Source organism: Erythrolamprus reginae, chromosome Z, assembly GCF_031021105.1.
Source record: "Erythrolamprus reginae isolate rEryReg1 chromosome Z, rEryReg1.hap1, whole genome shotgun sequence".
NCBI lineage: Eukaryota > Metazoa > Chordata > Lepidosauria > Squamata > Dipsadidae > Erythrolamprus > Erythrolamprus reginae.
In genome coordinates, this window is record NC_091963.1 from 152,388,179 (window position 1) to 152,457,262 (window position 69,084).

General features: G+C 52.3%; 3 protein-coding genes across 4 annotated transcripts; 2 read left to right on the plus strand and 1 right to left on the minus strand.

Annotated features, from left to right (window-relative positions):
• Window positions 1-572: 572 nt before the first annotated feature.
• Window positions 573-15,535, minus strand: TSC22D4 (TSC22 domain family member 4). 2 transcript variants are annotated; one of them, XM_070767212.1, is made up of 5 exons: window positions 15,417-15,535; window positions 14,142-14,902; window positions 13,209-13,372; window positions 4,429-4,480; window positions 573-1,308 (listed from the first exon to the last, which is right to left on the minus strand). In XM_070767212.1, exons 2-5 carry the CDS (start codon window positions 14,826-14,828, stop codon window positions 1,114-1,116), a joined length of 1,098 nt encoding a protein of 365 aa, XP_070623313.1. In that variant the 5' UTR covers window positions 14,829-14,902; window positions 15,417-15,535; the 3' UTR covers window positions 573-1,113. The 2 variants fall into 2 exon arrangements, with proteins under 2 accessions (XP_070623313.1, XP_070623314.1); XM_070767213.1 differs by lacking the exon at window positions 573-1,308 and adding an exon at window positions 2,549-3,039 and having other exon boundaries at window positions 14,142-15,491.
• Window positions 15,536-19,037: 3,502 nt separating this feature from the next.
• NYAP1 (neuronal tyrosine phosphorylated phosphoinositide-3-kinase adaptor 1) lies at window positions 19,038-32,984 on the plus strand. Its single transcript, XM_070729846.1, has 7 exons — window positions 19,038-19,223; window positions 19,526-19,757; window positions 25,856-26,148; window positions 28,764-30,017; window positions 30,259-30,465; window positions 31,239-31,348; window positions 32,124-32,984. The coding sequence occupies exons 2-7, from the start codon at window positions 19,558-19,560 to the stop codon at window positions 32,379-32,381; spliced, it is 2,322 nt and encodes a 773-aa protein (XP_070585947.1). The 5' UTR covers window positions 19,038-19,223; window positions 19,526-19,557; the 3' UTR covers window positions 32,382-32,984.
• Window positions 32,985-44,615: 11,631 nt separating this feature from the next.
• On the plus strand, window positions 44,616-56,929 carry AGFG2 (ArfGAP with FG repeats 2). Its single transcript, XM_070728875.1, has 12 exons — window positions 44,616-44,872; window positions 49,116-49,209; window positions 50,086-50,201; window positions 50,376-50,466; window positions 51,134-51,260; window positions 51,852-51,974; window positions 53,542-53,644; window positions 53,764-53,828; window positions 53,927-54,019; window positions 54,776-54,886; window positions 54,975-55,060; window positions 55,573-56,929. Exons 1-12 carry the CDS (start codon window positions 44,658-44,660, stop codon window positions 55,642-55,644), a joined length of 1,296 nt encoding a protein of 431 aa, XP_070584976.1. The 5' UTR covers window positions 44,616-44,657; the 3' UTR covers window positions 55,645-56,929.
• The last annotated feature ends 12,155 nt before the right edge of the window (window positions 56,930-69,084 follow it).

Genomic DNA, 69,084 nt, shown 5'->3' on the forward strand with positions numbered 1-69,084 from the left:
CCCATGGTCCATCTAGTCTGCCCTTTTACTATTATCTTACAATGGATATATGTTTATCCCAGGCATGTTTAAATTCGGTTACTGTGGATTTACCAACCACGTCTGCTGGAAGTTTGTTCCAAGGATCTACTACTCTTTTCAGTAAAAATAATACTTTCTCATGTTGCCTTTGATCTTTCCCCCAACTAACTTCAGATTGTGTCCCCTTGTACTTGTGTTCACTTTCCTGTTAAAAACACTTCCCTCCTAAACCCTATTTAACCCTTTAACATATTTAAATGTTTCGATCATGGTCCCCCCTTTTTCCTTCTGTCTTCCAGACTCTACAGATGGAGTCCATGAAGTCTTTCCTGATACGTTTTATGCTTAAGACCTTCCACCATTCTTGTAGCCCGTCTTTGGACCTGTTCAATTTAATCCATCTCTTTTTGTAGATTTCAGCCTCCAGTCCCCTAAAATCTCTTTGTGGCTCTTCTCTGAACTCTTTCCAGAGTCTCAACATCCCTTTTGCATTGTGGAGACCAGAACTGTACTGAACACCCCACAGGTCACACACCACACGACTCTGCGAGTGGCTTTGAACAGCTTAGGGACTTTTAATAATAACCTGAAATACTGCCAAAATGTGCCCTGGGTATATAAAAGTATTGCCAGCTCTGCACAGTCCTGCATTCCCAATGTTTGAACTGTGTCTGTAGTACCTTTAAAAGAAGCCCCCTCCCTCTTCAGTCTCAGGGAGGCAAGTGCAGAATTCTGCCCCCCCCAGGTTAGGGGAGCAAAAATCCCTGCGAGGGAGGAGCCCCCAATTCCGAGGCTCAATTTGGATCCCTGTGTGTGTATATATACAGTATTTCGCTCCTCTCGGAGCTGCAGCAGGGTGAAATTGCACCCCCGGAAGGCACATAGGTGTGTTAGTAGCCCAGTTCCCCACCCCAAAGGCTGGTTTCACAAACGCACACACACAGGTGTGCACGTCCCCCCCCACTCCACCCCCAAAGAGGCAAGTTCACATCAGCGGGACTCTGCATTGGCGAGCAGCGCGGAGGTCTTTAGTGGGTCGGTAGGTCGGCGGCAGAAGCGGCAGCTCTCTGGCCATCGTCCGTCCGTCCGGGGTCAGACGGAGCCTCTAGGAGGCTTGTTTCCGTGCAGCTGAACGGGGGCAGCGGTGGTCGGCGTTGGCCAAGGGAGCGGAGGAGGCTGTTCTCCTGCTCCAAGGCGGCGTTTGCGCTCTGACAGTTCTTTGATCTGCTCCCGCAGGACTTCCACTTCTTCCCGCACGGCGAACATCAAGTGGCTCTTGACCAGGTCCTGGGGAAGCAGAAGGAGGAAGAGCGGTAAGGTTCATCCTCAGAGACCCCACAGCGCCAGACCCTCCCCACACCACATTAGCAGGCCGGCTCTGTCATCCCGTCTCAACTGAGCCAGAATGACAGAGTTGGAAGGGATCTTGGAGGTCTTCTAGTCCAACCCCCTGCTTAGGCAGAAAACCCCTGCACTACTTAAGACAGATGGTTCTCCAACCTCTTCTTAAAAACTTTCCCTGTTGGAGCCTTCACAACTTCTGGAGGCCACCTTCTGTTCCACTGATCAACTGTTCTGACTGTCAGGAAAATTCCTCCTGAGTTCTAAGTTGCTTCTCTCCCTGTTTAGTTTCCACCCATTGCTTCTTGTCCTACCCTCAGAGGCTCTGGAGAATAGCTTGACTCCTTCTTCTTTGGGGAAACCCCTTGAGTTACTGGAAGGCTGCTCTCCTGTCTCCCCCAGCCCCCTTAGTTGACTATTGGAGCAGCTCCCTCGTCTTGGAGCGAATTCCTCTGTTTATGCAGCTCAAGACTGTGTTGGCTTATTTTAGCTGTCACTGCACATTGCTGGCTCATGTTTAGTTGATTGTCCACCAAGACTCCAAAATCTCTCTCACTTTCACTGCTATTGAGTGGGTTTTCACCCAGTTTGTATGTATGTTTTGGGGGGGGGGGTTCTTACCTAGGTGCAGGATTTTTGCTTTTCTCTACATTGAACTTCATTTTGTTTGTTTTTGGCCCACTGTACAAGTCTGTCCAGATCCTTCTAGATTCTGAGCCTGTCCTCTGGGGTACTGACCACTCCCACCAGCTTGGTGTCATCTGAGAATTTGATTAGTTCCCCTTCTCTACTCCCCCATCTAAGCCATGAATGAACATGTTGAGAAGTACTGGGCCTGGGACTGACACCTGTGGTACCCTGCTGCCTACCTCTCTCCATGTGGACATGGACCCATTGAGGATTACTTGTTGGGTCCGGTTGGTCAGCCAGTTGCCAATCCACCTGGTAGTGTTGCTGTCCATCCCACTTTTCTCTAGTTTGTAGATTAGTAGATTGTGGTCAACCTTGTTCAACTCTGTTGTTATTATTAATATTATTAATATTATCAATATTATATGAATATTATAAATATGAATATTATCGACATTAATATTATTAATATTATTAAATCAACAATACAACACAGCAAACGAGATCACTATGCTGGATTTCGTATTTCATCCCCAGTCGGACACTTCCCAAGCACCTAAGACTGCGTGATGTAGCGGCGAATTATGGTTGCCGATCCCAGTAAAGCAGCCTTTTGCAATTGACAGGTGGAGATTTTGTCAATTCCGATGGTTTTCAAATGTCCACTGAGATCCTTTGGCACTGCGCCCAGTGTGCCAAGGACCACTGGGACCACTTTCACGGGCTTATGCCACAGTCGTTGCAGCTCGATTTTTAGATCTTCGTATTTCACTAATTTCTCTAGCTGCTTCTCCTCAATTCCGCTGTCTCCTGGGATTGCGATGTCCATGATCCATACTTTCTTTTTCTCCACAATCAGGATGTCTGGTGTGTTATGCTTCAGAATTTGGTCACTCGGAAGTCCCACCGTAGTTTTGCTTGCTCATTTTCGACCACTTTTTCGGGCTTATGATCCCACCAATTCTTTGCCACTGGTAAACGGCAGTTCTGACACAAGTTCCAGTGGATCATCTGTGCCACAGCATCGTGTCTATGCTTGTAGTCAGTCTGTGCAATTATTATTATTATTATTATTATTATTATTATTATTATTATTATTATTATTATTATTATCCTTCCTTTCATTAAGTAGACATACCCAGTTCCTGCACCCATTCTCTGCACCCTTTCCAGAGTCCTAATCTCTCTATTTTTATATAGCACAGTGACCAAAACCAGACGCAGTGGTCACTCTTTTATCAAATGGGATCAACACTCCATGGGATCTTGATTCTACAGCCAAAAGGGGGTCACTGACTCAGTTGTTTGCGATGCTCATCAAGCTGGACCTGGCCGTTTTGATAAAGTTGGATTGTTAGCTGATGGCCCTCCGCAGCCTCCCTGACAGATAGCCCCCTGCGGGCTCTTCCCAACGGGACTCGGGAGTTTACTCTAGCCAGCTGCTACAGCTTCTCTCCTGGGCAGGAGCTACAAAGAGCGGAATTTGCCACTGGGAGCAACTTCGGCCTCTGGCAAAGCCCTGGAACACCACTACCAACTCTGGAGGGAATTGGTGACTGGGATTTGCCCGGCCAACGACCATCGCGATCCAGACCAACCTCAAAGGTGCTTTTTTCTAAGAGGCAGCTGGACTTTCTAGTTGTTTTTACTTTCTTTTTGTTGGTTTTAGGAAGTTTTTGTTATATTTTATTTACATCTGTATTGGGCTGTAAGCTGCCTATACTGCTCAGGGAGTTGGGCGGCAAATAAGTCAAAATAATAGGAAAGAAAGAAAGAAAAGGGAAGGAAGGCGAGAGAGAGAAAGAAAGAAAGAAAGAAAAAGAAAGAAAGAAAAGGGAAGGAAGGAGAGAGAGGGGGAAAGGAGGGAGGGAGGAAGGAAAGGAAGAAAGAGGGGAGGAAGGAGAGAGAGAGAAAGAAAGAAAGGTAGGAAGGAAGGAAGGGAGAGGGGAAGAGAGGAGAAGGAGAGAGAGAGAAAGAAGGAACGAAGGAAGAATGAATGAGAGAAGGGGAAGGAAGGAGAGAGAGAGAGAAAAAGAAAGAAGGAAGGAAGGGAGGGAGGGAGGGAGAGGGGGGAAGGGGGAAGGAAGGAGAAAGAGAGAGAGAGAAAAAGAAGGAAGGAAGGCAAGAAAGAGAAAGAAAGAAAAAAAGAAAGAAAGAAAGAAAGAAAGAAAGAAAGAAAGAAAGAAAGAAAGAAAGAAAGAGAAAGATCAACAAAGTCCAGCTGCCTTGTTGGGACAGCCGTTTATGACCTGGATGGCTCAGAGTCTCCAAAGACACATCCAGAAACGTTGTCTGAGAAATGGATTTGGGCCTCTGGTTGCTCCCGGGCAGAAGCCGCCTCTCGAACTTGGCTCCCGCAGCCCATCTATGCCCACCAAAGACTGTGCCACCCTCTGCCCGGGGCCACCACCCCTCCTGCCCCGTCCCTGGACTCACCATGGCTTGTTCGATCTTGTTGTCGATCGCAATCATGCTGCTATTGGTTCCACTGAGAGAGAGAAAGAGAGAGAAGGGGGGGTACCGATGAATAAGACTGACCCCCAAATGGGGAGCCTGCCCTGACTTGTGCCAGGAGCCCCCTCCCTTGCAGTCCTGCCACTGCCCCCTCCCGCTTAAGGTTTTCCCGCTGGGCCAACACAGAAGAGGGACCTTGAAGGTCTTCTATTCCAGCCCCCTGCTCAAATAGGAACAGTAACAACATTGCCAAAAAGGCTTTAAGAGTTGTCCACCTCGTCCTTCGCAGCTTCTTCTCTGCTAACCAGAGTGTACAAAACATTTGTCAGACCAATCCTGGAATACAGCTGGCCTGTCTGGAACCCACATTGCATCTCTGACATCAACACAACCGAGAGAGTCCAGAACTATTTCACCAGAAGGGTCCTTGGCTACTCTTCCCACCACAAAACCCCCGACTCTGCCAGACCTGAAATTCTTTGAATTTTATGAATGGGTTGAAAAGGAAAATGATTAAATCTATAAATATTATGAAAGCAATTTAAAGGAATTAGAAATAAGTGCGTAAAAACCTAGATGACAAAAAAGGAGAAATGGTGGCAGCATTTGATTAAACTATGTAACACAGATTTAAAGGAATTAAGAGGTAAGAAAAATGATTATTAGAAGTGGAAAAAAATGTGTATTTTGAATTTATCTTTTATTCTGATCTTTTTTCTTACGTTTCTTTATTTTGCTCTCCAGACTGATTTAGTCTTTCTTTCGTCTCTAGACACAACTCAGTGTTTGAATAATGAATTTATTATGTAAGAGGTTTTAGATCTATTTGCCATTATACGCAGAGGGCGGGATACAAATCTATTATTATTATTATTATTATTATTATTATTATTATTATTATTATTTAAATATAGATACACATGTATTCTTAGATATGATTGATTATGATGATATATGTGCTTTAATTTATGTATGTTTTAAGGCGCAGAAAAATAAAAAACGTATACTCAAAAAAAAGAGGTTATTTGATTAGACAACTTACAACTCCCTCGTCTCCGTTTTGAGTTTAGTTCATAAAATCATATACCAAAATTCCTTCCTGTTAACAACTACTTCACCTTCAACCACATCAACATACAAGCACGTAATAGATTCAAACTCAATGTAAACTGCTCCAAACTTGACTGCAGAAAATACGACTTCAGCCACAGAGTCATCAACACCTGGAATGCCCCACCTGATTCTGTGGTTTCTACTCTGACCCCAAAGCCTTTAACCTTAGATTATCTACAATTGACCCCTCCCCCTTTCTAAGAGGTCTGTAAGGGGCGTGCATAAGCGCACCACTGTGCCTACCATCCCTGTCCTACTTTTCTATTGTCCTCATATAAACTACTATCCTATACCTGATTGACAAAAATAAAAAAAATTAAAATAAAATAAATAAATAATATAATCCAACTTGTAATTTCTTATCTGGCCGGCCTATTGTCTTCTATCATTACTTTTCTAATGTTTTTATTTATACAAGTTACCATCCTATAATTGTTTGGGAAAGAAAGAAAGAAAGAAAGAAAGAAGGAAGGAGAGATAGAAAAAGAAAGAAAGAAGGAAGGAAGGAAGGAGAAAGAAAAAAGAAAGAAAGAAAGAAAGAAGGAAGTAAAGAAGGAAGGAGAGATAGAGAAAGAAAGAAAGAAAGAAGGAAGGAAGGAGAAAGAAAAAAAAGAAAGAAAACTAAAAAAAGAAAGAAAGAAAGAAGAAGAAGGAAGGAAGGAAGGAAGTAAAGAAGGAAGGAGAGATAGAGAAAGAAAGAAGGAAGGAAGGAAGGAAGGAGAAAGAAAAAAAGAAAGAAAGAAAGAAAGAAAGAAGGAAGGAAGGAAGTAAAGAAGGAAGGAGAGATAGAGAAAGAAAGAAGGAAGGAAGGAAGGAAGGAGAAAGAAAAAAAGAAAGAAAGAAAGAAAGAAAAAAAGAAAGAAAGAAGGAAGGAAGGAAGTAAAGAAGGAAGGAGAGATAGAGAAAGAAGGAAGGAAGGAAGGAGAAAGAAAAAAGAAAGAAAGAAAGAAAGAAAGAAAAAAGAAAGAAAGAAAGAAGGAAGGAAGTAAAGAAGGAAGGAGAGAGAGAAAGAAGGAAGGAAGGAAGGAGAAAGAAAAAAGAAAGAAAGAAGGAAGGAAGTAAAGAAGGAAGGAGAGATAGAGAAAGAAGGAAGGAAGGAAGGAAGGAAGGAGAAAGAAAGAAAAAAAGAAAGAAGGAAGGAAGGAAGTAAAGAAGGAAGGAGAGATAGAGAAAGAAAGAAGGAAGGAAGGAAGGAAGGAGAAAGAAAAAAAGAAAGAAAAAAAGAAAGAAGGAAGGAAGTAAAGAAGGAAGGAGAGATAGAGAAAGAAAGAAGGAAGGAAGGAGAAAGAAAGAAAGAAAGAAAAAAAGAAAGAAAGAAAGAAAGAAAGAAGGAAGTAAAGAAGGAAGGAGAGAGAGAAAGAAAGAAGGAAGGAAGGAAGGAGAAAGAAAAAAGAAAGAAAGAAGGAAGGAAGTAAAGAAGGAAGGAGAGATAGAGAAAGAAAGAAGGAAGGAAGGAAGGAAGGAAGGAGAAAAAAAGAAAGAAAGAAAGAAGGAAGGAAGTAAAGAAGGAAGGAGAGATAGAGAAAGAAAGAAGGAAGGAAGGAAGGAGAAAGAAAGAAAGAAAGAAAGAATGAAAGAGATCCCAGAGCCAAAGGGCTCCAAGTCCCAGTGCATCAGGACCCTTGATGGCACGTGTCATTTGTCGGCCCCAGCAGGTGGGACAAAAGGTCAGCCCAGCCAGACATACCACCTGTGCACGAGGGGTTCGTGTGGGTCTGGCCCCTCCCTCCGTCCCTCCCCCCCTCCACCTGAGGAATCCAGCTGGGCCTGGCTAAACTTGCAGAGCTCCAGGGAAGCTTCTCCATGGGGCGTCCTGTTGTTTTAAGGACGAACAGATGTTTTGTGACCCAACTGGGGAAGTCCATCAGTTTGGGCCTGGAGGATAAAACCCTAACCAGGTCCAGAGAGCACCAAGGATCCCACAGTCCTCCCTCTCCTCCCCAACCCTCCTCCCTCCCAGCACTGACCATGTTCCCTAGTTGGGTGACGAGATGTCTTCCTCCTCCTCCTCCTCCTCCTCCTCTCTAAAAACGCTTCCTAGCACTGATGGCGTTCACTAGTTGGGTCACGAGATGTCGGCAAGCAGACCCATCCAGCTCAGAGGGGACCAAGGAGGACCCTTTCTACCCCCAGTGACAAAGGTTCCCCTTTCTCGAGACAATCCCTGTCATTCCCACGCCCTGCTTGGCCCTTTTGTAGGTCCACACAACATCCCCCCCCCGGAGGCCAGCTAAAGAGTCGAGAAGCCCCCCAGCCCCTCCACCACAGACCCTCAGCTTCTTTTCCTTCCTCCGGCCCCTGAGCCCCCCTCCCTTCCCTACCCACAGCCCGGACCCTCCCCGCTACCTGTGGAGGACCAGCAGGAGGGAGACCAGCCTCTGGTCAGCCTCTTTCTGGCGGCAGTGGTTTGGTTTTCGGGGCACCGGCGGGGACGTGGTGGCCTTCCTCTCCCGCACCGGGGAGGCGTCCCTAGGCGAAGGTGGAGGGGTGCAGCAGCCCCTCCTCTGCCGGGGCCCAGGAGCAGGGAGCAGGCAACAGCCACAGCCGGGGGGCTCCCACCGAGACTCGTAAGCGGTCACCAGGGACCGGACGGATGCCTGTCGGCGATCGAGGGACATCTCCCTGGCCTCCTCTCCTGCCTCCAGCCCTCTGCGGTGGTGGGGCAGCCCCAAAGCCAACTTCCTTTGGTCTTCCGGTCACCCCTCCCTGGCCCTTCTGAGCCTCCTCTATACCTCGCAATCCATGGGGAGGAAAGGACGGAGGGGAGCCCCTCCAGCTTCCTCCGCCGCGGCTGGCGACGAGCACTCGCCGCCCTGGCAGGGCATAAATAGCCATCTCTGTGCCAGGCTCTCGGCCCCCTCTCGTTCACTCTCATTGGCTGGGGTGCAAGTGGGGGGGAGAGTGCACCCCATTCCCAACCTCGGGAGAGAGCGGAGCCAGCCAGCCATGGGGGGCCTCAGATGCCCACGCTGGCTGGAATGCCAGGGCGGCCCTGCTGTGCCCACGCACTCTCTTCCGTCCAGCCCCCCCCTCACCCAGGACGGAAGTGGCGGTGGGACCTCCGCTGGCCCTCCCCCTCCCTCTCGCCCTTGGCTCAGATGTGGCCCAGGAGGCTGCGGTGGGGGCACAAAGGAGCCTTTGTAAACTAGCCACCTCTGTTTATGCCGGTCCAGGCACAGGGGGGGGGGCGCCAGGGGGGGCCGTTGTCACGGGAACAGGGAAAGGAGTCCAAGCGCATTGCATAACCCATCTCACACACACACACCCTTGAAGGAGGTGTCCCCAATGCCACCCTGGGAAATGGCGCCAACGGACCAAGACATCCTTGGCAGACCTGATAAATCCATGGGGCCAAGGGAGGAGACTCTAGGAAGGAGCATTTGGACTCATGCGCCACTTTGCGGTGCTTTCCCAGCCCCCTCCAAGCGGTTTAGAGATTCACCCTCTTTGGCCCCCAACAGTCTGGGTCCTCGTCTGACCCACCTGGGAAGGACCGAAGGCTGAGTCAACCTGGAGCCGGTGGGGAGAGATAGAGATGGATGGGTGGATGGGTGGATTAGATTAGATAGATAGAGAAATAGATGGATGAATGGATAGATAGATGATATACAGATATGGGTGGATGGATGGATGGAGTCAGATTCTTGCCGCCAACAATCTGGGTCCACATTTGACCCACCTCAGAAGGATGGAAGGCTGGGTCAACCTGGAGCCTCCTGAGCCTCGATCTGCCAAACTCCTGCACTTTGACCACTGCGTCACCGAGGCTCTAAGGCTCTAACCACTGCACCACGGAGCAACCTCCCTCCCTCCCCCCCATGGGAGCTCCCATTAGGCTGGCTGAGCTAACTGGTGGGGGGGTTCGAGGGGTCTTTGCGCCCACACTACACGTAGTCCTCAACTTAGGACATTTCATTCAGTGACCATTCAAAGTTACAATGGCGCTGGGGGAAAAAGCGACTGGGGACCGTTTTTCACACTTAGCGACCGTCGGTTTCCTTCTCCAGGGTCGCCTGATCCAATTTCACGGGTTTGGCAACTGACTCACACTTATGACGGTCGTGTGGGTTGCATGATCCCCAGGCGCGACCTTCTCAGTGCGCCAAGCCGGTGAGGGGGGCAGATTCACTTAACAACCATGTTGTTTATTTAACAACTGCAGAGACTGACTCTCACCAACGTCTCACTTAGCAACTGAAATGTTTGGGCTCGATTACGGTCGCGAGTCAAGGACTGCGTGTAAACTGCAACTGGGCAACAGCCTAAATTTGCTCCAGCCAAAAAAATTTGGTTTATTTTGCGGTTCAGTTGGTTCAGCGCAAGTGTTTTTACAAGGTCCGGGAGCGGCCGCCAGATGGTGAAATTTGCGCGCAACGTCTCCGGTGGCAGCGCTACAGGCGTGGGTTTTTTCCTTCCTGCTCATGCGCGTGAGCAAAATCTCGCGAGGGGACATGCACACACGTGAGATTTCGGCCATTTTTGCTTTCACGCATGTGTGGCTGCAAAAAAAAACCCTCGGGAGGTTTCAGAACCTGCACATATGCAGAGGCAAAAACACGCTCGCACACACACACACACACTCGAAGTTGTGCCCGCAGTGTGGCAGCAGTAGCAATCTGCCCCTGGTTAAGATGCTCAGAGCCTCCTCCCTCACAGCGCCCCCTATTGGCCACTCGCTGAGCTGAGCCTCGACACACGCACCCCTTAATATTGTTGTTGTTGTTGTGGTGGTGGTTGGAAGGGACCCTGCAGGTCATCTAGTCCAACCCTGTGCTGGGGCAGGAGACATCACGCTAGTCCAATAGCAGTCCAGTCTTGCACTAGACTAGTGTGACCCTCGAACTTATTCCCTGCAGAGGAGAAGGTGGGGGTGGGACGGCCCCTCTGCCACCTCCGGCTTTTCTCCATGAACCCCATGCAAACCCCCAGCCCACGGCCGGACCTCCAAGGCCAATAATGCCCCGGAAAGGCTGGGCAGTGCTGGCATCACCCCAATCATGCCTCCTGGGCAGGGGTGATGGCACAGGGCGAGATTTGCTGGTCACACGGGGAGCCGTTTGCCCCCCTCCCCCCCACACGGGCAGAGCTGGCAGGGAAAGTGCTTCCGGCCACCTGACACCGGCCTTGCTCCGGTGCCCATCTCTTAAGCCCTAAACCGGCTGTGCCAGCCTCTTGCAAGGATTTATTCTGGGCACCCCCCCCACCCACCCTGCCAAGGCCTGAAGTTTAACCCCCTCCTCTCATTCCTTCCCTGCTCTGCCCCCCCCCACTCCACACACACACACTTAACACGGCTAAGAATAGTAGAGTCACCCCTGGGAGGAATGTAAGTGGGTGCTAGACTGAATTAGCGGTGTGTGTGCGTGTGTGAGTGAGTGCGGGCGTGTGCTGTATTTTGATAGTGGTCCCCATTAAAATGGTGTGCATGATCCAGCCATCGCTGGTACGGATGGTTTTTAAACGGTTGGGATTTTCTTTATTTTTAAATTCTTTTTAGAGGTTTTCATATTATTTGCATGTTTTAATTTCAGGCTGTGAGCCGCCTAGAGTCCCTCGGGAGCTGGGTGGCCTGCAAGTGGAATAAATAATTGAATAAATGGAATGAAAATTGAATAAATGGAATAAAAATGGAATAAATGGAATAAAAATGGAATAAAAATGGAATAAATGGAATGAAAATTGAATAAATGGAATAAAAATCGAACAAATGGAATAAAAATTGAACAAATGGAATAAAAATGGAATAAATGGAATAAAATTGATGAAACAATAAAAATTGAATAAATTGAGAAAAAGTTGAATAAATTGAATAAATTGAGTAAAAATTGAATAAATTGAATAAGTGGAAAAGTTATTTTCCATTTATTAAAAATTGAATAAATGGAAAATTACATAAAAATAGAATAAATTGAATAAAAATAGAATAAATGGAATAAAAATTGAATAAAACTGAATAAATGGAATAAACCGAATAAAAATGGAATAAATGGAATAAAAATGGAATAAACGGAATAAATGGAATAAAAACTGAATAAACCCATGAAGCTTTCTAGGGAGAGGGGGCCAGTCGAGAGAGGACTGGGCAGGAGGAGCAAGCGAGCAGGGCAGGGGTCTCGCATGGGACGGGGGGCTCAGGGGGGCTCTGCTTTGCCCTTCGGGCGCTCTCGGAAGCTCTCTGAGCAACCTGGGGGCGGGGTTAGCTAAAAGGGGAGGGGATGAATTGGCAGGGGGGAGGGGAGGGTCCTGCCAGGGCAGGGGGACAGAAGCAGGCAAAGTGCCAGTAGTGGGTGTGGGTGTTACTAGAACCCCTTGAGCCTCCATCGAAGGGCTGTTGCCCCCACTCCGCCCGAGCTAAACTGTGGGGTCTGAAATGCTCCAGTGCAGCCAGGACTGAATCCAAAGACCCCCTGGAATTATAGGGAGACACTTCCTAACTTCCAATGAGGACAATTAGCTGGTGATCCATCCCTGGAGGTTTTATGAAGAGAACAGACAGATGCTTTTCTGAAAGGATTCAGGGTCATTCATTCATTTAGTTCCTTCCTTCCTTCCTTCCTTCCTTCTCTCCCTGCCTCCATTGCCCCTTCCTCCTTTCCATTTGTCTTTCTTTCTTTCTTTCTTTCTTTCTTTCTTTCGCTCCCTCCCTCCCTCTTTCTCTGGGCGGCTTGAGCAGTGGGGTTGGACTAGAAGACCTCTCAGGCCGCTTCCTGCTCTATCCTGGTGGGCTAAAGACCCAACAGGGGCCTGGGCTTTGTGTGTGTGTTGGGGGGGGGGTCTCCCTTGGCTGCTGACACCTGAACCAGTTGCGGAAGAGCTCCGGAGGGGCTGCCGTGGGTCAGGCTCGAAATAGACTCTCCTCTGTGCCCCACTCAGCCCCCCCTTGTCCTCCCTACTGCGCCAGGATGGAAATAGCAGCAGCCGCTGGGCTGGGGGGGGAGGGAGAGCAGGCCCCAACTCCTTGGGAGGCGGCCGGAGGGGAGGGCCAGATCCTGGAATTCTACCCGCTCCTCCCTCCCCCACCCCCCGAACACCGATTGTTTGCGCCAGCGAGAAGCCACAGAGCCACAGAGGGCGTCGACAGAACAGAGGATGTGAGGAAACCACCTCTGAATTTGGTTCAGGCTCAGAAATCGCTGCCCCGACGGCTCTCGACCCACGGCTGTTGCAGCACCCTAAGCCACTTCCGAGGGGTGTATATGTGTGTGTGTGTGTGTGTGTGCTGGCTGAGCTGACCCCCCCCCTCCCCCGTGCTTGCAACACTCCCGCGCACCCACCTCCTCCTTCCTCCTTCCTCAATCGCTCCGGTTGCCCAAGGCTTGGCACAGGGGGACTGCGCTCATTCCTCCCTCTGCGAGGGCCAAGAGAAGCCACGGGGCGCGTGCAGAGGGCCACGAAGGAAAACCTCCTTGCAAAGGCTCCCTTACCAGCGCGTGGACGGCTGCCCCCTTTCCACCCGTGTGTCGCCCCCCCTCCCGCCACACGCCTCCCGCCTTGCCCACCAGGAGTCTCCAAGCGCCTGGCTGGCAGAGACATAGGAGGGGAAGCTCAGACCCAAACTCCCCCTCCTCACACTGGGCGTTACAAGCCTTCTTGCCCCCACACACAGACCCCCCCCCCACGTGCCAGACCGCCCCCCTTCCTGCCCCCACCTGTCGTCGTCGCTGTCGTGGGAGCTTCCCATGCCAAACACCGAGCGGGCCAGGTTGAAGCGGGCCACGCCGAAGGGGTCCGAGGTTCTCCGGTGGGGGCTCGCTTCGCGGAATAGCAGGGGGGCAGGCGAAGACGGGCGTGAGCGGGTCTCTCGGGGCAAAACCTGTCGTGGAGGTGGGGGAGAGAAAGAGCTGAGGATCCCCAGGCAGGGAGGGCAAGGAGTTGGGTCTGTTCTACCTTCTACTCGGGCCCTCTCTGGACACAGGGAGGGGGAAAGTCAGGTCACTGGGGGAGGGGGGAGGGCAGGGAAAGGCAAGACCCTCTCCCCCTGCCCAGGCCTTGTGCCCCCGCCCTCTGCACTCCCAAGGCATCCGAAGAGCTTTGGACCGAGCTTGACCCCAACAGGAGACCACTGTGACCCAAGGCGGACAGCGCTCTCTGGCCAAGAGCACCTTAAGAGGCTGCCCACCCTTGCCATCTCCCCTCTTCTTTGCCCTGGCACAGCTGGAGAGGGTCTCTTCCCAGGAGGAGGAGGAGGAGGTCTTAGGGAGGTCTCCTGACCCTTTCTCGTCCCTTGGCAGAGGGGATGACGGTGGGGGGTATTCGGCGACGGATTGCCAAGTTCCTTTGATGGGCACACAGGGGCAGGAGGGGCCCTTCTCCGCCCCCGAGGGATTCACCCACACCCACACCGCCCATCCCTCCCCATGAACATGGGGGGGCTCTGTCTCTGTGGGGCCAGGAGGACAGGCCACCCTCCGAGGAGAAGGAGACGGATTGTGGCAGTGACGGACAGCGTCAACCAGAGGCCATTCGTGAAGGGGACCTCCTCCCAGCCTCAGTTGGGGAAGAAGAGGAGAGGGGCTTGGGCAGGACCCCCCTCTCTACAGCTCACAATACACCCCCCCCCCCCACACCCTCATCCTCCTCACCTTGTGCCGCTCTTCCGCCTCCCGTGGCATCAGCTGGGTGACACTTCTGGGCAGCATCAGGGGCTCGTCCACCCTCACCACGGGGATGGCGCCAGGCGGCTCTTGTGCACCGTCCTCCGGAGCCACGACACGGCTGCTATGGAGAGAGGCCAGGCTGGGGGGGCTCCTACCAGGCCGGAGGACAGGCAGACCACCCCCAAGAGAACGAGCCTGGTGGGCCGGGGCGGCGGGCATCGGTAGGACCAGCAGGGAGTGCAGGCCGGGCCCTCCGCGGCGTGGCATCTGGGGGCTAAAAGCCGAGGACGATGGCTTTGTGAGCAGGCCGGCCACTTCCAGCCGTGAGTCCAAGGACTGGGGCTGCCGGCTGGAGTCCGCCAGCCGCCCCGCCAGGTGGTGGAGGTGGTGGTGGTCCACCTCTTGCTCATAGAAATCCCGGCAAGTCCAGCGCCCTCGCTTGTAGGGCTCTCCCAAGCCATGGTCCAGCTTGACCACCCGGAACCGAGAACCCACGGAGGGGTGATGTAAGGGCCCGTTTTTGGGGTGGTGCCCACCGTTTTCCACCGGGCTGGGCTCATCCGCTGGCCTGGCAGAGGGGCCCTTGGTGTCTCCACCGGTCGGTGCCGCCTTCTCGTAATCTGAGGTGACGCTGGTGATCTGGAAACCGCTCTTCTTTTTGCCCACGCTCATGGTCCTCGCTGGGTGGGGGTCTCCAGGTGCAAGGGGCTAGCAGGGTTGTTGAACTGGAGGCCCCTGGGCCATGGCTGAAACCAGAACCGCAGGTGTGGAGTCTGCAAAACCCGACAGGGCAGCCCCCTCCCCTCCCAAAGACCCCTTGCCTGGTGACCCTGGTGAACCCCCGAGGCACCGGAAAGCGCCTCCGCTCCTGCTGGTCGTCGGCAGCGGGCGGCCGGCTGATCCCCCGAGGCGCTGGCAGTGCGCCTCCGTTCCTGCTGGCGAGAGGTCGGTGCGCCCTGGCCCGGAGGCGATGCCAGCTTTAAGGGGCATCTGCCTGGCGGGCGTCCCGCATTGTTTCAGTGCCCGCCGCAACTTTCTCCCGCGGCGGCGGCGGCTGCTCGCTCCGTGCGCTCCTTTGCTCGCCACCCGCTCAGTTCCCGACGCGGGCGGTGGGCTCAGGGGGCGGCGCGGGTGGGGCACGGCGGGGCTGGGTCGTGGGGCATCCCCCCTTCCCCACCGCTCTGGGGTGCGGGCGGCTGCGACCCCCCACCAGGCAGGAGCGATCTTACACCAACACACCCACCACTCCGGCCCTCCCACCTCGCGCGTGGGCACAGCTGCGTGGACTCCGGCGTGCTTCTTTCACGCTCTCCGCTCCCCTCCTCGGCCCGCTTCGGCTGTTGACGAACCCCAGCGCCAGGAAGTCCGGCCCCCCTCCCGACCAGCTGACTGGGTGACGCCCCCTCCCCTCCCCAGCTCCGCCTGCCAGCCGCTCGCCCCCCCTCCGCTTTAACCCTTGCCCTGCCCTGCGCCCGCTCTGCCCACCTGGGCGTCGCTGGGAAAGAGACCCCCGTCCCCTGCCCGCTCTCCCCCGAACTTTCCCCACTTCCCCCGGACCCTCCCCGCCCCTCCCCCGAGAGCCTTTGCGCTTCTCCCACCCGCCCCTCACGACGTGGGTGGATGGATTGATATGTGTGTATGCCCCCCACTCCCCGAAGGACTCAGGGCGGCTTATTTATCTACTTTTATTTATTGATGTATTTATTTATCTTTGTCAAGTACCTACTGGTAGAGTCCAAAGAAATAACACTGTTGGTATACAGGCTATTGGAGCTAAGGAGGGTTAGGCACGCACGCCCCTTGCTGACCTTTCAGACTTACAACACTAAAGTAATACAATAATATAAATAGAATAGAATAGAGAATACAATGGATTATAGACTAGGATAATGGAATAGAATAGAATATAGAAGAGAGTAGGTTTGAATGGAATGGAATAGAATATAGAATATAGAATATAGAATATAGAATATAGAATATAGAATATAGAATATAGAATATAGAATATAGAATATAGAATATAGAATATAGAATATAGAATATAGAATATAGAATATAGAATATAGAATATAGAATATAGAATATAGAATATAGAATATAGAATATAGAATATAGAATATAGAATATAGAATATAGAATATAGAATAGAATAGCTCCATTGGCCAAGTGTGATTGGACCCACAAGGGATTTGTCTTTGGTGCAGATGCTCTCAGTGGACATAAAAGAAAAAGAGACATTGGTCTGGAATGGGATGGAATAGGACAGAACGAAATGATTGGACACACAAGGGATTTGCTCTCCATGTCCATAAAATAAAAGAGACATTTGTCAGGAATCATGAGATACAACACTTGATTGTCATAGGTCAAATAAGCAATCAGGAAACAATGAATAAAAATCTTAAGGATACAAGCAAGAAGTGACAGTCATATAGTCACAAGTGTAAGGAAATGGGTGATAGGAATGTTGGGAAAAACCTACTAGTAATAGTAGTGCAGACTTAGTGAATGGTTTGACAGTGTTGAGGGAATTATTTGTTTAGCAGAGTGAGGGCGTTTGGAAAAAACTCTTCTTGTGTCTAGTTGTCTTGGTGTGCAGGGCTCTGTAGCGACGTTTTGAGGGTGGGAGTTGAAACAGTTTGTGTCCAGGATGCGAGGGGTCAGTCAATATTTTCCCCGCCCTCTTTTGGACTCCTGCAGTCTACAGGTCCTCAAGGGAAGGCAGGTGGGCAGCCATTGTTTTTTTCTGCAGTTCCGATTCTCCTCTGAAGTCCGTGTCAGTTCAAACTGACAGTAAATAAGAACCGAACCAGTAAATAAGTTAATTTACAACATTAATAACATTGGCCAACACAAAGAAAAAAATCATCCACAAAGCTAACACATCTGTTTTGTGGAATTTGATGCACCGATTCCAAAAATCTGCTTCGCTTTGCTCCCTCATGTAAAGTTTCTCATAGAGTTTTACAGTTTCAATGCAGGCGGTAATTTCAACAACTGTCAACGACTACTTCAGCTTCAACCACAACAACACACGAGCACACAACAGATACAAACTCCATGTAAACCGCTCTAAACTCAACTGCAGGAAATACGACTTTAGCAACCGAGTAGTTGATGCCTGGAATTCGCTATCAGTGTAGTATTATCACCTCACCCCCAAAACTTCACCCATAATATATACACTGCTGACCTCTCCCGATTCCTCAGAGGTCAGTGCGGGGCGTGCATAAGTGCACCAGCGTGCCTTCCGTCCCCTGTCCCCATGCTTCTCTCTTACTCATATCATGGATATAAACATTGTTATATATGTGTATACCACCAAAATGTAATTGACAAAACAAATAAAATAAAATAAAATTTACGTCTGTTTCTCTGAACGTGAATGACTAGGTTTTTTTAAGATATTGGGATGTGAATATGTTTTTTTTAATTTAGATTTCTACGTGTTATGAATTACTTTGACAGTGAGGAAATCGAGTTAATAAATAAACAAGAGATAAATAATGACTGTTTTCTCAATGTTGCCAGTATGTTTCCTATACCTTATAATAATGATGACGCTCCAGAGAAACTATACAGGAAAAACTACATCCGTTTTTGAAATCAGAACAAAAAATGATTCAGGAAAGTATAAGGCCAACCACGATGATTACAAAAAATATTTGTATTTATTTATTTATTGGATTTATATGCCAATCAATAATTAATTGTGTAATAATATAATAATTAATAATATGTGTAATAATATAAAAGCCTTCAATCTTGAACCATCCTCCTGCATCCCAATCAAATCCAAGTTGTGGGAGGGGCACCGGGGGGGGGTCGCCTCGCCCTCCTCGCCAGGGAACCGGCTGTCGCCGAGAACTGGAGAGTCTTCCTCCCAAGCGCCCCCTCCGCCTGCTTTAGCCCGGCCCGGAGACCTCGGACCCCCCTCCCTAGAGTTCCCAGCGCGTGAAATCTGGGGGCGGGGGTCGCCCGTGAATGCCGCCCGTGGAAGGCTCCGGTGGGACGCTGCTGCCCCCTGTCGGCCGAGCTTCCCTCGGGAAGGCGGCTCGGACGGGGAGGGGGGGCCCGCGGGCTACCTTCGGGCCGCCGGTGGGACCCGGGACCCCCCGTCGCGGGTGGCCGGCGGTTCCGAGCGCTTCCTGGACCGGGCGGGAGTTCCGTCCATCCGTACCGGCGGAGCCTGGCAGGAGGCGTTCTCTGACAGGCTCCGGGGTGTGGGTGGGGGGCGACACAAGGACCGACCGTCCGGACTTTCCCGGTGGAAGCTGCAGTGACGTCCGAGTATCTCCATCAGTCGTAGGCGACCCCTCGAGTACCAGCGGGGCAGCGGCCCCTCAGGGTGACCCCTTGGCCCGTCGCCCTCCCCCTCCGAAAGGTGGGGAAGGGGAGGCCAACCGCGGGACCAGGCTCACCTCCGGGGGCGGGGGGCGCTGTCGGGGAAGGGCCAGGGCGCGGCACCGCGGAGCAGGGGGCGGGGGGCTGCCAAGGGCTCCGGACCACGCCGGGGTCGGGATGGGCGGGCCCGCGGGCCGGCCTCCTCCTCCTCCTCCAGGCGCCCCCGCGAACGACGGGCGGGGGTCTCCCCTCCTTCCCTCCCTCCCTCCTTTCCTCCCACCCTCCCACGCGCTGCGCCCGCGCACCCGAGCCGCTGCGTCAGCGCCGCCAGCATCCCCAGGCCAGGTGAGCGGCGGCGGCCGGGGCGGGCTCGGGGCTGCCGCCCGTGGACCCCCGCTCGCCCCGCCCGGCAACGGCGGCGAGGCAGGGAGGAAGGCGGCGCAGGGCAGGTGCCTCTCCCGGGGCTGCGCTCGGCGGCGCGGCGGCGTGCGCGCAGCTCAGCCCTGCGCTGTCTCTCCGCCGAGCCCCGGCTAGGACCGCGCCCTTCCCGCAAGCCACCGCCATGGAATCCCGGCCCCGCTGAGACCCCTGCGCGGCATCCCTCAGGCCCGGCCGGCGGCGAGGATGGCGGGCGGCTGAGTCGGGAAGCGAAGCGGGGCGGCGGCGGCGGAGGAGGAGCGCAGCGATGCGCCCCGGCTCGCGCCTCCCCACCTGACTTTCCAGGTAGGCTGCGCGGCTGTCCGGCTCTGCTTCGGCTCGGTCCGGTTCGGTCCAGCAGCGCGGGGAGGGGGTCGACCCTCCCCAGCGCCCCCCTCTTCCCATTGTTGTCTAGCAAACCGGGTAACCCTCAAGTGTGTGTGTATGTGTGTGCGTGTGTGTGTGCGTGTGTGTGTGTGTGTGTAGGGGGGCTGATTTCCCGTCCGGGCACTCTGCACGGGCTCAGAGGTGGCCTGGCGTCGGGAGCATCCTTCAGCAACACCCGCAGCCTAAGGGCGCCTCTCTCTGCCCCTCTCCTGTCGCTGCAGCCCCCCCGGCGCCTCCGGCCGCCCCGCAGAAGATGAATGCCGGCCCCCAGGAAGCTCTGGTCTCCGTCTTCCTGCAGTTCATCGAGTCCCGGGGCCGCTGGTGCTACGGGGCGCTGAGCCAGACCTGCCCCCCGGAGGAGCTGCGGCTGCAGCCGGGCGACATGAACCTGCTCTACCGGAAGAGCGGAAAGGTGGAGTGGAAGGCGGGCAAGGACGAGGAGTCCAAGCGGGGGTGAGCTCTCCTTTTGGGGGGGGGGTCTCTGCATATGCGAGGGAGGGGGAGGCTTGGGCGGGCAGGAAGCGAGCCCCTTCCCGGGAGAGAGGAGAGGGGGCCTTCCCAGGCCAGGCGGGACAGGGGATCCACGCGAAACCGACTCCTGGTGGATTGGGCCCTGCTCAGCTAGTCCAGCAGCTTGTTCTTCCTTCCTCTGTCCGAAGGCTTTTCCCTTATGGGTCAGTCCGTCTGCCCCACATATCCCGGCTCAAAGGAACCATTTTTTAAAATTAAAAAAAATTGATTTATTTATCTTAGATTTTGCCGTAGCGTTTTCAACACTGCATGGCTCATTCAACCGAAACCGAGGGTGCCGGTGTGCAAAAGGGAGGAAGGAAGGAAGGAAGGAAGGAAGGAAGGAAGGAAGGAAGGAAGGAAGGAAGGAAGGAAGGAAGGAAGGAAGGAAGGAAGGAAAAAGAGACAAATGGACAGAGGAATGGAGGAAGAACAAATGTTGAGGGGGGAAAGAAAGAGAAGGGAGGGAGGGAGGGAGGAGAGACAAATGGACAGAGGAATGGAGGAAGAACAAATGTTGAGGGGAAAAAGAGAAGGAAGGAAGGAAATACAGACAGATAGACAAATGGAAAGGAGGACAATGGAAGGGGGGAAAGGAAAGAAGGAAAAACAAGTAGACGGAGGAGGGACAAGTGTTGAGGAAGGAAGGAAAGGAAGAGAAAAGAAAAGGAAAGAATCAGGTCAGGAATTCCCTCCGTGGGGCTGAATGGCCCATGCCAAGCCCGGGGAGGTTGGGGGGCAGAGACATTTCCAAGGGCCCCTTTTTGTGCAAGTAATGGTGACAGAGAGACCACAATTGGCCTTGTGTAGAAGAGGGCCCAGCCCTTGCCAACTCTGGAATTCAGGGTGCTAAAGTTGTTGTCCACACCCTGGCATATATTGGGGAGGGGGGCCTGAACTGATGGCTTGCAAATGAGACAGAATTGAACGTCTGGCAGGTTCTCCTTCCACCCATTCGGGCATTTTTTTTTTCTGGCTTAAGGTGCCACCACTGCGATGGCCCCGTTTGGTCCTGTAACGTGAGGACGGAACGTCTCAGAACTTATTGTGTGACAACATGGAGGGTTTGGGCCCTTTGTTGGCAAAGGGGCATCCGGTTGCCAATTCTGCTTTGGATGACTGATTTCCCGCCAGGCGTTGGTGCCTCTACCAGTTCCCATCCTGAATGTAATAATAATAACGGAGTTGAAAGGGACCTTGGAGGTCCTCTAGTCCAGCCCTCTGCTTAGACAGGAGACACTACACTAACTAACTTCTTCTTAAAAACCTCCAGTGTTGGACCATTCGCAACTTCTGGTGGAAGGCAGTTCTGCTGGTTAACTGTTCTAACTGTCAGGAAGGTTCTAAGTTAGTTCTAAATAAATGTATTTATTTTATTTACTTGTTTGATTTATAAGCCGCCCAACCCTGAAATGGATTCAGGACGAATGGGTCTCTCTCGCTTCTTTGGACCTCTGGGGTCTCTCCCCATGGGTGTGGGCTCAGCCACAGGGATGGGCTGTGGACTGTGGTCTTTGGGGCAGAGAAGCTCGAGTCCCTTTTTTGTTGTGGGTCATGTTTTGGTCTTGTCGGCTGTGTTTCTTCTGGGCGTTAAAGATCAGGAGAGAAAAGCAGAAAAGTGAATGGTGGGAAAATATCTGATAGTCCGTTGAGTTTTCCTCTTTCTTTTCTTTCCTTCTTTCTTTCTTTTTCTTTCTCTCTCTCTCTTTCCATTCTTTTCTTTCTTTCTTTCTTTCTTTCTTTCTTTCTGTCTTCCTTCCTTCCTCCCTCTCTCACTCTTTCTTTCTTTCTTTCTTTCTCTTTCTTTATTTGCTCCCTCCCTCCCTCCCTCCCATCTTCTTTCTTCTTTCCTCTTTCTTTCTTTTCCTCTACACCTCTCCCCACATCTCTCTCTTTTTCTCCTTTTAGTTGATTTTACATTTATTTATGGGCATTTTTCGTCCAGGACCCCCCACCCCAGGATCTTTGGAAAGAACGGTCTTGCTCTGGAGCGTCAAAGGACGACAGAATTGCGCTGGCTGAGGCCGGTGTGAAGCCGGCGACCCTGTTTGCCGTCTGCGAACTGTGGTGTGCGGCCGGATAAGGCCGAGTTCACCGATTTGCACGGGGGCAGCTCCTCCCCTTCCGACGGCGACCGAGCCCAAAATGGATGTTGCTCAGTGGACGCTCCCCTGCGCGGTGATCTTTCTCGCCACGGAGGCCGAGGGAATTGGTGCTGTCCTCAAAGTGAGCAACGGGGTCATTGAGCGGATCTGGCGTGCCCCCCCCTTGACTCTAGCTCGTCAGGAGGTCACGGAACCATCATTTGCCAAGCGTGCCAAGATATAACTGAGAGCAAAACCCACTCCTTGCTTGGCCCTGGTGACGTTCCCTAGCTGGATGATGGAACGTCTGCAAGAAAGTAACCACGCTCAGGGCCAAAGATTCGGCTATCTTCCTCCTCCTCCTCCTCCTCCTCCTCCTCCTCCTCCTCCTCCTCCTCCTCCTCCTCCTCGAAGGAGTTGGACTAGCAGACCTCCAAATCCGCCACGGTTATACCGCAAGGGCCTCTCACCGCTTGAGCAACGGGGCAAAACTCGAACCCCTTTCTAACCTTGTTATTCTGTTGTTCTACCTAAGCTGAGTATTGTGCAAGACTTTCCAAAAACCCAACAAACCATCATGGTTTGAGACACACCGTCAAATGCATGGACCCCCCTCGCCCCCACAGGCTCCTAGAAGCACCCGGGGGGATGCTAAGCCCCAGTTTCAGGGGTCCAGTTCGACAGGAGAAGACACCCCCCCACCCCCAGGCCTAGATGATGCCCCGAAGAGATTCTCACTGGCCTGTTGTGAATGCAAAATACCCTTAGTGCGGCTCCTCGGTGGCTTTTGTGTGAGTTGCGGCTGGGGGTGTGGCGAAGGGGGCCTGGGGGTTGTCATGGGCCCTCGTGAGGTCATCCAGCAGGGTCCCAAGGAAGAGGGATCGAGTCACTGAAGGGGTGATCTCAGTGGCCCTTTGTCATCCTGTGCTAGGAACACAGGGACTGGTGACCAATTCTTGGAATCCCCTGCAGGTTAAGTCATAGAATCCTAGTCTACATGTTTGCATTTCAATGTTTTTAATGTTTCTTTTTAATACTTATACTCAATTTAAAAAAATTGTTTTAAAAAATAGAAGATCTAAAAGGGTAGCAAGTTGTAGCAGGATTAACCAATGAAAGATTAATTGATGAAAGAGGAGACAGACGGAAGGAAGGAAGGAAGGAAAGAAAGAAGGAAAAAGACAAATGGAAAGATGGGAGGGATAGTGCAGGGAGAGGGAAGGAAGGGGAGATTAATGGATGGAGGAAGGGAGGGAGGAAGGAAAAAGAAAAAAGATAAATGGAAAGGAGGGAGGGACAGTGCGGGGAGAGAAAGAAGGAAGGAAGGAGAGATGAATGGCGAAAGAAAGAAAGAAAGAAAGAAAAAAGGGATGGACAGTGGAAGGAAGGGAGGGAGGGAGGGAGGGAGGGAGGAAGGAAGGAAGGAAGGAAGGAAGGAAGGAAGGAAGGAAGGAAGGAAGGAAGGAAGGAAGGAAGGAGAGACGAATGGACCCGATTGTTGTACGTTAGCCGTCTCTTCTGGTCTTCGGGGATGCTTTCCGAGGGGGGGGGTGAGGGGGCTTGAAGTAATGGGACCCCCCCTCTCCGTCTCTCCTGCTTGGCACTTGTGTCGTGTGGCCCCCCCTCCGAAGCTGGCAGCCCACGAGGGGTTAAGCCGCCCGGCAGGCTGATGTTGCCGGCTCCTGCAGGTCACCCAGACATGGTTTCCATGGAGACGGCTGGGCCTTCCGCCAGCATCCTGCTGCATCCTCGTGCTTCTTTTGGGTACCCAGGACCCTTCACTCCTGCGAATAAAGCCTTGGGGAGGGGACGGGGGGGGCAGAGACATAGGAGGACAGATTTCCAAACCAGCCGGCTGGGAGGGGCCGGGGGAGAGGACGATGGGAGGGGCAGGACCCTCCCCTGTGGAGGCTGAGGAAACACTGCATGGCCTGGTGAGGGGGAGAAAGGCGGCCCCACACTGACCGGGGCCTCTTGTGGTGTGGGGAGGGGGCTCCGTGGGTACTTTAAGATGCACGACTTGGCATCGGGCTATGGGGGAACATTTTGCGGCCATTCCGGGCACTGTGCGCGTGTTTGGAACACGGCCCTTGGGGGTGTCGTATTAACCCACTTTCGCGGCTGGTGTGATGCCGGGGCAGGGGGTCTGCTGGCAGGTTCGGTGGGCCAGAGGAGGGGGGTCTGTCTGAAGGGAGCCTCTTCCCTCTTTCTCCAGGGCGTGGGAGCCTCTGGGGATGTCCGAGGCCGAGGTTTTTTTCCCTTTCTTCCTCGCCCGGGCTCGGCTCCTGCCCGGCTCCGAAGGGTCTGCCGGGTGCTAGGCTGGCTGCTTGGCGAGGCTTGCTGTCTCCCTTGCCCAGCCAGCGGTGTCTGCCAGGGTGCCAAGGAGAGGCGGGGCTGAGGGGCAGCAGTAGTACGAACGGGAGAGAAACGAGAGAGACGGACGGATGTTATTTCTAACGCTGGTGTGTTAACTTTCGCGTTTGATTTCATGGCCGCACGTCGCCCTCAGACCGGTCTTCTGCACCTAAGAAATGAACAAATAAGAGACGTAGCCACTCCGTGCCCCTGAGGCTTTGCCAGCTGCAGACCCAGACACCAAAAACCCCTGTGTTTCTCCGCTGCCCGTCAGGGGCTCGGAGGGGGCCCAGCAGATGGATTCTGGTGCTGTGGGTCCAGGGCCCCCCCTAGACTTGGGCGATGGGCAGTGAAGGATTGCTCGTCTTTGGACGTCCGAGGCCGTGGAGGGGTGGCGGGTGCCCGTTGGCATGAGATTTGGGCAATTTTTGCCAATGTTTTTGCTTCTGCCCATTGGCAAAATTCGGCGAATTCTCTCTCGCACGCGAGCACACTTGAAGCCAAATCTCGCGCCGACGGGGATGCGCAGTTGCGCACACAGCTGCCATTTTTCCAACTGAAGCTGCGTGCCGGTCCCGTAACCAGCAGCCCATTTCTGGCGACAGGGCAGAATCAGAGTCTTGGCGTGTGGACTTGCCCAAATTCGGCTTCCGCAACCCTCCAGTGACCCCTGGCTTGTCCGCCTGACATTGCTCAGAGATGTTTGAGATCCAGAAGTCTTGATCTGCTGGTGAAGCATAAATGGATCCCATATTTCTCCAGGTCCCATCAGCCAAATGGTGTCGGCTGGCGGGCCCCTAGGGAAGGGCCTTCTCAGTAGCAGCTCCTACCCGAGATCCGTTCTGTCCCTGCCCTACTGGCCTTCTGGAAAGCCATAAAGACTGACTTTTCCCGCGGGCTGGATGGTACGCTACCGGGATCCGGCCATTAATGACACGCATGGTTTTCAAATTGTTTTTAATTGTTGGTTTTAAGTTGTTTTTAAACTGTTTTAAAGGGTTTATATTATTACATTGTGTGTGTTACTTTTCCGGTTGTGAGCCGCTCAGAGACCCTCAGGAATTGGGCAGTGTCCAAATCCAAATCAATCATTCATTCAATCAATCAATGTGTTTACGACAGGAGCGTCCAACCTTGGTAACTTGACGTCTTCTGGACTTCAACTAGAGCAGCGATGGCAAACCTTTTTCCCTCGGGTGCCGAAAGAGCATGCAAGTGCACTATCGTGCCTGCGCAAGTGCCCACACCGATAATTCAATGCCTGGGGAGGGCACAAACAGTTTTTTCCGGCCCCCTGGAGGCCCCCTGGAGGCCCCCTGGAGGCCAGGAACAGCCTGTTTTCCAATTTCTGGTGGGCTCAGTAGGCAAGTGTTTCGCCCTCCCCAGGCCCCAAAGGCTTCCCTGGAGTTGGGGGAGGGTAAAGATGCCCTCCCCCATCCCCCCGGAGGTTCCCTGGAAGCCAAAACACACTCCCAGAGCCTCTGTGTGAGCCACAAATCAGCTGCAACGGCTCATGTGCCAACAGATATGGCTCCGCGTGCCTCCTGTAGCACCTGTGCCATAGGTTCGCCATCACTGAACCTGTCATCTTCTCTCTTTCAGTTCGGCCAAGGAGACGAGCGTGGGGAAAGTCCGCGACGTGGCCTCCTTCCGCCGCCACTTCAGGATGGGCTTCATGACCATGCCGGCCTCCCAGGAGCATGCTCCGCACCCATGCGCCAGCAGCATGGCGCCTCGCTCTCTCTCCTGCCACTCGGTGGGCAGCGTGGACAGCACCGCTGCGGACAGGGCGATGGGAACTCGCCAGCCACCCGCCAAGCCCAAGCGCCACCCTAGCACGAAGCTCAGCACGGAGGCCAGGAGCGCCCTGGAGCTGATGGGAAGCAAGAAAGGAGGTGAGGCGGGGCTTCCGACGTGTTTCCGGGGGAAACTTGAGAGAAGCCTGGCTTCAATACTCGGGGCGGGGGGGGGGGTTCACCTTGCGGCTTGATTGCTGTAACATATCCTTTGTGGGGTCACCCTTGAAGACTAGCCAGAGGCTTCAACTTGGTCCAGAATTATTACACTGGGGAACAGCAATTGTGACTTGTTTTCAACTAACCTTTGTCCTCTGGATCCAAAAACAACCACACTTTTTGTCTATCACGTCAACTTTTTAAGCTATAGGACACCCTCAAAAGTCATACAAATTGTGCCTATGAAGTAAAGGAAAGTAAAAACTTTAAAAATGTACTGTTTACAAAAAATAATTTTGTTCATACAAAGGCTTATATAATAGTTACTCCAAGTTAAATTGTGTTCATACAGATGGTTGTTTTTTTATCAAGCGGTAATATGTTTATTATTTATTAGACTTCTATGACGTCCTTCTCGAGATGACTCAGGGTGGCTTACAACGTTATAAATGCAAAAATATGTATAAAGAAATCTAAATTACTTTAAAAAGAAATTATGCAAAATTACTAAAAATGTTAAAATAAATCCCTATATACAGTCATGTTCATTCATCCAATTGAATCCAATCATACTGATCAGGGGCAATCCCATCACTCACAGCCCTCATGCCCACTGGCAGAGGGGGGGGGGGTCTTAAGAGCTTTACGAAAGACCAGGAGGGAGCAGGCAGTATGCATCTCTGGAGGGAGTTTGTTCCAGAGGGCTGGGCCCCCCACAGAGAAGGCCCTTCCCCTAGGCCCTGCCAGGTGACATTGTCTGGCTGATGGGACCCAGAGAAGGCCAACTCTGTGGGACCTGCTCGGCTGCTGGGGATGCATGAGGCAGGAGAGGGTCCCGTAGGTAGTCTGGTCCTAAGCCACACAGGGCTTTGTAGGTCATGACCAGCACTTCTAATTGTGCCTGGAGACCAATTGGCAGCTCATGGAGTGATGTTGAAATGTGGGCAGATCTTGGAAGCCCCACAATAGCTTGCACGGCTGCATTTTACACAATTTGTAGTCTCCGAACACTCTTCAGAGGTAGCTCCATGTAGAGAACATTGCAATAATCGAATCTCAAGGTGATAAGTGCATGAGTGACTGTGAGAAGTGACTCCCTGTCCAAATAGGGCCGCAACTGGCACATCAGGCACACCCATGCGAATACCCCCGTCACCACAGCCGAGAGATGGTCTTCTAAGCTCAGCTGTGGATAGAGGAGGACACCCAGGTTGCGGTCCCTGTCTGAGGGGGGGACAAAGACCCCCCAGGGTGATGGACAGACAAGTGGGAGTGTCCTTGGGAGGCAAGACCCACAGCTACTCCGTCTTGTTGGGGCGAGTCTGAGCCTATTTACACCCATCCAAACCCTGTCAGCCTCCTTTGTTGATGGCTACCTACGAAACCCTGCACAGCAGAGGGTCCGAGGCACCTGAGCAAGGCAGGGTGGGCACACTGGGGGGAGTTACTTTGGTTAAACCACCCAAGATCCAGATGAGCCCCACTGGCTACCGATCGGTCTCCAAACGCAATTCAAGGTGTTGGTTATCACCCATAAAGCCCTTCATGACATCGGACCAGATTATTTATGGGACCGTCTCCTGCCTCACACATCCCAGTGACTGGTTAGGTTGCACAGCCTCCTCCAGGCCCCGTCGGCCAAACAATGCCGACTGGCAGGTCCGCAGGGAAGGACCTCCTCCGTGGGAGCCCCAGCTCTCTGGAACCCACTCTCCCTGCATATCCACACTGCCCCCACACTCCTCACCTTCCGAATTTTCCAACTTTCTGAGGGTTCAGGATTTATGGCCTTTCGGAAGTCTTACTTATTGCGCTTTGCTGTGGCTCAGCCTGGTGTGTCTGGATTGCCAACAAGCAACATATAATTGCCCATGGGAGAAGCAGTCAGTGTGTAGATCTAAACCACAGCTGTGACATCTGTGTAATATAATAGTAGGTATATAAAAACATGTACATATTTGAATGTCAAAAGCATTCAGCAAAGAAGGTCCTGCTTTGTTTATGTATTTTATTTATTTATTTGATTTTTATGCCGCCCTTCTCCTTAGACTCAGAGCGACTTACAACGTGTGAGCAATAGCACTTTTTAACAGAGCCCCCAGCCTATGGCCCCCACAATCTGGCAAACACATTTTACCCTCCTCAGAGGGATGGAAGGCTGAGTCAGCCTTGAGCCCACTGGTGAGATTTGAACCACTGACCTATAGATCTACATTGAGCTTCAGTGGCCTGCAGTACAGCACTCTAACTGCTGCACCACCCCAGCTCTTTAAGGACCTGTTTGTTTTTACCTGTCACAGGTGTGGCACCTATATAATATCGGCATATAAAAACATGGGCATGTGCCAATGCAATGTTATGTCAAAATTTCAAAGCAATCGGTGAAGAACATTTGGAGATTTAAGATTTTGAACAAATAGATATTTACAGTTGCAGGGATATGTGTGGTCAACTCTGTTATTCTGAGATACGGTCACGCAGAGGTAAGGTTGTTGGTTCTGGTCCGGCCTCCTGGCTATGTGTGTTTGCCATCCTCTCCCCACTTTCTCTGCCAGGGTGCCCGAAGGCCGGGATGGAAAGCCGAGAGGCCGCCCGCAAGGTGCCCCCGCAGAAGCCAAAACGCAGCCCCAACACGCATCTCTCCGTGTCCTTCGACGAGACCTACTCCGGGCGCCTTCCGGGACCCGCTGCGGGGGGTGCTCTGCCGCGCTACAGCCGGGCCTTGTCCCACGGCCAGGCCAAGAGCTCCGATGTCGAGGAGGACGAGCCGGTCTACATTGAGATGGTGGGGGACATTTTCCGGGGACCAGGACCCCCTTCGCAAGGAGTCACCGCCGCGGACGATGACTCGGATGAAAGCGAAGCCATTTACGAAGAAATGAAGTACCCACTGCCCGAGGAAACGGGGGAGCCCCGCCCCAATGGTGCCCTTGCCTCCCCCGGTCATCGGCTGCCCAAGAAAGAGGCTGCCAAGCCGGCCCTGAGCAGCAAAGCCTCCCCGTGCGAAATCCCACCCCCGTTCCCCAACCTTTTGCAGCATCGGGCCCCACTGCTGGCCTTCCCCCAGGGCAAGAAAGGGTACAAAGGCCCCGACGGCTCCAAGCTGCCCATCCTGTGCCATGCCAAGGACACCCCCTCGGCCCCAATGACCCCGCAGGTGCCAAGCCACCACCACCAGCAGCGGGGCGGTGAGAACCTGGCCCTGGCACCTTCTGGACGGGCACGCAGCCACTCCACGCCACTGCCGCCGCAGCCAGCCAGCCAGAGCAAGCCAGACAAAGATCTGCCCGTGTCTCACAGCATGATCTGCCCCTCGGCAAAGCTGCCGCCCACCGCGGCCGTGCCAGCAGCCGCTGCTCCTTCCGGGCTGCCGGGGAAAGACAAGCCGGCCGTCTCCTACACAATGGTCTACTCGGCGGTCAAGGTCACAACTCACACGGTGCCCTCCGAGCAAAAGGCCGAGGAGATCTCGGTGCTGCAGGGCATGCTGTGCACCCGGCCATCCCCCGTGCCCACTTGCCGGCAGGGGCAGCGCATTTGCGCATTGCCCGAACCGCCCCCTCTGGGCATGGTCTGGACTTACCCGGCGCCCTGTGCAGGGCTGAAGCGCCCTCCAGCCTACGAGAGCATCAAGAGCATGGGCACCAAGGCCTCTTCGGCTGTGAAAATTCATCTGCGGGACCGGGCCTTCGCCAGCATCCACCAGGTGGTAGCCGGGGAGGAGTGCAGTCGGCCCACCGGGGAGGAAGAGGCCTTTGGCTGGATGCTACACAGAAGGGCCGGCCTCCGGAAAGGGAAGGAGCCCGAGAGTAAGGGTGGGCGAGGGTCCCAGATGGGGGGGGAGGATACAGATGGTCTTGGGAAAGAGCTTTGGTCTTGACTGGAGCCAAAGGGGGAGTTGAAGGCTGGACTTTGTAGGGAGGGGTCTTCTCCCATTTGGGGTCACTAGGGGACCTGTTGGCTAAAGGGATTTGTCTTTCTGGTTGAGCACAGGTTTGGGGGGCTGCACTGAGTGTTCTGCGGGTGCCCATTCGTTTCCTGCCCTTGCAGAGCTGACAGACGGGCCCCCGACATGGGAGGGCAGTGAAACCACTGCGCCCAAACCAGAGAAGGAGGAGAAAATTGTGCCCAGCCACCCGCAATCTGGAATCCCGGTCCGTGTGCCCCCTATGGAGTGCCTGCCTGCCAAGATGCCTGGTGGCAGGACCAACCTGCCCATCCCTTGCCAGACCTTCCCTGCCTGCCACCGCAATGGAGGTGAGTCAGCCGTGGAGCTGGGGTGGGGGCGGCTTCCTTCTCAGCCAGTGGGAAGGGGCAGGGTATCCCCTGTATGTCTCCGGCCACTTGGGGGCTGCAGGAGAGGTTGATAAGGAGTGTGCAGAACAATCCTTGCGTTATCCAGGACATGGACAGAGGAAAATGTAGGATTCCAGCAGATATCCCAGACATACGAGTAATTATTCAGTCATACAAGACAGATGCACTGAAGTGTATAAAACAGCATTTACTTTTATAAATAGCACAGTTAAGTTAAACAGTCTGGTCATACACATTACATTACAGCTTACAATACATCAAACTATCATCGAACACACAGAGTTTCACTACATCAGTCACAGTGAATCAGCAGAAAGAACAGAGAGGATCATGCTTTCTGGCTCCCCCTTGTGGCAATTTGCAGCACTGCTGCTTAAAGCTATAGTACTTCAATACATACAAGCATTCATCATTAACTTATTTCTATATTGCCAACCCAACTGTCGTGTACAGAGCACTAGCGGAGGTCTTTAATGCAGCTGCAAAAAGGCCTGCAACAGGCAAGAGACACACAGATGTACAAACACACACCCAAACACATGGAATTTGTGGTTTCTCTTTTTGCTCAATGGGCCTGAGGGCAAAATCTGCTTTTTGGAGGGAACGGAGTATTTTCCGGCTGCAAAAATGGGGTTGGGGTCAGCTGATTGGGGGGTGGGGCACAAGGCAAAAGGACTCACAGGTCTCTTCCTTTCACCACTCCCCCCACCCAGATTTCACTGGCGGTTACCTCCTGGGCCGCTCGGCCTCCACCTCTGGCGTCCGACAGGCTGTGACCCACACGCAGAGGCTGTGCAGCCACTCCAGGGACCCAGGCAGCCCGGTAGGTGGCTGAAGGTGGCAGAGAGGGGAGGGGGCAAAAAGTAGTTGCAGAATGAATGTTATGATCTGGCGGATGGAAGTAATATCGAAAACCAGGACCTCTGGTGTGGGTGCGGAAGACGAGCGTCTTCACTCTGTTTCCCTCCAAGGGCGAAGTGCGCGCCGTGATACGCTACCTGAATGCTAAGGGCAGGAACGCTGCTGCGGTGGGGGCCCGAGATGCTTCCTGAAGCGCCCAGAATCGACAGAGTCGGTGCCACCCGAGAATTTCTGGACCGTTTCGAGATTGAAGGCGAAGCTTTGCTCAACTGTAGAGTGACAGGAGACGAAACTTGGGCTCGTCACCCGACTCCAGAGAGCAAACGTCAATCAATGCAGTGGCACCACACCCATTCTCCTTCAGCCCCCAAAATTCACAACTCGGCCATCGGCGACAGAAATCTTGGGCCCCCATCACGCACAATTCTTGGGCCCCTGTCGCAGCAGCGTTCCTGCCCTTCGCATTCAGGCAACATATGACAACGCGCACTTCGCCCTTGAATGGAAATGGAATGAGGATGCTTGTCTCTAACCTTTACCGCAAAGCCAGTCGATGATCTGCTGACCACTGGCACTGCCCGTTCTCTTCCACTGGCTTCCTGCTACACAATAGTCATACTAACTTCCCCCGCGAACATTCCCCGCGAGAGCTGCGGGCCTTTTTGGATAACCCTCATACCTATAATATAGACATATCAACATGTAAATCCATCCTAATGCTCCACCTTTCCTCGCAGGCCTTGCCCTACGCCCTGCTCCCCACGCCGGAGGCGCTGCAGAGCTCGCGGGAGAGGGATGGCAAGCTACTGGAGGTGATTGAGCGCAAGCGCTGCGTCTGCAAAGAGATAAAAGCCCGCCACCGGCCTGAGCGCAGCCTCTGCAAGCAGGAGAGCATGCCCATCCTGCCCAGCTGGCGGAGGAGCACAGAGAGCCGCAAGTCGGGCACGCCACCCTGCCGCCGCCAGCAGACGGTGCTCTGGGACACGGCCATCTGAAGCGGGAAGGGGCTGAGCCCCGAGAACTGGTGCCTCCATGCCGGCCGAGCCCAACTTGGCGGCAGGGCTGACAGCTGGCGGCATGGTCTCCTGCTGGTGGCCTTCGGGAGACTGGGGGGCTGCCCCTCCCGCACGACGGCTGAAAGGACGTTTCTTTCATGGCAGGGGGAGGGGACCTGGGCATCGGAGGCTGGGCACAACAGATGCACTACTGCCCGCAGCAGCATTGGTGCCGACTACCGAGCACCCGGTGCTGTGGCACCATCTCTGACCAGTCTCGGGGAGAGCAGGCAGGGTCTGGGGGGTTGGGGTCCCTGCTTGTGGGGCTAAGAAACCCTTCCTCTTCTGGGCTAAAAGCCGTTGGAGTGCACCCGCCCACCCACCTGTTTTTTTCTTCCACTCCTGAAAATGCTCATGGGGGGGGGAAAGGGGCGTGCCAATTTTTGAGGTGCCTCCCCCAATTGAAGAACTGCCAATCCTTCGATTTTCGAAGCCACATGGATCTCAAGACTCGTGGCGCTGAGTTCTTGTTCTGTCAGAACTTAGAGAAAGAGAGAGAGAAAGAAAGAAAGAAAGAAAGAAAGAAAGAAAGAAAGAAAGAAAGAAAGAAAGAAAGATAAACTAGGGATGAGAGTGGAGGAATCATTGCTGAGTCACATAGTCCTAAACATATGACCACCATTGAGCCCAAGATTTCCATTGCTAAGCAAGACGGTTGTTAAGTGAATTTGGCATCATTTTGCGACCTTTCTTGGAATCAGTGCAGTCAATAAGTTACTCATTGGGTTGTTAAGTGAATCTGCCTCCCCTGTGGACTTGGCTTGTAGAGAAAGGGAGGGTGTCACATCACGTGACCACAGGACACCGTCATAAGGAAGGAGCCGGTTTGCCAAGCAGTCCGAATTTTGACCGTCTGCCCCAAGTCGTAACAAATACGGCCCTGCCTCACTAGCTCTTCGGTGCTGTTGCAGCACTGCAGCGGCGGTGAGCGGTTAGTGAACAGACCGTTGTAACTCGAGGACCTCCTGTGCTCTTTAAGGAATCCACCTTCAACCCTAAAGCCAGGACTTTTCCAAATCGAGCTCAATGGCCGACTGGAATCCCCAAACGGCGTTTTTGCAAACACACAAAATGGATGTAAAAGCAAAACAGTGGTGTGGGGGGTGTGACAAAGCAGTTAGCAGATAATCACACACACACAAACACACACTGGAAGTTCCTTCCCTTTTAGAGGGGGGGCCGCAACTCCGATCGGCGAAGACATCAATTTGCCAAGTCTTTTTCCATTTTTATTAGCCTGTTGGCCGAAATTGACGCTTCCCCCCACCCGTCCACCACCCCAAAAAAGTAGAAAGTTTGAAAGGAAATGAGGAATGCATGGGATTGGATCTGATTTGAGGGAGGGGGGAGAGAGTTTATTGCAGTTTTAAATTAGGGTTTTGCGGTTGTCGAAAGACACGAAGGTGGGTGAATCCGTCCCTCCTTACTTAGCAGGAAGTTTTGGCTTTCTGATTTCCCCAGTGGGGGAATTTTGGGAATTGAAGAAGTCACCTGTCTTGAAAATCCGCAAAACTTTGAGAACTGACTATATTTCTAGGCATGACAAAAAAGATTGGATCCCTCTTCTGGGTTCTGGAAGAGCCTGGGTTGGGTTCCCAGCAGGTTAAACACAGGGTAGACAATGGTTTAAACTCGTGCCAAACCCCCGCATTCTACGCCCAATGTACGTGCGCTCAGCCCCTCGCCCGGACGAGGGTGTGGACCCCTTTTTCTCCCATCCCGCCTTGTGCCGAAAGCCAGAGTCGAGCAAGGGAAGGCGGGGAGGGGAAGCCACCGGTCAGCCTCTTCCCTCTCTGTATTTGGCATTGCTAACGGCAACCGGTCAGTGGTCTTCCATCGTTTCAGCCGCTCGGCGGCTCTTCCCGTTTCGTCGGGCACCGTCCCTTCACCAGCTCTGGTGCCCGCCATGCTTTGTTCCTCACATCACCCAAGCTGGACATCAGAAGGGACCAGCAAGGTCTTCTACCCCAACCCCGGAGACGCCAAAGCATTTTGCACAAGCGTCTGTCCAGTCTTTTAAAAGTCTCTTTCCTGCCCCACCCCCAATCTGGATGGTCCTTGCTTTGCGTCCAGCTGTCCCCTATTCTGACTTAAGAATCCTGCCTGCCAGTGCAAGGATTTGACCCAGCTCTCCCCTTCCCGTCAAATGGCTCCAGACCCATTTAGGATTTTCCCTCCCCCCCCCAGTACAGCTCGACGTGTGTCCCATTTTCTGCTTCCAATTGTGGCTGGGTCAAAGCCCCAATTTCCTGTTAGCGTCCCAAAGACTCGGCTGGACCAGTTTCGACGCTGACGTGAATCCGTTTTACAAATCGGGTGACGAGACACAGCAGCGACATTGAACAAAAAAGAGAGAGAGAGAGAGAAAAGGTGAAACCCCCCAAATTCGAAACGGCACCATGGTGGGGGCACGAGGGGAACCCAGTTGGGGACTTCGGGGTCTGACGCTCGAAACACCCCCTCCCACCCCCCTGATTTAAATATTTCACGAGATTGTCTAGTGTAGCAAGATGAAACTGCTTTGCAAAAATATTTATGCTGGGGAATTCAAGGGAGGGTATTTATATATTAAAAATGAAGGAAAGAAAATAAAATTGTCACGCCAGTTACTCCTTTGGGTTACTTTGGTGCTCTCGAGTCTCGGCTTTGCACGGGCTGGGGAATTCTGGGAGTTGGAGTCCACCCACTTTTAAGCGAGCCATCCAGGAGCTTCTAGGAGTTGGAGTCCACCCACCTTAAAAGAGTGAGGATGCTCGCCAAAATCTCACTCGTGTGTCCTCATGCAAGATTTCATTTGCTGCGCTTGTGCAGATGCCAAATCTCACTACGACAGGTGTGCTTGTGCCCACGATGCCTTCAGAGGGTGCACCGGTAGCACAGAAGACGAGCAGCCCTTCACTGCTGGGGATGGCAAAAAAACGGCCCCACTGGCCAACCAGAAGTTGATTTCCTTTTGGCCCCTGCGCCATTTTCTGCTCTCCCCAGCCCTCAGGAGGCTTTTTCTGAGCCCCGGGGGAGAGCGAAAAACAGCCCAACGGGCCTCCCGGGAGTCCAGAAGCTTCAGTTGGGCCCACTGTGTGCAGTGGGTGGAACACAGCACGGGGAGGTTGTGTGCATGCGTGAGGGGTAGGGCATCGTATCATGGGTGTGAGCACGAGTGCCACCGCGGGTGCATGCTCCCTTTTGGCACCCGAGCCACAAAAGGTTCCCCATCCCTGGTCTAATCTCTTCCGTGCAGTGATATCGACCGAGGCCTTTGCAAAGGGTTGTGGGGGCTCTGGATTGAGCCATGTTTCTCTCCAGTAAATTCTTCCAAACCAAGAAGGCAAAATGTGTGCATTTGGGCTTGCAATGCAAACACACGCACACGCACACACACAATATAGGGATTAAGGGAGACGAGAGGGAAAGCGAATTTGGGGGCTGTTTGTGGGCGTTGTGTCCCTGGCCAAGAGAGGACTTGTAGCTTCCCTCCTGCCACAAAATGGAATGAGGTTAAGGGTGCCTGAGTGCCAGTGGCACGTGCCCGGCCCACAAGGCCCAGATGGAGGGGGCAGTCGGGGGCCCTCGGTCTCCTTGCAAGTGGCCCCCGGATGGCATCCATCCAGACAACCTGGAAGGCAGAGAAGAAGAGAACCAGAAGGAGGGGAAGTCTGTACAGATTCTCCCTCATCCAGCTGGTGGTGGTCCAAAGTTTTTTGGGAGTTTAAAAAAAGTTGCCTTTTTTCAAGAGGCAACTGGACTTTGGGTTTTTTTTCTTTTCTTTTGAAGACCTTTCGCCTCTTGTCCAAGAAGATTCCTTGCCTCTGACTGGATAGTGGGGTATGGAAGGATTTACTGCCTTTTTCAGATTATAAAACACACCCAAGTCCAAGGCACACCTTAGTTTTTGGGGAGGAAAATAAGAAAGCTGATTTGGGGGGGGGATGGCCTCCAGGAATCCCCTCAATCTGCCTGAGAAACCTCTGTTTCGGAGGTTCTTTTTAGCCTGTGACACTTCCATCCAGAGGTTCTTTTCAGGCCACAAAACCTCCGTTTCAAAGGGTTTTTTCAGCCTGTGACACTTCCATTCAGATTTTATTTTCTCTGCCTGCAAAACCTCCCAAATTTTCAATTGCTGTTAGAGCGGAAAAAGGTGCATCTTATGCTCTGGAAAAAACGGTATATTCAGTAGCGGGTTGCAACCGGTACATTAAACCAGTGTTTCCCATTCGCTAGCTGGGGAATTCTGGGAGTTGAAGTCCAGATATCTTCAAGTTGCCAAGGTTGGGAAACACTGCATTAAACGACGGCGCACCAGTAGCAAAAGCTGCGCTGAGTTCGTAGCTTCACTTCTCTTGTGTGTGCGCACGAATGTCCCAGCATGTATTTTCTTGTGCACATGCGCGGGAAGCAAAATCTCATGAGGGGACATGCATGCGCGTGAGGTTTCGGAGGTTTTCTTTTTCGCTTCTGTGCATGCACAGGAGAAAAAAAAATGCCAAAATCTCAGGCGGGCGCACACGTTGTGCTTCCTGCGCATGTCCCTGCAGGTCGCCCCCCCCCCAAGGAAATGTGGGTCGTTGTGGGAGGGAGGCCCTCCTGCTTCTACAGCATTGAGGCCAAGTGGGGGGGCTTGAAGAAGAGCCAGGGGAGGCCGGAGGGGGGCACTTGCCAGCCGCCTGCGCAGACGATGCACCACGGAAGGTAGCGCATGGCTGGGGGTGAGGCCTGGCCCTGCCGACGCTTCCCTCCTGATCCCAGCGCATCCTTTAAATCCTCACAGTTGTATTTGCAGTGCTTTGCAAACAATTTTGCTTTTTAAAAAAATATTATTTTTGCAACACACCAGAGCGCAAAACACCACAAACAAAAGCTGTCTGGCTTTGGGAGCCAAGGGCATCAGGCTGGCAGCGAAGGCTGCGCATGGAGAGGCCGCCTGCTGGATCCCGCCTCCCAGGATCAGGTGGGAGGGTTGCAGTGATGGGCTGCCAAAAATTTTACTGGGTGTGGCTTGAAAACCATGTGCCCAGGTGGGGTAGCTTCAGGTGTCATGTGACTGGGTGGGAGTGGCTTACTGACCAATATATATGCCGAGTCTTCAGAGAGGGGCTGTATATAAAGTCCAATTAATCAATCAATCAATCAAATAAGTTTGCAAATAGGTGCTTGGACTCTTTTTCAGTGGATTCATTCCCATTATTTGAGTAGTCACAAGAGGGCCAAATGATAGACAGCATTATTGGTCAAGGAGCACAGTAAAGGTTTTGGACCGAACCCACATGATAACAGATTAGGCAACTAGCACAATTTTCTTCAATGGCTATAAAAGTTCCGTTCGAGATTATGATGAAAACGATTAGAAACATAGAAGATTGGTGGCAGAAAAAGGCCTCCTGGTCCATCTAGTCTGCCCTTGTACTGTTCCCTGTATTTTATCTTAATATGGATCTATGTTTATCCCAGGCATGTTTAAATTTATACTGTGGATTTATCTACCACATCTGCTGCAAGTTTGTTCCAAGGATCTACTACTCTTTCAGTGAAATAATATTTTCTCACGTTGCTTTTGATCTTTCCCCCAACTAACCTCAGATTGTGTCCCCTTGTTCTTGTGTTCACTTTCCTATCAAAAACACTTCCCTCCTGGACCTTAATTAACCCTTTGACATATTTAAATGTTTCGATCATGTCCCCCCTTTTCTTTCTGTCCTCCAGACTATACAGATTGAGTTCATGAAGTCTTTCCTGATACGTTTTATGCTTAAGACCTCCAACCATTCTTGTAGCCCGTCTTTGGACCCGTTCAATTTGATCCATATCTTTTTGTAGGTGATGTCTCAGAACTGGACACAGTATTATTCCAAATGGGGTCTCACCAGCGCTCTATACAGCAGGATCACAATCTCCCTCTTCCTGCTTGTTATACCTCTAGCTATGCAGCCAAGCATCCTACCTGCTTTCCCTACCGCCTGACTGCACTGTTCACCCATTTGGAGACAGTCAGAAATCACGACCCCTAAATCCTTCTCTTCTGAAGTTTTTGCTAACACAGAACTGCCAAAACCCCCACAAAACTGATTACAGCGTTTTTGGGTAAAAAAACATGCTATTGAATTATTTCCTATTTTAAAAGTAATGACTATACTAAGGTACTAGAGAAGGAAGGACAATTTTTTTAAAAAGCTATTAAGTATTCAATAAATAGTACCTAAATTTACTACCCCCACTGCGTGACCCCCATCCCATGCCCATGGGGGCAGCAGCCCATTACTGCCTTGGCATGGGTAAACACGAATGGTGGTGGTGGAGAATGGCTCCTCTGGTGCCAGTCTTAAAAGCCCCCCCCCCAGCCCGGAAAGACCCCATGTGTGGGGAAACGATGGCAGAATGGCTCCCTTGGTGCCAGGCCTCTAAGAACCAACAGCAGACGAGTTCTGTGCCACTAGCTGGCACCAAAGGACGCCTTGCCCAACCCACCCATCCTCTCCTGATATCTGCCAGACTGGACCCTGTCCGGCTTTCTTCTCTCACTGGGCTCCGTCTTCTTCAGCTGTCCTGGCGGTCACCCACCCCACCCCAGGCTGCCAGATCCCATGCCACCTGGCTGGATGCCAAAGGGCACCAACTCCCTCTGCTGGGCGGGAAACAGCCTTGCCAGCTGTACTGCTCTCCCTTCTGGGATTCTGGGAGGTCTTAACGGGGGCTCCAGAGTTTACGGCCTTTGGGTGGGTGGCCAGATTAGTAGGGGCTGCCCTTGGACTCCTGTTGGCACCAGAAGGCTCTTTGCCCAACACCTGGCTGGCAAGGTAAACTTTACAGCCCATAGGGAAGGAAGTTTCTGTGGCATCGACCTCTCCTCCGTTGCCTCTGCTGGACAGCTGACCTTGGCCATTTGCGAGCTTAAGGGGTCTTGTGCAAAAGTACGAACACTTTGCTGTCTTTGAAAAGCCTCTTAAAAGCCTCTGACAAGACTGGGACTTTTGGAAACGTTAAATCCTTTTGTTAGTTAGACAGTTGGTGTGCATCTGATTATTGGGGCTTGGCACTAAGACGGAACAGAAAAGTTGGGAGTTAATGGGACAATGTCCCCAGAATAATAATAATAATAATAATAATAATAATAATAATAATAATAATAATAATAATAATACCAACTGTGCAGCCATCGGACTCTGAGTCCGTGGGGGAGCAGGATGCCTTCTAAAAAATTCTTGGCAGCTTCTTGGCTTTAGGCTTCCAGAAGTGGTCGGTCACTGCCTCCGCCCTGTGGCAGCCAGGAAAGAAAGATAACATTTCTCCACTGTCCATTTTAATTCTAATACAGAAAATCCTCCATCTACAACCAGCCCAAAACTTTCTGTCGCTAAGCGAGGAAGTTAGTTTCACCGCATTTTATGAACTTCAATTACTATGTTTAGAAAATTTATAGCTACGCCGCCTCCGGACTTATTTAACTGTTGTTCATAAAACCATACATCACAATGTACTCCCTGTTAGCGACTATTTCACCTTTAACAACAACAACACAAGAGCACACAATAGATACAAACTAAATGTAAATCGCTCCAAACTAGACTGCAGAAAATACGACTTCAGCAACAGAGTGGTCAACGCCTGGAACTCACTACCTGTTGTTTCTTCCCCCAATCCCCCAATCTTCAACCTGACATTATCTACAACAGACCTCTCCCCTTTCCTAAGGGGTCTGTAAGGGGCGTGCATAAGTTGCACCTTTGTGCCTACCGTTCCTGTCCTAATGTCTTTTTATCTTTTCTATCTCTACTTTATACTTATATTATGTTAAACATACTACTGTACAATACTATATTTGTATGACAAATTAATTAATTAATTAATTAATTAATTAATTAATTAATTAACTTCCTTTGCCAGAGTTGTCCATGTAATTCACCGCAATGGTTGCTGGTAATACAGTTGTTAAAACTCAATATCTAACATTCTATAAATCCCACATTCATCATTATTTATGGAGAAAGGGAGATAGAAATGGGGGGGAGAATAGAATAGAAAAATCCCTCTCACTCCATTTAGCTAATTCCCTAATAAAAATAGTTAGAATAATATAAAACATAAACTATCTTAAATTTGTGTTACACTAGCAACTAATGCTGCCACAATTTCCTTTCTTTTTTTCATCAGGGTGTCTATCCACTATTTTTTCAATCTTTTACTTTGCTTTTTTAAAATAAATATTACGGTAATATACTTTAGTTATCTTTAACTTCCATCCATTCATATATAATATTCTGAATCTTCTTTATCTTTAAGTCCAAAGTAAGTCTGTTCATTACATTTGTAATTTCAAATGGTCAGCAATTTACTTAATTTACTCTTTGTAGGAGTAAAAAAGTGCATCATACTCTGAAAAATATGGTAAGTCTAAATGCTATTGCTAATGCTAAATGCTACAGTCCTGCCTTTCGACATGGTTCTAGTAACCTAGCAATGTCCACGTTTCTAGGCCAGGGCCTCCAACCTTGGCATCTTTTAAGACATGAAGACTTCAACTCCCAGAATTCCCCAGCCCGCATGAATTCTGGGAGTTGAAGTCCACAAGTCTTAAAAGATGCCAAGATTACTTCCTCCCTCTCTCTCCCTTCTAGGCCAAAACCAGCTCATTCGATAGACGCTGCATGCAAAATTATTTGGGGGTTTTTGCCGCAGGAAGTGAAGAACTGCAAAATACAAAATTGGTGGTGGTGGGGGGGGAGAAATGAAGAAAACACCTTTAAAAGGGTCTCATGGGCACCGGATTCAAAAGGAGGCATCGTGCCTATTCCATAGATAGGGGGAAAGAAGATTGAACGAAAACCTGATACATAAATGAATGAATCAACAACCAATCTGGGAAAAGCACGACTGATGTGCGTGTGTGTGTGTGTGAGTGCGAGAACACCCTGCTAAGGTTGTTGCCAGCACAATCAGGTGCAGTCAGGTTGGCCGGACACCTCCTCCTCCTCCTCCTCCTCCTTCCTCACTCGCACTACAGCTGTGAATTCCCACCAGGTTTGTGGGCTGCAAGGTTTATTTGCAGCAAGGGTGTGAATCCGCCCGTCCCTCCCTGCCTTTGTCTTCTGGGCTAGATTTTTATTAATTTGTTTGTTTGCCAACATGTACAATTCAATTCAATTCAATTTATTAGATTTGTATGCCGCCCCTCTCCAAAGACTCGGGGCGGCTCACAACAATGGAACAAATCTAATAATAAAAATTATATAAAAAACCCCAACAATTAAAAACCATACAACACATACATACCAAACATGAAATATAAAAAGCCTGGGGGAGATGTCTTAGTTCCCCCATGCCTGGCGATATAGGTGGGTCTTGAGTAACTTGCGAAAGACAAGGAGGGTGGGGGCCGTTCTAATCTCTGGGGGGAGTTGATTTCAGAGGGCTGGGGCCGCCACAGAGAAGGCCCTTCCCCTGGGGCCCGCCAAACGACATTGTTTGGTCGACGGGACCCGTAGAAGGCCAACTCTGTGGGATCTTATCGGCCGCTAGGATTCATGCGGTAGAAGGTGGTTCCGGATGTATTCTGGTCCGATGCCATGTAGGGCTTTAAAGGTCATTACCAACACTTTGAATTGTGACCGGAAACCGATCGGTGCAGACTGCGGAGTGTTGGTGTAACATGGGCATATTTGGGAAAGCCCATGATTGCTCTCGCAGCTGCATTCTGCACGATCTGAAGTTTCCGAACACTCTTCAAAGGTAGCCCCATGTAGAGAGCGTTGCAGTAGTCGAACCTCGAGGTGATGAGGGCATGAGTGACTGTGAGCAATGAGTCCCGGTCCAGATAGGGCCGCAACTGATGCACCAGGTGAACCTGGGCAAACGCCCCCCTCGCCACAGCCGAAAGATGGTGTTCCAATGTCAAGTTAGCAGGTATGGGTATAAACATAAACAAAATAAATACAAGTAAATGAAGATAATAGGACAGTAGGACCGGGATCCCTTGGAGACCTCTTAGGAATGGGGAGGGGTCGACAGTAGACAGTCTAAGGTTTATAGCTTTTGGGGTTTGGGGAAGAAAGCACAGAGTCAGGGAGGGCCTTCCAGGCATTCACTCCGCTGCTGAAGTCGTATTTTCTGCAGTTGAGTTTCGAGCGGTTTACCTTGAGTTTATATCTGTTGTGTGCTCGTGTGTTGTTGTGGTTGAAGCTGAAGTAGTCATCGACAGGTAGAACATTGTGGCAGATGATTTTATGAACCACATTTAGATCAGATGGAAGGCAGCCTAGTTCTAAGTTGCCTAAGCCCAAAATCTCAGGTCTGGTGGAACCAGGTCTTCTGTTGCGAGCAGAGGAGTGTAGGGCTCTTCTCGTGAGATATTTCTGGGCTCTCTCGATTGTGTTCATGTCCGATATGCACTGGGGGTTCCAGACAGGTGAGCTGTATTCCAGAATTGGTCTAGCGAATGTTTCGTATGCTCTGGTTAGCAGTGTTCTATTGCCAGAGAAGAAGCTATACAGGGTTAGATCGACTACTCTCAGTGCCTTTTTGGCTATGTTGCTACACTGGGCTTTGGCTCTAATGATATCTAATGATCTGAGTACTCCAAGGTCCTCGACAGAATGAGAGTCATCTACAAGGTCATGTCCTCCAAGCCTATAGAATGGAAGGGAATGGAAGGGAAGGGAAGGGAAGGGAAGGGAAGGGAAGGGAAGGGAAGAGAAGAGAAGAGAAGAGAAGAGAAGAGAAGAGAAGAGAAGAGAAGAGAAAAGAGAAGAGAATAAATGGAATGGAATGAAATAGAACAGAAAAATCTGGGATGGAGGTTGTGGAGAGAGGAAGGAAGGAAGGAAGGAAGGAGGGAGGGAGGGAGGGAGGGAGGGAGGGAGGAAAGGAGCCCAGGGCACAAGTGCCTGCCCAAATGTTAGCTCGGCCTCATGAGGCTTTTTGGCAACAGTGTGAAGGGTCATAGTACACTCAGAGTAACCCAGCTGGAAAGGACCCTGGAGGTCCTGTTGTCCAACCCCATTCCCAGAAGAAATTACTATGCCATTTTGGACAAACGATTGTCCATTTTACTACAATGTCCTTCTTTTCAACAACTACTTCAGCTTCAACCACAACAACACATGAGCACACAACAGATACAAACCCAAAGTGAACTGCTCCTGTACGACTTTAGTAACTGAGTAGTTAATGCCTGGAACTTACTACTTGACTCTGTAGTATCATCACCTTGTATTAGTGGCATACAAAGATATAACAATATTTATATACATGATACTAGTAAGAGAGAAATATTGGGACGGGATGGAAGGCAGGCTGGTGCACTTATGCAGGCCCCTTACTGACCTCTTAGGAATTGGGAGAGGTCAACAGTGGACAGTCAAAGGGTAAAATTTTGGGGGTGAGGTGACCATACTACAGAGTCAGGTATTGAATTCCAGGCATCAACTACTCGGTTGCTAAAGTCGTATTTCCTGCAGCTGAGTGTGGAGCGGTTCACTTTGAGTTTGTTGTGTACTCGTGTGTTGTTGTGGTTGAAGCTGAAGTAGCCGTTGACAGGAAGAATTTAGCAGATGATTTTGTGGATTATGCTCAGGTCGTGTTTAAGGCGACAGTTCTATTTATTTATTTATTTATTTATTTTATTTTATTTATTTATTTTGTCCAATACGCAATGAGGGTTTTAGTGGGTATATATCTATATACCCATACGGTAGTAAAATTCATGATGAAGGTTATAGAGGAGATACTCATAGTAAAATATATCAATGAAAGAGTAGAAGAAGAGATATAGGAATAGAAGAAAGGGATAGGAGATATAGGAGAGCAATAGGACAGGGGACGGAAGGCACACGAGGGCACTTGTACTTGTAGTTTTCTAAACTTGGGATTGTAAGTCTAGTTGCATAACGGGGGGGGGATTCTGGGAGTTGAAGTCCAAACCCTCTTAAGCCTCTATTCCAGTGGTTCTCAACTGTGGCCCCTTTAAAATGGGCGGACTTTAACTCCCAGAATTCCCCGGGGGAGGGGGAGGATCGGAGGAGGGTGGTGAAAGCTTGGCCAGCGATGCGCATGCGCCAGAAGGGCAACGCTCTCAGCACGCCGAGGGCGCTCCTGCGCAGGCGCGCGTGCAGGCCCGGCCGTTAGGCTAACGGTGCGCGCGAGGCGAGCATGCGCCGCCGGAGGTGGGCGGCGCCCGGCGCATGCGCGGAGGCGGCGTCCGCGGGGAGGGGGCCGCTGAGGGGCGCCCCGATGGCGGCGGCGGCGGGCAGCGGTGGCTCCGGGCCGGGGCCGAGGAAGCCGGGCTCCCCGCGGGACTCGGAGTCGGAGGTGTGGTCCCGTCGCGTGCGGGAGCTGGTGAGCGCGGAGCCGGCCAGCCGCCTGTGCTTCGAGTGCGGGCAGCGCGGCGTCACCTACGTGGACATCAGCATCGGCAGCTTCGTCTGCACCAGCTGCTCGGGGGCGCTGTGAGTGTGTGGCCGGCCCCCCACCCGCCCCACACGGGACCCCTTGGCTTGGCGGGGGGAGCGGGGGGAATGGGCAGCACACCTGGCACCTGGGAGATCCCCTCCATGCCCCCCCACGAGCCCCCCTCTCCCCCACGACCCCTTTCCCCCCAGGCCCCCTCCTGCAGGTGGGGGAGGCTCTCCTTGCCTGGGGGTCCTGGGCAGGGGGGGAAGGGGAGCCCTGGGCCACCTGCCCCCTTTTAGGTGGGGGAGGGCCGGGGGGAATGGGCAGCACACCTGGCACCTGCCCAGGTGGGTGAATGGGTGGGTGGGAGATCCATACCTACCTACCTCTTTTTTGGGGGGTCCCTTTGCCTGAGTGGCTTTCTAGAGGAGACAGCACTGCCCCCCTTTTCCTTGAAGGCAGGGGGCGCAGGAGGGAGGGGGCAGCACACCTGGCACCTGCCTTCAGGGTTCAATTTCTGATCTCTCCTCCTCCATGAGTGTGTTAGTTGGGGGAGAACCGTACATCCCCCATCCCTCACCTGGGTGGCTTTCCTGGGGGGGGTGAGAGGGAGGAGGGAGGGGCAGCACACCTGGCACCTGGAGGTTGCAAACATTACCTCCCCCCCCCGCAGGCATTTTATTTCCTACCAGGAAGAGTAGAGTTTCTTCAACCGTGGCCACTTTGCGGAAAGGGTTAGACTACAACTCCCAGCATGCTGGGATGGGGAATTCTGAGCCAGGCATTTGCCAGAAGTCAAGGTTGACCCTCCCCCACCCCCGTGGCCTCTAGGCTGTTTTCATGCCCCTCCCCTTTCAAGGTCATCCCCAAAAATGGGATCAGGGAGACTCAATCCAGATCTGGTCACCTCACGGGGCATTCTGGGAGTTGAAGTCCGCCAATCAGACAGAGCGAGACTGACTCAAAGCGAAATATCCGTCTCGCTCCCATTTTGGGCCTGAAAGACCCCGGCCCACTTCCTCCGGGTGACCCCAGCTCCTCCAATGCAGGGGGGGGGGTTATTGTGCATTTCTCTGCCCTGGGCAGGGGGTTGGAGTAGATGACCCAGAAGGTCCCTTCCAACTCTTGTTAATCTGTTAAATCGATACACTTTGTACCTTGGCCCTGTGGACTGTTGCCACCCTCTGTGGCCGATCCTGCCACGCAGTTCAAACATGAGCTGCCCAGAGCTTTGGGGCAAAAGGGCGGGCGGTGGTTTCCTTTAGTCCAGCCTCTCCCTTAGCTCAGATTTGGCAGGTGGAGACCGTCACTTGTGCCCCTTTCGCAACTACTACAGGTAGATAATCGCAGGTGATAAAGTGGAAGAGAAGCTGGCAACACACACGCAAGGCCTCAAGAGACCATCCACACAACCTCTTTGACCTTCTTTGCGGAAAACGAGGGTTGTCGGAAGTGAGAAGTTGTGTGGTCTGGTTGTGTTGTCCGCACAAAGTTTATGAAGAGGGACCTTGATACCTGGGAGAAGTTGGGCCTGGGTGGCCGGAGGGGTTACAGCACAGCACTGGCTGTAGTTCAGCGGTTCAAATCCCACCACCGGCTCAAGGGCGACTCAGCCTTCCGTCCTTCCCAGGCGAGTGGTCAGGCGGCCTCCACTCAGAATTTGGGAGAAGTAAAACTCAGAGTCCGTTTTGATCTTCAGAAGTGAACTTCAGTCCACCCGAAGTGAAGGCATCGAAAGGAAAGCCAGACCCCAAATGCCCCCTTGGCAATTCACCCAACCCACACCGTCCATCCTCCTCAGGCGGACGCATCTGGTCATCCTTTGGGAAGGCACGCCACTGGCCGGGCCCTTTTATCACCCCTTCAGCAGAAGAACCGAAACTCCCCCAGGCTCCTCCACCAGACTCCCCCCCTCCCAAATCCTAAACCCCTGCCCCCCCACCCCCGGTTTTCCTGACGGCCGGAGGGCAGCTGGAGGATGAAACACCCTGAGGCTGACAGGCATCAAAGGAGGAAGAGGCTTACTCTCTGTAGTACACTGCTTAGAGAGGGCGGTCAAGGCACGGTGGTCTATAAGTCCGAAGGCCGTGGCTCTAAACAGGCCTAGAAGCCAGAAACAGTGGGGATATTAGCACACACACACATTGGCCAATGCATTAGGATAAAAGAAAGATTAAGGCTGGAAAGACAGCATCACACAGTGGTTAGAGAGTGCAGCCCTGCAGGCCGCTTAAGCTGACTGCCCGCTGTAGTTCAGCGGTTCAAATCCCACCACCGGCTCAAGGCCGACTCAGCCTTCTGTCCTTCCCAGTGGGTCAAATGAGGACCCAGGTTGTTGCAGGGCAAATGTTCTGATTCTGTAAACCGCTGTAGAAGCAGCAGATAAGTCGAGATGCTATGAAAGAAGCAGCTTGGACTCTGGGGAAGGGCGCTGAGCATCAAGGGACGTTTCTTGTGTTGGGGGTGGGCTTTCAAAGTGGCCGGTGCCCACTGCGTGGCGTGGCAGGGAATCCCCCGTGGAGACGTGGCCCTCCTTTAACCCGCAGGGGACAGACAGGGAATGCTCCTCCGCGGGAGCTTGGAGGGAGTGGATGGATTTGGGGCAAGCAAGGCCCGTGTTTCGTGGTGGTCCTCCACGGTGACCAGCCCTGGCAGGAAGGGGGCTCCGGTCTTGGCAACCTTGTGGACCGGATGTTGTCCAGTTTATGGGACCGTGAAAGATTTAGGACACAGATCCCTTCGCTCCGCCTCTCGGAGAGCTTGGACTCTCGGTCCTTTCAATCATTAACTTTCAGGGGCCGAAGAGGAATCAGCCGTTCGGACGGGTGGAAACTTGGCTGCAGGCAGGGATTATGGGCCTCCTTCTGCCAAGACCCGAGTCTCTGGGCTCAGGACGATGGGAGGGGAGGTGGGTCCACGTGGTCAGCTGCCGTTCATCCCACCCACTCGCCATCCCTCGTTTAACTCGGCCCGGCCTCCTTCCAGCTCTGGCCAGGGCCTCGAAGGGAAAGAGAACCGGGAAGACCGGTTGCAAGGCCCGTAGCTCTTGTGGGGGATGTTCGTGGGGACGTCGGCACGGCTACTGTCCAGCGCAGTGTTTCTTCAGGGGAACCCTTTGGTGTCGGCCGATTTCTGGCGGAACCTGTACCGGGTACCGGTGCTGTTTATGTCCACCATTTTTTTCGATCTAAACAACATGTGTGCTGTGATGCGCTGCCTGAATGCGAAGGGCAGGGACGCCGCTGATGTGGTGGGGGCCCGAGAGGCTTCCTGAAGTGGCCAAAATCGACAGAGAAAAATCTTGGGCCCCTGTCGCAGCAGCGTCCCTGCCCTTCGCATTCAGGCAACATATGACAACGCGCACTGTGTTTCCCTTGGAGGGAAAGGGGATGAGGACGCTCCTCTCCAACCATCCCCACCACGCCAGCCGATAATCCACTGACCCCTGGCACTGCCCGCTCTCTTCCACTGGCTTCCCATATACCAACTTCCCCCGCCACAGCTACGTGCCTTGTAACCTTACTTTCTGGATAACCCTCATACGTCAGCAGTCTTCCAATATCTGAGGGGCTGCCACAAAGAAGACCCCCCCTCCTGTCTATGGAGATTCTCAGCCATACCAGGTGCTTTTTCCAAAGGTGTTCCCTGTGGAAGAAACAGCCGTGGCATTTAGACTCATAGACCGCTTCATCGTGCTTCCACAGCCCCCACTACTAAGGGGTTGACAGAATCGGCATATTTGCCCCCAACAATCTGGGCCCTCATTTGACCCACCTGGGATGGGTGGGAGGGAGGGAGGGAGGGAATGGAACGGAACGGAAGATAGAGAGGAAGGAAGGAAGGAAGGAATAGCTAAAGCTTTCACAGCCCCCTCTAAGCGCTTGAAAGAATCATTTTCCCCCAACAATCGGGGTCCTCATTTGACACCCCCCCCCCCCAAGGAAGGATGGAAGGCTGAGTCCACCTGGAGCCGGTGGTGAGATTTGAACTGCTGAACTGCAGCTGGCGGGTAGCTGAAGGAGCCTGCAGGGGGGCTGCCCTCTAAGCCCTGGGCCCCCCCTGCCCCCCCAAAGCCCCTGAAGGCAGGAGGAGGAGCAGCCGATGGAAGGAGGAGCCGCCTGGGACCTTGGGCGCAATTAACCGGTGGGGCAGCTTGCCACCAGAGGTTTCTCAGAGAAGACGGGGCAGACAAGGGCTCTTTCTCGGGTCGCAGGAGACCCCCCGTGGAAGACCCTTCTGGCTCCATTATTCTGAATGCTTTTCTCTCCCCTTTCACTCCCCCCCCCCCCCCCCGTGTAGCCGTGGCCTGAATCCCCCCCACCGGGTGAAGTCCATCTCCATGACCACCTTCACCGAGGCCGAGGTCCAGTTCCTCCAATCCCGTGGAAACGAAGTGAGTGTGTGTGTGTGTGTGTGTGTGTCACCGGGAGGGCTCACCTTTGGCGAAATGTGGTCAGACAGGCCGGCTTCCATTCCGGTCACCCCCACAGCCGGCCCGGAGTGTGTGCCTGGGAGCCCCGGGTGGCAGATATGCGTTTATGGAGTCATTATTTCAGCCCCGAGGCATCGAGGCCTGTTGGGCCGGGTCTGGGCGTGTGAAACCCCGGAAGCACCTTTGGGCCTACAGGTGTTGGCTATCACCCACAAAGCCCTGCCTGGCTTAGGACCAGGTTACCTGCGGGCCTGTCTTCTGCCTCACACCGCCAGCCACCGGTCGGAGCCCACAGAGTTTGCCTTCTCTGGGTCCCGTTGGCCAAACAGTGCCAACAGGCGGGACCGCAGGGCAGGGCCTTCTCTGTGGCCGCCCCGGCTCTCTGGGACGAACTACCCCCCGGAGATCCTCCCCACCCTCCTGGCCTTTGGGCCGTTGATCTTTCCATGTGGGGATTTTTAATTATTGTAAGCTGCCTAGAATTGGGCGACCTATAAATTTAATACAACTTAACATTTTTGCATTAAAAAAAAAATGGTCTCCCTGACCAGCAAAACGAACGTGGCTTTTTTTGTTTGTCCGCAGGTGGTGGGAGGGTCTTTCTTCTGGGTTCCCCCCTTGTTGAAACAAATTTGCTTCCTTAAAAGACCTGATGTGGGGTCCCCAAAAAGGGGGCTTTTCCCCCAAAGGCCCACAACCTGGATTCTCTCTTCTCTGAGAAGTTCCAGCTGCCTTTCGTGTCGTTTCTCCCCCCCCCCCTCTCCCCCCCCGGGTGATCTGGATGGCTGAGAATCTCGTGATGTGCATTTCATTTCATGTGGAATCCCCCTCCCCCAGGCCTGCCGGAAGATCTGGTTGGGGTCTTTCGACTCGCGGTCCTCCCTGCTGCCCGATTCTCAGGACCCTCAGAAAGTGAAGGAGTTTCTGCAGGAGAAATACGAGAAGAGGCGGTGGTGAGAACGCCGGGGTCCCTGGCTGGGTGGCCCCACAATTGGCCCAGTTCGCAACCAGAGCGGAGGGGGAGGGGGCTCCATGCCCTGGAATAAACTCACCAAGAGGCGGGGGGATAATCATGGCAGCCCCCCCCATCTCCCCAAGCCTCACCTGTCTCCTGATTCTTCCGGCAGGTACGTGTCGCCTGAGCAAGCCAAGAGTCTCGCGGCTCCAAGCGCCCAGGGCTCCCCGGCAGAAGCGAAAGCGGCAGCCAAGACCCCCCAGGTCAGAGCTCCTGGCTAAGGAAGGGGGGGAGGGGGCTCTGCTGGGCACCTCCCACCCACACAGGCTTCCCTCGGGGGGGGGGCAGTTCAACCAGGGGATCCTGCCAACCTGGGTCCAGTGAAGCTGGCACTTGATTTGAAGGGGGGGGGGCTCTGTCGTTGGCCGCAGGCTAGCATTAGCCCCCTGTTAATGTGTGAGCAATCGTTGTTTGCCAAGGTTGGACACGCAAGAGAAACGTTTAGATTGAGATCGGTTGTGAACTCAGCCACACACAGATGCACTTACTTGAATTAGAGTTTATGCTTTGAGAAATAAACAGTCTAAAGTCATGCGCAGAGTAAGTCAGAATAACCATCCAAATATGACCAAGTGTATAGTCTCCCTAACCGGTCAGCCAAGAGACCCAGCCTAAACACATTTCAGCTCTGATACACGACTACAATGCAGAGAGATTGCAGAGCCAGCCATTAACAGTGAGCAGGGTGAGAAATAAGCTGCGGACTCTAGCTCCCTCTTGTGGTGGTCTCCAATACCTGCAGCCAATAATTGCCCCTGCCTAGCAGGCCCCTTGGCACTTTGGGGGGAGTGGGTGGCACCCTTTCAGCCTTTGTGGGGGGGCGATAATGAACCCCCCCACCCCCCCGGCCTCTGTTGCTATTTCTTGCAGGTGCCGGAGAAAGCCCCCCCGCCGGCTGCCCAACCGCCCAAGAGAGCCAGCACAGACCTCCTGGCGGACATAGGGGGCGACCCCTTTGCGGCCCCGCCACCCAGGCCTGCCTTGTCTGCCTTTGGAGGTGAGCGACTCCTTCTGGGGGGCGGGGGGTCTTCAGGCTGCAGGGGCTCTCGTAGGGTGAGGGGGGTGGGGGTGGGTTCCCCCTACTGAGCCCAGGGGAGCCGTAAGCCGAGGCCTTCCTCTCTTTGAGTGTTGGTGGGGCCATCGGGGAGGAAGACCTGGAGGGTCTCAGAAGAGGGGCTCAGTGGTTAGAGCGCAGCCCCTTCTGCAGTTCAATCCCCCCACCGGTTCCAGGTTGACTCATCCTTCCGTCCTTTCGAGGTGGGTCAAACAGGGACCCAGATTGTTGGGGGCAAGAGAGGGGGCTGTCAAAGCCTTAGGCAGCGCTATATAACTCTAGTTACGCTTGCTAAAAGGGAGGGGGGCTGAGTCTAGGCCTGGGGGCTATCGTGGGGGAAACCGAGGAAGGCCGGGCACAAGCGCTGGACGGCATCGGATTGCCCCCACCGCCCCCACCGTCCTGATTCTCCCCCCAGCAAACACAACGCCTGTGCTTGGGGACTGTGGACACTTTGGGGATAGTGGGGGGGGGAGATGTATGGGTCCTTGGGGTTGAATAAAGCTTTCCACCCCTCCCCCTTTGTGCCCTCAGGCTCCGTAGCTGCCCACACGGCCTTTCCCAGCTTCGATGCCTTCGGGGGAGGCCCGGCGTCAACGTTTGGGGACCCCCTGGCCTCCAGCCAGAGTCCTTTCCAGAGCCCTCCGATCCCTGCAGGTAAACCCCCAGCCCCACCCTGCCCTCCGGCCTCGAGAGGGAGAGAGACCCTCCCCACGGAATCATCCCTTTTAAGAAGCGTGCAGAATGACCCCTGAGTTATCCAGGATGCGCAAAAGAAATTGTGGCCTTCGATATCCAGCAGATGGGAGATAAAAGTAACGGTCCAGTCACACAAAACCAGATATCTTAAACTATGTTCAGTAGTCCGGTTGTACCCGGTCAAATCAGTCAATAGCTTTCAATATATTAGCAATGCTACAAGATTACAAATACATAAACCAGCATTGCACAGTTCTTACTACAAGAGTCCCAAAGAATCAGCAATACCAGGCAGGGAAATAGCAGAGAGAGAGAGAGAGAGAGAGAATCACGCTTCCGGCTCCCTCTAGTGGCAGTCTGCAATACTGCCACTTAAAGCTATAGGGCTTCAATACGCAGAAGCATTCGTTGTTAGCTTGTTGATATGTTGCCAAACCTGTTATATGTACATTGTACTAACAATCCCCAAGGCTCCCAGTCTGATTCCGATTGCAGCCACTCCTGGGAGCCTCATCGAAGGGGAGGGGGGGTCTTGGGTTAATTGGGGGTAGAATAGTGTCATTCCACGAGGGCTATCTGGAAAGTCCGGTTACAAAGCACGTAGCTCTCGCGGGGGAAGTTGGCATGGCTATCGTGAAGCAGAAAGCCAGCGGAAGAAAACAAGTAGCGCCAGGGGTCAGTAGACCATTGGCCAACACTGCGGTGAAGGTTAAAAGATGAGCGCCTTCATTCTGAAGTGTGAAGTGCGCGCCGTGATACGCTACCTGAATGCTAAGGGCAGGAACGCTGCTGCGGTGGGGGCCCGAGATGCTTCCTGAAGCGCCCAGAATCGACAGAGTCGGTGCCGCCCGAGAATTTCTGGACCGTTTCGAGATTGAAGGCGAAGCTTTGCTCAACTGTAGAGTGACAGGAGACGAAACTTGGGCTCGTCACCCGACTCCAGAGAGCAAACGTCAATCAATGCAGTGGCACCACACCCATTCTCCTTCAGCCCCAAAAATTCACAACTCAGCCATCGACAGAGAGAAAAATCTTGGGCCCCCATCACGCACAATTCTTGGGCCCCCGTCGCAGCAGCGTTCCTGCCCTTCGCATTCAGGCAACATATGACAACGTGCACTGTGTTTCCCTTGGACACACCTTCCCCACAATGCCAGTCGATTACCTACTGACCCCTGACCCCTGCTCCTTCCGTTGGCTTCTCGCTACACGATACCGACTTCCCCTGGGAACATCCTCCGCGAGGGCCACGGGCCTGGGAACCGGACTTTGAAGAAGAGAAGAGAATTCATCCCTGGTCACGTGTGACTGGACTCACAGGGAATTTGTCATTGGTGCAGATGCTCTCGGCGTCCATAAAAAAGATACGTTTGTCAAGAATCGGGAGGGGCGGCACTTAATGTCATACTTTGGGAAGTCAGAATCCGGGTGGGTGGGGGGTGGCGCCCAGTGAGCTACGGAGGGTCTTTGGGGCTCTGCTTGAGTGACGCCTCCTTCCTTCCTTCCTTCCTTCCTTCCGCTGCAGGTGCTGCCCACATGGGAGCCTTCCCAGCCTCTCCGGCCAGCCAGACCGGGGTGGGCATCCCGAGCTTGGGCGGAGCCTTCCGCATGGGAGGGGTGCCGAGCAGGTAGCTCCTCCTCCTCTCCCGCCAGTGCCCGTGGGGCCCCCCCTGACGAGGCTGAGCAAGGGCCTGTCCATTGGGGCAGCCCACCTTGGAGCTGAACTGATGACCCTTTCCTTTGGCAGCGTCTTCGGAGCCCTCAGCCAGTCGCCCGTTCTGCCACCCCCCAGCCCTGCCGCGGTCTTTGGCGGTGAGTGAAAGGTCCTCAGTGGTTCGGGCCACGGGGGGCGGTGGGAGCCTTCAGAGGCTGGAGGGGGGTGCCCTTCTCCCATTCTCTCTCGCCCGCAGTCCCCACCTGCACCAACCCCTTCGCCAGCCCAGTGGTGAGCCAGCCCACGCTTCCGTCCACCAACCCCTTCCAGACCAATGGCTTCGCCCAAGGTAAGCCTTCCCTCCTGCCTTCCCTGGCCGGCCCCTGCCCCCGTGAAAGCGCTGGTGTGGATGGATATTCTTTGTTGTACATTTGGATTTTTCCTCTTAAAGGGCAGTTATGTTAAAATAAGGATGAAAACCATGAATGGGATAGGTCAGAATACAAGAAATGGACGGAAGCACTTTGGCCATGGATGTATTAGATAAAAGCCAATAGCCAATAGAAATGTTGATGGCTGATGGGGGTTTGAACTTGAATCAGAACAGAAAACAATCTCCAAAGTCCAGGGGACAAAATTAGAAAGGGGGGTAGCGCAGGATAAATAATCCACACGGAAGCAAGGCAGATATAAATTAAGAATTTTAATTAACCACTCGGTGATTGATACTACATTGCATTGCGTTGAAATTCGAAGGGATGTGACCTTGTACGTGTGTTGTGTAAGGGTGGAGAAAAAATAAAAAGTTTTATAACCCAACTCCCCCCCCCATTCTCCACCCTTGCGAAAGAAAGAAAGAAAGGGGAAGTGAGAGGCAGAGGGGGGTAACACTGCTCTCCAGAGCACCCAAAGGCGGGACAGAAGCCACCTGGCCATGGGCATGATTAACCAGTGGAACAACTTGCCACCAGAAGTTGTGAATGCTCCCAACACTTGAAGAAGAGAGATCGGAAGGCCGTTGTGTCTGGAATGGGGTAGAGTCGAGCAGGGGGTTGGGCTGGATGACCTCCAAGGTCCCTTCCAACCTTGTTCCGTCTTCCGGCAGGCACCTTCATGGTCGGATCTCCCGGTAGCTTCTCGGCCTCCCCCCTCTCGCTGCAGCAGGAGCTGCTGTTCTTCCCCACACAAGGAGTGATGGGTCAACAGCCCAATGGGGGTAAGAGAGGGGAGTGGGCTTCCTCGGGGGGGGGGGTAGAAGGGGTCTGCTGGGAACCATGACTTGACTACCCCTTCTTGGCTTCCAGGGTCGTCCTTCGGTGGGTTTCCGGCAGCCCGAGACGTACCCAGGCCACTCGGACTCCCCACTGGCTACTCCACCAACCCTTTCGTGGTAAGGGGGTTTGGGGGTCTTTGAGGGAAGGGGGGAAAGGGGCTGCTGGGGAGGGGTCTTGAGAGGTCAGCTGGGTCCCTTGCCCTCTGTTAAAGAATGTGCAAGAAGGGAAAATGTGGGGTTCCAGTGGACATCGGGGAGACACGAGAAATGATCCCATCGTACAAATCGTCCTGACTCTAGAAATAGCACAGTCCAGTTAAACAGTCCAGCCATGCACATTCAACTCGGTCAATGTCTCTCGAGACAATAACAACATTACAAGCCTTCTTACTCGTGCAGCTTACATCAAACACAGAGATCTGACTACAGCAGTCACAGTGAATCGGCGGAAATGAAGGGAGAATTGTGCCTTATGGTTCCCTCTTGTAGCAGTTTTGCGACAGTGCCGCTTAAAGCTACAGCACTTCAATACATACAAGCATTCATTGTTAGCCTGTTTATGTATTGTCAACCCAACTGTTTTGTACGTGGTACTAACCCCCTTCTTCCTGTCTCTCTCTCTCCCGCAGAACCCGATGGCCGCGGCCCCTTCGCCCCCCTTCACCCAGGCAAAGCATCCCCCCACCAACCCTTTCTCCTAGCACCCTCCAGAGTGGACGGAGACCCTCAGTTGGGGGGCAAGGGGGTTGTCCTTCACATCTGCACAGCGGGGCCTCCGTCCCCAGGAATGACACGGCCCCTTCTTTTGAGGAATAGGTCACATGGGCAGCCAGGGTCCCGAACAGAGGGAGGGGAGGGTGGCAATCGAGGCCAAAGACCCCTTGTGAAGGGCCAGAGGGGGGTTCCCTCTGGAATCAGCCCCTCCTCCTCCTCTTCCCACCCCCACAGCCTGCCGAAGGGCCCTTGAGATTTGCTTGGGGCCCCTCCCTCCCATTCTGGGAACGCACAGCAGGGGGTGGGGGTGCAGTCGGCCTAATCTGTGTGCAATTTAAGGCTGCTTCTTCCCTCTTGAGCATCTCCCTGTTTCCCCCCTCGGCCAGGGGCCCCTCAGCTGCTCCTCCCCTCCCTGTCCCCTTTTTCTTGCACTAAACCTGGGGGGGGGGGGTGTCAATGGGGGGGAGGTCAGTCAGGGATTCTTCGGGGGGGCTTCAGTGCCTCCATCGGCCTGAGCCCCCTCCCAACACTAGCACTACGAGCTGTGACGTGCCATATGGGTTGGAGCCTTTTGGGTGGGGGTCCGGGCAGTCCTTCCCCCCCCCCCGCCAACTGCCTTACCTGCCTCCCACAGGAGATCAACTCTCTGGCAGGAAAGGAGCAGTCATTACACACACACACACACACACACACACACACTGGCTCCCACAAATGCTGCCCTCCAATGTCTTCCATCCCCAGGCACCCCCTTCCTTGTCAATCAGTGCCTGCTGAGTTATGTCCGCAAGCTTTTGGGAGCTGCTCTCCTCCCCACCCCTCGTCTTGCTGTTGTCTTTGGGAGGGGGGCAATTTTGGGGAAGTCTGACCGGGCCGAATTTAAGACCCACCCCTCCCCCCGCCCCCCGAACTGAAGGCAGAGAATCTGCACTTGGCAGCCTGCCCAAAGGGGCTTGCTTATTTAGGCTTAGTTCCCCAAAGGGGTGTCGGGATGGCCAGGGGGTTGTGTGCGTGCGTGTGTGAGTGTGAGATTGTGGACGCTTCCTTCGCACGTCGTTCCTTCTTTGCAGCACCTCGTTTCCCCTCCCCCCCCAAAGAAGACTGGAGTTTATATTTTCGGAGAAAAATATGGACCTACGTTTTTAAAGCTTATATATCTATATATACGCTCACGAAATCTATCTTATCTATCTATATAGAGAGAGAGGACACGGAGGTGTTGCCCTCAGAATATGTCTATAAAAGATCCCCACGGGGAGAAAAAGGTGTATTTAACGCATGGCCCGGGGTCTTCTTTCTTTTTCTGCGGCTGCGGTTCTCCCATTGGGTGGGAGGGCTCGGAGGGATTCCCTGGGGGGAGGATCCAGAAAGTGGGGCAACCCCCTCCCCTCCCTGGTCGCGCTTGGGGGCCTTGAGCCAATCCCGGCTCTGGTGGGAAACAGCATTTGTAGCAATAGACTTTAGACTTATAGGCCGCCTCCTAGCGCTGTCACAGCCCTCTAAGCGGTTGACAGAATTGGCATATTTGCCCCCAACACCCGGGGTCCTCATTTGCCGGGACGAGGGCCAGGACGGAGGTCTGAGTCGACCTTGAGCCGGTGGTGAGATTCGCCGGTGATCCGCAGAAGCAGCTTGCAGTGTTGCACTCTTAATGCTGTGCCACCGAGGCCCTCCCTCCCTCCGTCCCCTCCTCACTACCTTCCTTCCTTTGTTCCTTCCCTTTCTCTCCTTCATCCCTCCCTCCCTATCTTCCTTCGGTCATTCCTTATGACCTTCCTTCCATTTCCTCCCTCCCTCCCTCTTTCCTTAGAGAGGGCTGGGAAGCGGTATATATATGTCTAAATGCTCTCGCTATTGATGGTCTGCAGGAGACCCCGATGTTTGGGAGAAGGCCCAGGGGTGGGGTCTTCGGCTCGCCCTCAGAACGGCCCACAGTCCTTCCAGCCGCCACCTTGTTCTTGGGGCATCCTAGAGCAGTGGCCATGAACCTTTTTTTCTTGGTGTGCCAAGATCATGTACCGTGCGAGTGCCCTCGTCCATAATTCAGTGTCCCCTCCACCCCACTTGCACATGCAATTGCCCCCCCCACTGCTCCACCCCTATGCGTGTGCACGTGATCCCCTGGAATTTGGATGGCCCTTTGTAGGCCCATTTTTCGCCCTCCCCAGGCTCCAGAGGTTTTCTTGGAATGGGGAGGGCGACAACAGCTTCTCCCACACCCCTGGAGGCCAAAAACGCCCTTCGTGAGCCTTGGTACCAGCTGAAAATCAACTCTGCCCTGAAAACCAGCATTCCTCGGTCTGCAGTGGCCCCAGGGCGCCCTCTGCTGGGAGAGTGGTGCAGAGGCAGCCCCTGCCAGGGCCCCCAGTGGGTATTCAGGTGGGGAGAGTGTTGCAGGCGTGGCTCCTCCCTGTCCACAAAGCCCACTAAACAGAACCGCATGGGGAGGAAAGAGGCAGTATTTGGGGACAAGGTTCCTGGCCACCTCTTTACTTTGCCCACCCCCCAGAGCCAGGAGTCAGGAGGGGGGCACGTCTGTCAGATGACCTCACACAGCAGGTTGGCGCCAGAGAGAGCCAAGCCGAGCAGGATGCCAGAGAGGTGGCCCGTGAAGGAGCTCCTGCGTTGGCGAGAAAAGCACAAGGACAATGTTGTGGCTTTTGTCATGGACCCCCCACCCACAACAGCAGCCTGGAGGTGGGGGCTGCTCTTGGTTGTCTCCCCCTAAAGAGGTTATGGCCACCCCGAAGTTGGGAAAGAGACGAAGCAGCAGTCGAGGCTTGAAACCTGCATTGCTCGATGTGCTTCAAGCGGCTTAAATTGGCCCTTGAGGGTGACTCGGATGTTGGACCAACGTCGGCCCAGTTGCCTCCGCGTCCAGCTTTTAATTCCTTCCCTGAATTCTGTGCTTCTCAATTGTTTTCTGTTAGGCCCCTCCTAGGAAGTAGTAAACATTTCACATGCCCTCAAACTCTCTAATAATACTGCAGCCCACCCCACCTCACCTACCACCCCTGGATTGCGACCTATCGTGAGACATGCGTCCTACTGCCGGACCCTTGCTCAGTGGCAGGGCAGCCCGTCCTGAAAGAAAACGTCTTGGATGTTGGAAAAGCTTGAGCTCGCAAGACGGAACAGGCTCTCCTGCACGCAACGCCGAGGAATGGGACGGAGCTACTACCCTCCTTTCTGAGGCAACCCCCCCCCCCATGTTCTCTGGGGTCATGTGCTCCCCCCTGGCATTGCTCTGTGACACCCCACTATTTGAAGAGCACTTAATGTTTAATTAAACCACCAGGTCAGGCGCCATAAAGATGGACCACGGAAGCCATTGAGGTAGGAGAGTCGTGTCGTCCCACGGTCCACTCTGGTGGCCATGGAGTGGGGCAGCCTTAAAGGCAGGTTAATGAATGGAGGGTGGTTCTGAAGACCGGGGATTGGGAGCAGAGACCTCCAGGCACCACCCATGGGGAACCATCCATCTTGTTGTCTAACCTAGGACGCTCCTCACATTCTGGGGTGGCCACGATCTGCAGAGGTTTGGGAGGGAAGGTCCATCCCATCAGCCTTGGGGATTCAGGGCCGTCAGCCGGGTGGGAGGAGAGGCCCCTGACCCTCACCTGTAGGGGGATGTCTCCGGACCCCACCTGGGAACAACCTGGAAGCCCCCGCTGCCCCATTGGGACCTTAGCTTGGGCCCCACCGCCCACGGCCATGTCCTTACCTGGGGTAGAAGAGTGCCAGGGCCAAGCATTCCAGAATACACAGCGACCTGGTGGTGATGGTGATGCCGGTCACCATGCTGGCCACGGGGAAGGTCTCTGCCTGCCTGCCCATGGCTTCCAGGGAGAAGAGGACCCCTGCGGCGCATGGAGGTGAAAATGGGAAGGGCCGTTTGAGGGCAGGAGGGAGGGGAGTCTGTCGCAAGACCACCACCACTCCTCACTCCTTCTGGCACCCACAGAGACCCCAGGGTGGAATTGCCTGGAGCGACAGTCTGCGCCCTGTATCACACAGACCCCAGGAGGGACCCTGGGAAGCCGCAGTGGAGGGCAAGCGCCCTCTCCTGGTGGACCCTCCAGTGCAGCCAGGCACAGCCAGCTCAGAGGCTCTCCGGGGGGCCCTAACCAGTGCTCCCTTTGCCCTCCCGCTCGCTTCTGGGCGTGAGACCCCCGGGAGAGGGAGCCGCACCTGAGAAGCCCACCGCGCAGTGCTCCCAGTACCAGCGGTGCCCGGTCACCAGTGCCAGGAGGGAGTTGAGGCCGAGATGCACCAGGCCGCCCAACAGGGCCAGCGCCAGCAGAAGGGCCCCCGTCCGGAGGGGGCCGACCTCCCGCTCCAGGCCCCAGCCCAGCCAGAAGAGGGTGCCCATGTTGAGAAGCAGGTGGAAGAGGCCCAGGTGGTGGAAGGGGGCCCAGAGCAGCCGCCCCCACTGGCCCCGCCCCCACACCCACCCCACACTCAGGCAGGTGCCGCTCGGCGGGTGGACGGGGCAGCAGAAGAAGGCCACGTTGACGGCCACCAGGGCCAGAGTGGCCCAGGGCACCATGGGGCAGCCTGCCCCCCCTGAGCTGGGCAGCCTGGCAGGGGGGAGAGCAAGGCCTCTGTGACCTCAGGGCTGATGCCAACCCCCTTCCTGGACCCTGGGATCCTGGCCTGGGGAGGCCTCCCAAGGGCCAAGCACCATGGGCCTTGTGCTGCCAGAGCCCTTGTGATCTAGCCAGGGGGCGGCAGTGTTTGTAGGCCCTGCAGGGAGGGGGCCCAGAACATCTCCCCCACCCTCAGCCAGGCTCTCCCCCTGCCCCATAAACCAGCAGCCTCGGGAGCCGCTCAGCAGAAGGAAGTTGGCGCTTTAAAAAAGCAGAGGTGGCACCAGGTGCCTATGGGCCTCTTTCTCCACTAGAGGGAGGTAGAGAGACTCATCCATAAAGCAAGCGCCACGATCTCTCTGTGTGTGTCTTTCTTTCTTTCTCTCTTTCACTTTCTTTCTCTCTGTCTTTCTCTTTGTCTTTTTCTTTCTTTCTGTGTCTCTCTCTTTCTGACTGTTTTATCTCTTCTTTCTCTCTTTCACTTTCTTTCTCTCTGTCTCTTTTTGTCTCTTTTTCTTTCTTTCTGTCTCTCTTTCTCTTTCTGACTTTTTAATCTCTTCTTTCTCTATTTCTGTCTTTCTTTCTCTTTCTCTTTGTCTTTCTTTTTTGTCTTTCTCTCTTTTTTCTGTCTGTCTCTTTCTTTTCTTTCTTCCGTCTGTCTCTCTCTCTCTCTCTCTGACATCAAACGAAAGCCAGATCCAAGTTGCCGGAAGCCGGTTCCCCCTGCTGACCGTAATCAGGGCCGCGTCCCCTCGTGCCCAGACCACAGCCGAGTGTTTGCCCACAAACGCTGCAGGCGGAGTCGGCAGCAGGCCAAGGTTTAGTAAACAGGGCAGGGTGGGACTCAAAACATCCCCCACCCACGCCTTTGATGGAGGGCTGTGTGGAATCTCTCGAAACTGCTCCTGTGGGGCAGGGAAGGAAGGAGTAGGGCTGGGGGGCCTGAAGGACACTGTGCCCGCTCGCTTTGGGCAGACTGTGCCCCACACGGGGTTGGCATCTCAAGAACCTGTGCACAAAAACTAGGGTTGGCGCTTAAAGCAGGTTTTAGACATTCTAACCTGCACCCCCCGAGGCTCTTCCTTCCTCCCTCCCTATCTTCCTTTCCTTCCATCTTTCTTTCCTTCCATCCTTCCTTCCTCTCTATCTTCCTTTCCTTCCTCCCTCCCTATCTTCCTTTCCTTCCTCCCTCCCTATCTTCCGTTCCTTCCATCTTTCTTTCCTTCCTTCCTTCCTCTCTATCTTCATTCATTCATTCCTCCCTATCTTCCTTCCTTCCTCCCTATCTTCCTTTCCTTCCTCCCTATCTTCCTTTCCTTCCTCCCTCCCTATCTTCCTCCCTCCCTATCTTCCTTTCCTTCCATCTTTCTTTCCTTCCTTCCTTCCTCTCTATCTTCATTCATTCATTCCTCCCTATCTTCCTTCCTTCCTCCCTATCTTCCTTTCCTTCCTCCCTCCCTATCTTCCTTTCCTTCCATCTTTCTTTCCTTCCTTCCTTTCCTTCCTTCCTCTCTATCTTCCTTCATTCATTCCTCCCTATCTTCCTTCCTTCCTCCCTATCTTCCTTTCCTTCCTCCCTCCCTATCTTCCTTTCCTTCCATCTTTCTTTCCTTCCTTCCTTCCTCTCTATCTTCATTCATTCATTCCTCCCTATCTTCCTTCCTTCTTCCTCTCTATCTTCCTTCATTCATTCCTCCCTATCTTCCTTCATTCATTCCTCCCTATCTTCCTTCCTTCCTCCCTATCTTCCTTTCCTTCCTTCTTTCTTTCTTTCCTTCCTTCCTTCCTTCCTCACTGCCTTCCTTCCTTCCTTCCTTCCTTCCAGGGGCACACGTATGTGTGAGATTACGGTGATTTTTTCACTTCCTGTCTCTTTCTCTTTTTCTGTCTTTCTTTGTCTCTCTCTCTGTCTCTCTTTCTGTCTTTCTTTCTTTATCAGAGCAGGAGTGGGTTGCTACCAATGTGGTGGGCAGCTGTGCACCAGTAGCAGCTGCCAGATTGCGCAATTTGCTTCCTGGCGTAGGTGCCAGGATGGCTCCAGCAATAAATTGGCGCTTTGAGGAGCCCTTTGACTTGGACTCTGATGCTACGTGGACCCTTGACAGCCAGGAATGCAGGCCACTCTCTCAACACCAGATGAATTGAGAGTTTGTTCCCTCCCAGCTGCATCTCCTTTAAACTCCATCCCCAGGTGTGCCTTGGGTGGGAAACCAAGATCCAGGCTTCCCTGTGGTGGTGCCAGGATGGCTCCAGAAATAAATTGGAGTGTCCAGGAATACTTTGACTCAGAGTCTGATTTAGTTCGGATGCCACCTGGAACCTTGACACCCCTCCACCAAAGGGCGGAAGTTGGACCTGGGCTCCCCACCCTGGGAGCCCAGGGCCCACATCCTGGAAAGTGAAATTTCCTATTTTTCTAACCGGGAGCTTTGGGTTGGGAAGGTCCGGGCTGACAGGGGTGGGTGAGGAGAGGGTCAAGGGCATGCAAATTTCCTGGCTGGGAGGGGGCAGACCCCTTGCAGGTAGCCTTCCTTATCGGGGGCCGCTGTTTGCTGTAAATATCACCCTTCTGCCCTTGACCCACCCTTCCCTAATCTGGGTGGCTGGTGAATGGGGGGAGGGGCAGCCTGCTGGGACCCCCAACCCATCACAAATGATTTTCCCTGATTCGCCACATCAGAACCTCATTTTCTCGGTTCCTTTCACAGATGGTAACTTTTCCTTTCTTTTTTAATAAATCTTATTTTATTTTTCTATAAACAATCCATTTTCCATTAACCAGGGTGTCATCTGGGTGCAAATATTTTGTGCCAACATTAAAAAAATGTACAATCTTATTCATGATTTAATCTCATCCTCCCTTAATTTCCAATACTTTAGGTGTCTAATATGATACTGTATAACAATCCCATTGTGCTTTATTTAACTTTATTATATTAACTACTAATACATTTTCTATACTCCTAGCATAAAATTTTTATTTTTCTCCAACATAGAATAGAAACACAACATCAGTGCTTATTACCAAACATATACAAACATTTTATTTTCTTAACTTTCTTGTAGTCATTCAATGGAGACTCTTGTCATTCTTCCTTCCTTTAGAGGACTCTACAAACTTATAATAGCTTTTATATTCTTAAACCTCTTGTACACCTTTTCTCCATCCAATATTAAAACGTTACATTAACCTATACCTTAATCACTGCTCATTGATTACACATCTCGATTTAATCTTACATATCTGTTAAAACTGATTACTCCAATAACTAATTATCTTATACCGTAATGCATAATAACTGAATAGATTGTAAATAACACGAGTTACAGCTAAAAGACTAGAAAAAAGTTATGTTATGAAATATGTTTAAACTATTTTTTAAAAGAAAGATCATTACTCAGTGCTACCATCACTACTTATCTTCTCCACCTGGGTACTACTACTATTTAAAACTCAATAATCTTGTCTCCATTTTGCCAACAATAATTTATTATTTAAATATCAGAGCAACAATATTTTTTAACTTTCTATCCAAGTACAAAATTCCCCCCCAAATTCCATAATAATCAGAATCTTGTTTGTCTTTAAAAGTCCGTCTGTTCCTACTCCACACAGTCCATAATTTCCCTCAAAACTTCTCTTCCAGTTGGTGCCCTCTTCAATTTCCAATTTGGGGCATAGGCCATCCTCACAGCTGTTACTACATGCATAATTAAATATAGTTCTTCTTTATTAAAACCTTCTGGTAAAATACCCAGGAGGTATATCTCTGGTTTTAATTCAATAGTCTTTCTCAGAAACTTCTGTATCCAGTGTTCAATCTGTGTTCAACATTTTAGTGCTTCCAAGCAGGTCCACCACATATGAAGAAAGGAGCCAGGCAGCATTTCATGGACAAACTTTTAAACATTTTAGCTAACTTCAAATGTGGGTCAAATGTCCAAGTGCCTATCTATCTATCTATCTATCTATCTATCTATCTATCTATCTATCTATCTATCTATCTATCTATCTATCATCTATCATTTATTTTATTTTATTTATTTATTTATTCATTTATTTCTTTATTTATTTTATTTTATTTTATTTATTATTTTATTTATTATTTTATTTTATTTTTATTTTATTTTATTTGTATGCCGCCCCTCTCCGTAGACTCGGGGCGGCTAACAATAGTAATAAAAAACAACATGTAAATCCAATACTAAAACAACTAAAAAACCCTTATTGTAAAACTAAACATACATACAAGCAAACATACCATGCATAAATTGTAAAGGCCTAGGGGGAAAGAATATCTCAGTTCCCCCATGCCTGACGGCAGAGGTGGGTTTAAGGAGCTTACGAAAGGCGAGGAGGGTGGGGGCAATTCTAATCGCCGGGGGGAGTTGATTCCAGAAGGTCGGAGCCACCACAGAGAAGGCTCTTCCCCTGGGTCCCGCCAGATGACATTGTTTAGTCGACGGGATCCGGAGAAGACCAACTCTGTGGGACCTAACCGGCTGCTGGGATTCATGCGGCAAAAGGCGGTCCCAGAGATATTCTGGTCCGGTGCCATGAAGGGCTTCATAACCAACACTTTGAATTGTGACTGGAAACTGATCGGCAACCAATGCAGACTGCAGAGTGTTGGTGTAACATGGGCATATTTGGGGAAGCCCATGACTGCTCTCACAGCTGCATTCTGCACGACCTGAAGTTTCCGAACACTCTTCAAAGGTAGCCCCATGTAGAGAGCGTTACAGTAGTCAAGCCTCGAGGTGATGAGGGCATGAGTGACTGTGAGCAGTGAGTCCCGGTCCAAATAGGGCCGCAACTGGTGCACCAGGCGAACCTGTGCAAACGCTATGTAGGTTGAGGCAGGCAGGGTTCCCTTGGGTCCCATTTGTTGGGGGTCAAGGGAAAGGGAGGGTCTTGCCTTTTCTTTCTGTTCAAGACCCCCATGGACAATTGGGGGGACACTGGGGGACACAGAAGGCTGGACTCGGGCTTTGGCCCGATTCAGCAGGGCTCTTCTTAGGTTCTTCTATTCTTTTTAACAATTTAAGGCCCTGTTTCTTGTGATTCTTCTAAAATAAAAACTAAATCATCTGCAAATGTCTATAATTTATATTCTTCCTTTTTTATTTCCATGCCTCTTATGTCCCCTTGTTATGTTAGCCTTTTCCATTATGTGTCCATTTCCTATCACCTTTGCAGTTTGTTTATAATATGTTGTCTTAATCGTTTTGGTAAATCTGCAGGGCCTCCACCTCCGTCTTTGCAGTCCCTTCAGTTTCCATCTCTCCTTCCCCCTTGCGGCCTGAATCCTCCGAGAGCCACACTGGTCTCCGATGCTCAGACGGACCCGGCTCACCGGCCTCAAAGTCTGTAACCAGAGGAGCTGGCTGCGACCCAACCACGACACAAATTATGTCCCATTTTATTTTTCTAATTTATTAAAAGTTCTTTCCCTTTTTATAGCTGAATCCAGTCCATTTATATTAACCGACCATCCCTTTCTTCTCCCAGGGCGGCTGGATAAACTGAATAAATAGGTAGATAAATATTTAATTGTGGAGGTTTTTGTGGAGAGGGAAAAACTCTTGAGAGCAACTGGGGGGAAGTCAGAGGACCTGGGAAAAACAGTTGCTGGGCTGCGGGTGGAAGGGGGAGAGAGGGGGAACTTTATTTCCAGGAAGGAGGCGGCTGCCCACAGGGTTTGTTACCGACACCCCCTCAAAGGGGGGAGCCATCTGGGTCACGGTGCCCTCTGCCAGCTCCCACCCACGGATGCCATCCTCCCTGGCTCCCTGGAAACGCTGCCCCCTTGCCGGGAAGTGCACCGCCTCTCCCTGCAACAACATAACGACCTGGTAACAACGCAAACCATCAGCCTCCACTCTCCTCATTGGGCAGGAGCACCCTGCCGGAAAGGAGCTGCCCTCCCAAAGAGGGGTGCCCAGATTCTCCTGTGCCCCCCTCACTCCTGGCTGGCTCTTCAGGGGGGCTGGGGACCCTCCTCTCCATGGCCCAGGATGCAATCATTCACCCACGATAGCAGCCGTCCAGTATCCCAGGGGTGGCCACAAAAGAAGAGGGAGTCAAGCTATTCTCCAAAGCACCTGAGGGTAGAACTAGAAGCAATGGGTGGAAACTAAACAAGGAGAGAAGCAACTTGGAACTAAGGAGGAATTTCCCGACAGTCAGAACAGTTGATCCATAGAACATCTTGCCTCCAGAAGTTGTGAATGCTCCAACACTGGAAGCTTTTAAGATGTTGGAGAACCATCTGTCTGAAGTGGTGGAGGGTCTCCTGCCTAAGCAGGGGGTTGGACTAGAAGACCCCCAAGGTCCCTTCTCTTATTTATCATCATCATCATCACCATCATGATTATTATCATGATTATTATCTTTCAGATATTGTAATTTTTCATTGTTGTGAGTCACCCAGCCTTAAGTCGGTTGCCGCAGAGTTTGAATCATTGCATAATATGATAATTTTATGATGCCCCCCCCACCTCCATCACCCCCACCTTTCGTAAAGCTCTGAAAATGCTCCACTGCTGACAGGCCATTGAATTTTAACATCTACCCCGGCCTAGGACTGAACTGATAACGTGTGCGAGTAGGAAACATGGAGGCTTTTTAAAATCAATCACGGTTTTAGAATATGACACTGGTTAAGATTTTCACGTGATTTTAGATTTGATGTTTTTTTAGTATTTTAAAAGTTGGGATTTCTCACATATTCTGTATTTGTCTTGTAAACCTCAGGAGAAGGGCGGCATAGAAATATCATTATCATCATTATCATTATCATTATATTTGTATGCCACCCCCTCTCCAAAGACTCAATAAATAAACAATAAATAAATAAAAATAACATCCCAGACTGTTGAAAGGATCCGGCCTGACCTTCCGCAATGTAAACAAAAGGAGGGATGGTCAGCTGCCTGCCTCTCTCAAAATTGTACGTGCAAGCAGGGGTTGGGCTAGATGCCCTCCAAGGGTCCCAATCCAGCTCTCTTCCTCTAGTTGGAATTGAAAACACACACACCGACCATCCAACCTAACTAAGCAGCTCAGACACTGAGCTTGTTGATCAGGAAGGTTGGCCATTCGAATCCCTCGTACAGGTCTCAGGGAGTCGGACTAGATGACCTTCAAGGTCCCCTCCAACTCCTGTCAATCTCTAAGGGGGGAGGGGGTGGAGAAGATTGTGGGGATTCTACCACACAGGCTTGCACTGTCTTTTAAACACATCTCTGTGGTGAGGTCACAATTCACTGACCAGTGAGTCTCCTTCTGATGACCCAAAAGGGGTCATGTGCTCCCCCAGTTCATGGCCCTTCCCTTCTTTCATCTCTCCCTCCCTCCCTCCTTCCTTTCATGCTGCCCCATTGTGCTGGGGTGAGGACACGTGTGTGTGTGTGTGTGTGTGTGTGTGTGTGTGTGTGTGTGATGAATCCAAAACCATCCTCACCAGCTGGGAGCGTCCAGAAACTATTAATATGGACAGAGTTATAAGCTTTACTGCCTGCAACCTTCAGTGCGTGACATGGAGGGAACCCACTGAGTGGTGAGTGAGGGGTTGGGCTTTCCATCTAAACAAAAGGGGGGGGGGTTGCCAGCCACGCGGTGCTTTCTTGCCCTGCTGCATCCCCTGCATATTAAAGCCACCCAAACTCTGCTATTAATCACCAGCACCCAACCAAAGTTTATGGCCCAGCAAAGACCAAGAAAGTAAAAAATAAGAAGGGCAAATGTTGAAGATTTTCCTCTACTTTCACCTCTGTCTGCCAAAGGGAAGGGAGGGGAGTCAGGCCGCCCAAAACCTCATCAGCACAACAAAAGGGGCCGTTTTTAAGAAAGCCAAGGAGCCTTTAACCAAAGGGAGAATGGCTGATGATGATGGAAACCCCACTGGGATTCCTGTTTGGTCTGATTGGGATTTTCATTTCTGGAAAATGAGATTAGATGCCTTGCTTGTTGCAAAAGGGCTGATTTTATGCCTAACCGAAGACGAAACCGATGAAAATTCCAGAGATTGGAGGAAAGCAGACAAACTTACCCAAAGTATTATTTTAAATTCTTTGACCAATGAGCAAGTGGTTATGGTTGAACATTCTAAGACATCCAAGGAGATGGTCCTAGCTCTAGAAAGAGCCTTCTCAGGAATACACGAGAAATACCAATGTAGCTGGATTCTTGAGATTATTGGAAATAAATTGCAGTCGAAGGCTGATTGCAATGACCACATCTCCAGATTGTTAACTCTGTATAGCAATTTGGAAACTTCGGGCATGTGCATGCAAGATTGTTTGAAAAGGGGCCTCCTGTGCGCATGTCTGGGAAATCAATTTGGAAACTCTATTGAGGTGAACCAGGAGTTAGAAGGACAGGACTTTGAACGCTTGCTTGGAAAACTGAGAGCAGCATGCACACACACAGAGAGAGAAGGGCAGGTGGGGTCCAAACTCAGAGGCTAATGGATCGGATTCCTTTGCCCATGAGGAGGGGAGAAGGGGCAGACCCCAAGCTCCCCCCAGGGCGAAGATCGTGTGCCATGTTTGCAAAAAGGAGGGGCACCGAGGCAACGCCTGCAGGAGCAGAAACACCCCCACAAACAAATGGGCATAGTTTTCTCCAAACCCCAAAGGCCTGAGAGCAAAGAACAGAGTGGATTTATTTTTGCACGGGAAACTGGTTATAAATGCAGGACGTCCAAAGCTCAAACTTGGATCGTGGACTCAGGATGTACATCACAGATTTTCAAGTGATAGGTCAGGGAGGGCGAACCTTTTTTTCCTCAGGTGCCGAAAGAGCATGTGCCCACGCTATTGCACTTGTGTGAGTGC

Bases quoted from the DNA above. Each gene is read 5' to 3' on its own strand.
- TSC22D4 (XM_070767212.1), bottom strand. From the start codon at position 14,828: ATGAGCGTGGGCAAAAAGAAGAGCGGTTTCCAGATCACCAGCGTCACC. The intron at 13,373-14,141 runs GTGAGGAGGATG...CCTCCACGACAG, and splicing joins AGGCGGAAGAGCGGCACAAG to GTTTTGCCCCGAGAGACCCG. The intron at 1,309-4,428 runs GTGAGTCCAGGG...CTGCTTCCCCAG, and splicing joins ACAAGATCGAACAAGCCATG to GACCTGGTCAAGAGCCACTT.
- AGFG2 (XM_070728875.1), top strand. From the start codon at position 44,658: ATGGCGGCGGCGGCGGGCAGCGGTGGCTCCGGGCCGGGGCCGAGGAAG. The intron at 49,210-50,085 runs GTGAGTGTGTGT...CCCCTCCCCCAG, and splicing joins TCCAATCCCGTGGAAACGAA to GCCTGCCGGAAGATCTGGTT. The intron at 50,467-51,133 runs GTCAGAGCTCCT...TATTTCTTGCAG, and splicing joins CGGCAGCCAAGACCCCCCAG to GTGCCGGAGAAAGCCCCCCC.
- NYAP1 (XM_070729846.1), top strand. From the start codon at position 19,558: ATGAATGCCGGCCCCCAGGAAGCTCTGGTCTCCGTCTTCCTGCAGTTC. The intron at 30,018-30,258 runs GTAAGGGTGGGC...CTGCCCTTGCAG, and splicing joins GAAAGGGAAGGAGCCCGAGA to AGCTGACAGACGGGCCCCCG. The intron at 31,349-32,123 runs GTAGGTGGCTGA...CTTTCCTCGCAG, and splicing joins CCAGGGACCCAGGCAGCCCG to GCCTTGCCCTACGCCCTGCT.